Genomic DNA, 69,586 nt, shown 5'->3' with positions numbered 1-69,586 from the left:
ACTTAGGACTAGAACTGCATTTCTTCAGAAATCTTTTTCCTCCTTATATTTTGCCTCAGATGCTGACCGTCACCTCTTTACCCAAGAGGGTCGTGATGACATCACATCCTCTACAAAGTGTGATGCTGTCTTCAAAGGTAAGTGACAAAGTTCATCTCAGCTGCACTGCACCGTCCCCAGGGACAGACACCACCAGCACAACATGCACAGCTCTCCTGCCCTGCTCCTCCTGCTCGCTCTGGGACTCTGTGAGTATGGACACAGGGCTGTGCAGCCCCTTCACTGGCAGGGAACAGGAATAACCTTCCACTGAATCCAAGAACTTGAGGTAAAGAAGTAAAGGGAAGAAAAGGGCAAATGAAAAATGCTGACTTTGAGGTGAGTTCAGTAACTGTGGGGGGAGAGACAGCATCGCCTCAGCCAGCGTAGGGAAGCTACAGGGGTGGCTGTAGCACCACGAGCTCCGGGAAGGGAGCCTGGTCAGATGACGATTCTGGAGGACAGGGAGAACAGGGCCATACAGGGGGCTTAGGATTCAATCGCTATAGGGAGTCATTTTGGATAACCTGGGAAGGGGTAACACCCCCGGGAAGGCAGCCGGAAGAGCAGCACCCACCTTTATAGCCCTCCTGCCTCATTGCTGAGCACCCTCCATGCACCACTCCAGCAAAGACTCCAAGAAAAACTCCCAGATATCCAGACAGTCTGGTTCTCCCTTTCTATTTGATCTCACACTTCACAGGAAAGGAAGCAGGTTTGCCCAGAGAAGGGCCACTGGCTCTTCCCAAGCAGTTCCAACAAGGATTTCTCTCCTGCAGGCTGCCCTGGCATCCATGGCCAGCAGTATCAGGTGAGGGTCGGCTTTCGCAACATCATCACCCAACTGCAGGTGGGACAGCGGCTGGAACTGCTGTGTCAGACTGACAAGGACGTTGGAGCGTTCTGGATCCACCAGGACAAGAGTGGGACCCTTCACTTCATTGTCTTCATCTCCTCCATATCCCGGACCACCTTTCAGGGGAACCAGAGAAGATCCACACGCTTTGAGGCGAGCAAAGACAGGAGGTTCTATCGGTTGGTAGTGAAGTCTTTCACACCACAGGATGAGGGACATTATTTCTGCCTCATAAACATCAACCAAATGCTGTACTTCAGCCGTGGCCAGCCTGCCTTCTTACCAGGTCAGCAACATCTCCATCCAGCCATGCTTAGCTCTGACAAAGTGCCCAGCACCTCCTGCCTGTGCCTTTTTAACCAGCTGGCTCTTCCTCAACACCCATTTCCCTGCTTGCTTGACCAAGGCATCTTGTGACCAACACACTGGTCCTGCTGGTGGAGGCTCCCTGCTTGCTGTCTCTCCTTGTGCCATTGCTCCTGCACAAAGGCAAAGAGGATTTCACATGCACAGCAGCATCTCCCCAGCCTCACTTCTTAATCCCACCATTGGCTCTGAAAACACAAAACCAAAGCAAATTCCACCACCATCCTGCCCTGTTCCTCACCACACACAGCTCTCAGGGGGCTCAGGCTTTCTGACCATGGTGGCAGACAGCAAGGTACAAGGAGTTGCAGCTCATTCCTGGCTCTTGAGAGACCCTCCTGGGGGGAGTCCCCATCCAAAATGTGCTCTGGGAGGTTCCCCCACAGCTCACCCCAATGTGTGTGTACAGGAGCATCTGTACCCTGGGCAGCGGTGAGAGAACACAAGTGCAGGAGACACTTCCTTTATTTTATTTCCCTACTTGCTGAATTCATCCCTTTTCACTCACAGCCACCACCACACCAGGACCTATCACCCATCCTGGAACCACCACAAAGGACCCCAACCTCAAGACTCTGGATCCAGGTAACCAGAATGCAGGGAGGGAGAGGGCAAGAGCTGGGCTCTTCTCGCTGATACCACTGACACCTGCGGGCAATTTGGGTGAAAGGAGAGAGAAAATTCATAGAGATTTAACAGAGTTGCGAGGGTTAAACCCCAGTGTTTCATCTCACATAGAAAGAGCTAAAGATGAGGGAAAAAGCATAGGCATGTCTCACGACTGGGCACACCAGGAAGAGGGGAATGGAAGGTGGAGCCTTGGGAGCACAGCCTGCTTTTACCTTCATCAGGAGAAAGGGAATACTTTTTCCTATGTGTTCTCCCTCGAGTGTCACAAAAATGCTGAGAGCAGCAGCATTGAGGAAGAACATCCCTTCAGACCCAGGGGAAGCTGCGGCCTCACCACCAGCCTCACAGAACACCAGGCAGTGCCCTTGGCAGCTCCACTGGCTCCACCAAAACTGACCCTAACATAAGCCATGAGCACCTGCTCGACCTTTCCCCTTCTCTGTTTCTGCAGAGACCAGCACAGAGAAGGAGCCGAATTTCTTCTGTAATGTCATCTGGGTTCCCCTGGCAGGCGCCTGCCTCCTGCTCCTCATCGCCCTGGCCATCACCATCCTGCTGTGTCGACATAAGACTCACCACAAGCCTCTCTAGATCCACCCCTGTCCTGAAACCACAGCCCTGGCCCTCAGGGCCCTGGATCTTTTCTCTCCTTTGGGAGACATCAGATAGCCAGGACACAGTCAAGGCAGGAGAAGGATCAATGCTAAAGTCAGGATGTGTCTTTGCCTCATCTGCAGGCTTAGGATGAGAAATAATTATCAACTTACAAACAGAGAATCAAAAAGTTATTTTGATTGGAAAATGTGGAGAGAAAGAAAGATTCTTGAGTTGAGAAAAAGGATTTATAGAATAACAGGCAAGTTCTGAGGTCTGCTACAAGTGCACAATAAGTTATGTGAAAGAGATCAAAAACTGGCAAAACCAAGTAAGATAAGGAGGTTTGGGTCAGGCTGCCCCATGAGAAGGTATGTAGGGAGTGTGAGCTTTCTCACGGGAGAGAAGAAACATCTGCACAGAAGTAGCATCCAATTAAAGACTGTGATGAGAATTAGAGACAGTGTGATTCAGCCTGTGGGATGAAGCTATGGGTGGCAACTGGTAGGAGATATATGCTGGAAGGAGTGAGTTAGAGGGCAGCTTTTTTCTTTTACCCTGTACTGTTTTTTTCTCCATGGAGTTAATTTAATAAACTGTCTTTGTGTGACACCTGCGAGCTGTGCCTCTCTAATCATTATCTGCTGCCACCATTTACTGCCAAACTCAAACACTGGTTTTCCCACAGGAAAAGACCTTCAAGGAAGAAAAATGGATTAGAAAGACATAGAACTTCCTCTAGACACAGCCTTGGCTCTATCATCCTTAAATCCATGTGTCACAGGTTAAAGTACCAGAGCCTGAAACATTCTCACCTAAGAGGCTAAATAAGCTCCAGCATATGCTGAGACTCCCAATAGCACCTTGAGCTGTAACCAAAGAAGGAACTTCCTTATGCAGGTTCAGAGACAGCCACAGTTCAAGCAGGAATGCAAAATCTCTGGGTCAGCAAAAGTCCTTCAGTCAAATTTCATGTTTGAAATGAAGGGAAATTCCCCTGAGCAAGAAGGGAGTGCAAATGGATTCAACTCCAGCCAACACTCCCTGAAATCAGTTCAACTTGCCATTGCCCACAGAAGTTACAGAGACTTCATTAATCCAGCTCTGCTCCCTTGCCTGAACACCAGCAGTTCTGCTGCTGAATTAATCTCACTAGATCCTCCCTGACCCTGCAGCCGATGTCAGATGAATGTGCCAGCTGACCCAGCTTCAAAAAACACCATTTTTCACCATCCTTCAGACCTGAAAAACACTAATCCTCAGGCTCTACAGCAATAGGAAGGAATACAGGAAAAAGCCTTGAGGAGATACAGTCAAAAATCATTCTTCTTGAGGGAAGTGGCTGATGATGCAGCAGAGTGACCGGTGTTGCTCCAAATTCCCTCTGAAGTCATCACGAGCAAAGAGCTCTCCATATACAACAGCATTTCCTGGTGACCTGCAGCACTGCTAAACTACAAACACCACTCAGTCCTTTATTTCTGCCTTTTACACTGCTCTGAATGATCAGTGAACAGCCACTAGGGCCAGTTCACTCCTGCAGCAGCAAAAGCCCTCAAGGACAGGTCATTTCCCTGGGCTCAAATTAATGGCAAAATATTGTGTTTTTATGAATACATCCCAAAGTAACAACAGAGGTCCTAAAACAAGGAAGAGAATCCTTCAACTGGCTTGCATGTGGAGAGGCAGCGTTGCCACACAGCACCTGTAGAAATAATTGCTGCCAAGGGATTTTCAGCAACATGCCAAAGTCCCTGGGGACAGCAACCACAAAGAATTCACACTCAGTGTGCCCAGGCTGACCCTGCTACTGCTACCCACATTACTCTGCAATTCATGAAAATATTTAAGGGGAATATTGAGCAACCATGATCTATGGCACCACTCCCTGGCAGGGATTTCCTCAAAAATTAGCTTGGTGTATCTGTGGGTAGTCTCAGAGATATCAGCTGATGGGGAACATCAGATCCACCTCACTGCAGAGTTTCTTTACTGAGCTCTGACTTGGTAGCTTCGAACTAACACATTTTCTTTCTTATTTTAGGAATCAGAAGACAAAGGTGCAGGTGTAAAAGGTCAGTAAGTGGCAGCCACTGGCAACTTTCTCTTAAACTTGGCAACCCTCAGGTGATAAAGCAGGAAGGTGACCAAAAGCACTCCAGAAATTCTTCACTCGATAGTGGGTGGGAGGGGTCTGTGTAATGACTGCAGGGCAAAAATGAGAAAGAAGGTTCTCTTATCCTGTGCTTTTGGGTTTGTTTGAGTATTTTGTGTACCTTTCTTTTTATTAAGTAATTCAAATCACTGAGCCTGACACTGCAGCGGACACAAAACACAAAGAGAGGATGTGCTTCTGGCAGCCCAAAAACTTTGCACATCATCCAATGCTCATGACTAACCACATTTCTGTTCTCCCATCTCGAGCCTGAGGGGTGACCATATTTTATCCCTTCCCCTCCCCAGACTATTCATTTGATTTCAGCACTGGGCATGAAGGTGTGCCCATGGATTACATACAAGTTCTTGCTTCCCAGATCCCCCTCTGCACCACTTTGGACCAACATCACCACGGCTTCAAGCCTCTCCTTCCCCAACAGGCACTAAGGAACAGCAGCAGAGAGGCTGCTGCAGCCTTGGATGACTTCTCTGAGAAACAGCACTGCACACAGGACTACATTTAGAGACAGACCAACTTCTAGGGCACACAACAACCCTTTTTTATGCTTTCCCTCCTGCCTCCCCAACCCACCCATCATCCTGACTCACCAGGAAAGCACCCCTACAAGCAGAATTGCAATTCCCCACTTTAGAAGAAGAAAGGCTTTTGATCACACACATGTTGCTCCTGCAAACTGACCTCCCTGACACTGCTGTCTTCACCTCCCCTGCTCTGCAGGAAACCACTCCTGCAGTTTTGCAAGCCTTGGGCACCCTGGGGCTTGTAGCCACAGACCAGCCAAGAAATCCCCAACGCTGCTCCAGGCAGCAAGTGCTGGGCTAGTGCTTGGAAAGGCTGGGCTGCCAACAAACTTTACAACACCTCTGGAGCCTCACTCTTTACAAATCAAAGCATCTTCTAAATCACATAAATTCCTGTCCCTTCTGATACATCCATGGGGTCTCTAGTAAGAAAGGGACATTTTTTTAAGGCTGAATGCATTTTCCCTATACCTTTCTGGAAAAGAGAACAGCCTGTCATTTTTATGGTGGATATATTTATTATCACCAGCACTCTTCTGATCCTCACCTGCATTTCCAAGGCAGAAATGATAACAAAGAACTCTTCATGCAGTCTTGTTCTGGACAATATTTGCATTCTTCACTTATCTTGATCCCTTCTGCCAAACCTGTGCAAGGATGTTTTACCCCTACAGAGGAAAAATGCCCTGCACAGCTCTTCAGTTTTGTACAGATTGACGGTTTGAGTTACATCAGAAGCCAGAGACAAATTTCAAAAGCCACCTCTTCTTCAATAGTGTAAGAACTGATCATCAGTGTATCCTACAAAAGTCTTTTTGCTGGATGTCTGCTGCATATGTTGGCACATCCTTCGCTAACACACAGAGCATTCAGGAACACTTTGCTCTTGCAGGTCCCTGGCTGCAGACAAAGGCTGAAACAGCCCATCCAACATTAACTGCCTTCCCATTCCTTTCCCATCACTGTAAATCAAACCCTTTTCTCTCTCCAGGCCTCTGCAGGGGAAGCCCCACACCAAACTCAGCAAAACAAACCAACATAACTAAACATCCACACCTTTGGCCTTCTGGATCAGCTCCCAGAGCTGTGGGCACAGAAACCCACCTCCTACAGTATCCACAGTGTGACTCCACCTCAGGCTCTCTGCCCTGCACAGCTGGAAAGGAAAACATGCAGCACAGACATCCAGACAACAAGCACCACTTTCTCTGGGAACTGCACACTAAACCACAGCTCCTTCCAAAACCTGAGAGTTGCACATCCATTCCCAAGGCCAAACGCCGTCTCTGCTCCCAGGAATGGGCTCAGGCACAAGAACCAGCTCAATCCTGATGCTGACAGGCAGCAGGGACAAGATGAGGAGGAATAAGGGTGTGAGCTGGACCTCTGCTCCAGGGTTTGTGTTACTTCTTTCTAAAATGCAGATAATGTTTGAACTTCATACACAATGACTTAGAAATAAATGTCTTCATTTAACACATTCCCCTCTTGTGGTGACACATCTCTCCCGGGGTTTTTACTCTTTCAGCTACTGTAATACAAGGCTGCACTGAGAAGGTAAATATGGAATAAAGGACCTCAGTTTGAAGGATTTTACAGTCCTGGGGGATAAGGTTTTCCTTCATGCTACCCCTGTTGGGCTGCTACCCCCAGTTCTACCAATTTCAGCAGGAATTGGGCCTGAGCAAGGAAGGTGGGATTTGCTTTCTTTATGAAATAAATGATGGAGGGACAATATAAAAATGTATCCTTGTCACTTTTTTGGGTAAGTAGAACATTTTACCTGTTGATTTTATGGGGACATGTTGATTGACTACAGTACATTCTGCTTTCTCAGAGCTGGATTTGATGGAAATATTTCCTTATTACACTTGGAAATCAAGAACTGAGACAAAAAATAAAATTATTCCTCTCCATTTCAATTAAGAGAATTTCTTGCATCAGTTTCTACCTCAGAAATGCCAACATCCTTCATGAAGGAATAAAATGACTTGGGGAAAGTCTTGGGTAAGGGAAAAGTCAGGGATTTATACACCAGTCTGAGCCTGAGGATGACAGAGCTCAGCTTCCACTTTACCACAACGTGGACTCAGCTCAAGACATCGTCCCCTGCATTTGCTGATGGGCTCAGGAAGACTCAGGAACACTACTCCCATCTCAGGAAAGTGCTATGAACAGGGATGAGATAAAAATTCTCAGGGGACTTGGATCTTCTTGTCACGGGGCTGATAAAAACTAAAGAGAAAAAGGAAGGGAACAAGCCCTTTGATACTCTCCTCCTCTACAAACAAGCTGGGAAAGAGAGAAAGTCAGACAGAAACAAAGTTCTTCCAAACTTACTGGTGTGCAATGCCTAAGAAAACAAACGTTAAGGACTAGATAAGTCTCTCTCAACAACAGCAGACAAAAACTGAAGGACAATTACTTGGATCTACACACACTAGAATGAAAAATATTTGCAGCAAAGCCTCAATGTGGAAATGTCTGTGAACTCACAGACAACATGAAGCACCAAGACACACTCCCTCTGTTCAGGGTGGCCTCCTCACAGCCCAGGGGCTCAGCTGGGCAGGAGCAAGGCTCTCGCTGCACACGCAGTGCCAGGCTCTGCCCCAGCACCAGCAGCCTCCTCACCAACCTGCAGCTGCACTCGCACAACAGCAGGCACATCTACTCACCAACCACTTCAGCCACACTGGGGCCCACTCTCAGCCCCATTTGAATCAATTCTGGTTCCAGAAGTCACTCTCATCTCCTCCCAGAGTCAGCTCTAACCACACAGATCAACAGCTCAGACTTTCTCTCTCTCCAAGGAGATCAGTTTTATTCTTCAGATCTCCTGGAGTCTCTTATTGAAGTACTTGGAGCTCAAAGGTCTCACTTAAAAGAACAGAACTCAGAGTGTTTCTGCAAAACACTTTCCAAGAGGTAGGAACATCCCTGCCTCTCTCATACCATTCCCTACAGCTCTTTCCTTCCTCTTCTCACTCACTTTATCCTGCTTTTCACACAACACAAGAGCTTTGCTCTGCATCACACCACCTGCCTGTACCCCAGGCTGCTGGGCAATGTTCCTTCTGGTCTGCTACTGACCCCCACACCAAAAGCCTCTTGGGGTTTGAGGGGTTTTGTTTGGTTCAGGACGCTGAGTTATGTGGGTTATTTCTGGGTATTTTTTAAATAACATTCATTTCACAAACCTATAAAGAGGTGGATTTTAAATCAAATCCAGCTCTTCCCCTGCAGATTTTCTGGGAGATACTACATGTTCCTGGACTACTCTCCACCCCAAGATAGTCAGGGATAAAACTTCTCCATCTGTCTCTTCTGACATTAGGTTTTCTACCTTTGAACCTCTCCAGTTTTCAATATCTTTTAGAAACATGCCCAATGCTCAGCACTGAACTGCTCTGATTCCACCTTTGCTACACAACCAGCACAGTCTCCCCTGCAGGAGGTCAGAACACTGAAGGGACCAGAACAGGCAGCTTGGGACAAACACAAAAACAAACGCTTTTGCAGTCACTGCCCAGGTTGCTCATTGAATACCCAGAAAACAAACAACACCCCATGGGCAGACACATCCAAGAGATGTTTGCTCTAAGTCACCACACCAAATTCACCAAGGAACCCTCCAGCACAGGCAGTGACCCAGCACAGCTCAGCTACAGCCACCACTTCACCTCACATTTAGACTCAGGCTCAAGGGGGACTCTGAAGTTTTCCATTTACAGGGAGACAACTGGACAGAGACAACAAAAGTGGCATCACTTCGTGTCCCATCTGGCAGAGTTGAAGCACCAACAGGTGACACTGAGCTCGAGTCTGATGTTCACTTTTGCTTAACATGATTTTGACATCCAGATCCTTGTAAGGTTTTTTAACTCATGAAACTTAACCTCTCTGTATTTCAACATAATATGCTCTATTTCGAGCACACATCAGAACTACCGCAGTCTCATGAAAGTGTGATCTGCACACAGCTCAGCAGCTCAACAGCACCTTTCCTCACTCACCAGATTGCTTTCACGCCCCATCCAGCAAACCCAGTTCCTAAACCATTTTCCACAACTCAGCTCTGAGTACCAGACCCACTAGCAATGACAACAAAGCACCAGCACCTGCTTTCTGACCCACCACAGAAATAAAGGAGATTCTTTGCACAGGACTAAGAAAAAAATACCCTCCTCCAGAAAAACAATTACAAGGAATGCAAGGATGAAAGCCATAAATCAATTCCCAGGCCAGTCCCTCAAAGTCTGATGAAACTGTTGCAAATGTATATGCAGAGCTCCAGGAAGCATCACCCATCCCATGTGCAAGTGGTCACCCAGAGGCAGCAGCAAAGGGCCCTCTCTGGTCACACAGACAAGGGGCTTTTTCTGGCTGGGCGGAAGGCCCTATGCTTACAGGGGAGAAACACAAGTTGTCAAAACAGAATTAACAGGAAATCATAGCCCTGGGCATTGGGCACTCTCACTGTGTTCAGCTGACACACAATCCGCCTTGCACAAAATGGCTTTTGCTCAGCAATTGCAAAGAGAAACTGCAAAGAGAACAACCAAGCCACATGAAGAACCTGGGTGTGTGTCAGCAGTGCATGTGCTTGGAGAGAAGTGATACACCGGGATCTCTGCCATCAAACACCTGTGTCTCACCTGTTGGGTAAGTAAATACTCTGGGAACTGCATTCCACACAAGATCCCTTGAGTGCGCCCAAGAGAAGGATGCAGAATCCCTGCCATGAAACAAACCCTGCAGACTTCAGACAAAGCACGGGGTTTGTCTGTGGCTTGTGAAAAGTTGGAGCTGCTGTGGACACCCAGAGGGCTGGGGGACAGCCAGAGGGCTGGATGATCCCACTTCAGCCATGAGCAACAGCACTCTGGATCTCTAGGGAAGCCGGCAAGGAAAAATCCTTGAGGGACCATGAAGAACCAATATGGAAAAATGAGCCCAACTTAGGACTAGAACTGCATTTCTTCAGAAATATTTTTCCTCCTTATATTTTGCCACAGATGCTGACCGTCACCTCTTTACCCAAGAGGGTCGTGATGACATCACATCCTCTACAAAGTGTGATGCTGTCTTCAAAGGTAAGTGACAAAGTTCATCTCAGCTGCACTGCACCGTCCCCAGGGACAGACACCACCAGCACAACATGCACAGCTCTCCTGCCCTGCTCCTCCTGCTCGCTCTGGGACTCTGTGAGTATGGACACAGGGCTGTGCAGCCCCTTCACTGGCAGGGAACAGGAATAACCTTCCACTGAATCCAAGAACTTGAGGTAAAGAAGTAAAGGGAAGAAAAGAGCCAAAAATATGCTGACTTTGAGGTGAGCTCAGTAAGTCTGGGGGGAGAGGCAGCATCGCCTCAGCCAGCGTAGGGAAGCTACAGGGGTGGCTGTAGCACCACGAGCTCCGGGAAGGGAGCCTGGTCAGATGACGATTCTGGAGGACAGGGAGAACAGGGCAATACAGGGGGCTTAGGATTCAATCGCTATAGGGAGTCATTTTGGATAACCTGGGAAGGGGTAACATCTCCAAGAAGGCAGCCGGAAGAGCAGCACCCACCTTTATAGCCCTCCTGCCTCATTGCTGAGCACCCTCCATGCACCACTCCAGCAAAGACTCCAAGAAAAACTCCCAGATATCCAGACAGTCTGGTTCTCCCTTTCTATTTGATCTCACACTTCACAGGAAAGGAAGCAGGTTTGCCCAGAGAAGGGTCACTGGCTCTTCCCAAGCAGTTCCAACAAGGATTTCTCTCCTGCAGGCTGCCCTGGCATCACAGGCCAGCAGTATCAGGTGAGGGTCAGCTTTCGCAACATCATCACCCAACTGCAGGTGGGACAGCGGCTGGAACTGCTGTGTCAGACTGACAAGGACGTTGGAGCGTTCTGGATCCACCAGGACAAGAGTGGGACCCTTCACTTCATTGTCTTCATCTCCTCCATATCCCGGACCACCTTTCAGGGGAACCAGAGAAGATCCACACGCTTTGAGGCGAGCAAAGACAGGAGGTTCTATCGGTTGGTAGTGAAGTCTTTCACACCGCAGGATGAGGGACATTATTTCTGCCTCATAAACATCAACCAAATGCTGTACTTCAGCCGTGGCCAGCCTGCCTTCTTACCAGGTCAGCAACATCTCCATCCAGCCATGCTTAGCTCTGACAAAGTGCCCAGCACCTCCTGCCTGTGCCTTTTTAACCAGCTGGCTCTTCCTCAACACCCATTTCCCTGCTTGCTTGACCAAGGCATCTTGTGACCAACACACTGGTCCTGCTGGTGGAGGCTCCCTGCTTGCTGTCTCTCCTTGTGCCATTGCTCCTGCACAAAGGCAAAGATGATTTCACATGCACAGCAGCATCTCCCCAGCCCCACTTCTTAATCCCACCATTGGCTCTGAAAACACAAGACCAAAGCAAATTCCACCACCATCCTGCCCTGTTCCTCACCACACACAGCTCTCAGGGGGCTCAGGCTTTCTGACCATGGTGGCAGACAGCAAGGTACAAGGAGTTGCAGCTCATTCCTGGCTCTTGAGAGACCCTCCTGGGGGGAGTCCCCATCCAAAATGTGCTCTGGGAGGTTCCCCCACAGCTCAGCCCCAATGTATGTGTACAGGAGCATCTGTACCCTGGGCAGCGGTGAGAGAACACAAGTGCAGGAGACACTTCCTTTATTTTATTTCCCTACTTGCTGAATTCATCCCTTTTCACTCACAGCCACCACCACACCAGGACCTATCACCCATCCTGGAACCACCACAAAGGACCCCAACCTCAAGACTCTGGATCCAGGTAACCAGAATGCAGGGAGGGAGAGGGCAAGAGCTGGGCTCTTCTCGCTGATACCACTGACACCTGCGGGCAATTTGGGTGAAAGGAGAGAGAAAATTCATAGAGATTTAACAGAGTTGTGAGGGTTAAACCCCAGTGTTTCATCTCACATAGAAAGAGCTAAAGATGAGGGAAAAAGCATAGGCATGTCTCACGACTGGGCACACCAGGAAGAGGGGAATGGAAGGTGGAGCCTTGGGAGCACAGCCTGCTTTTACCTTCATCAGGAGAAAGGGAATACTTTTTCCTATGTGTTCTCCCTCGAGTGTCACAAAAATGCTGAGAGCAGCAGCATTGAGGAAGAACATCCCTTCAGACCCAGGGAAAGCCTCGGCCTCACCACCAGCCTCACAGAACACCAGACAGTGCCCTTGGCAGCTCCACTGGCTCCACCAAAACTGACCCTAACATAAGCCATGAGCACCTGCTCGACCTTTCCCCTTCTCTATTTCTGCAGAGACCAGCACAGAGAAGGAGCCGAATTTCTTCTGTAATGTCATCTGGGTTCCCCTGGCAGGCGCCTGCCTCCTGCTCCTCATCGCCCTGGCCATCACCATCCTGCTGTGTCGACATAAGACTCACCACAAGCCTCTCTAGATCCACCTCTGTCCTGAAACCACAGCCCTGGCCCTCAGGGCCCTGGATCTTTTCTCTCCTTTGGGAGGCATCAGATAGCCAGGACACAGTCAAGGCAGGAGAAGGATCAATGCTAAAGTCAGGATGTGTCTTTGCCTCATCTGCAGGCTTAGGATGAGAAATAATTATCAACTTACAATCAGAGAATCAAAAAGTTATTTTGATTGGAAAATGTGGAGAGAAAGAAAGATTCTTGAGTTGAGAAAAAGGATTTATAGAATAACAGGCAAGTTCTGAGGTCTGCTATAGGTGCACAATAAGTTATGTGAAAGAGACCAAGAACTGGCAAAACCAAGTAAGATAAGGAGGTTTGGGTCAGGCTGCCCCATGAGAAGGTATGTAGGGAGTGTGAGCTTTCTCACGGGAGAGAAGAAACATCTGCACAGAAGTAGCATCCAATTAAAGGCTGTGATGAGAATTAGAGACAGTGTGATTCAGCCTGTGGGATGAAGCTATGGGTGGCAACTGGTAGGAGATATATGCTGGAAGGAGTGAGTTAGAGGGCAGCTTTTTTCTTTTACCCTGTACTGTTTTTTTCTCCATGGAGTCAATTTAATAAACTGTCTTTGTGTGACACCTGCGAGCTGTGCCTCTCCAATCATTATCTGCTGCCACCATTTACTGCCAAACTCACACACTGGTTTTCCCACAGGAAAAGACCTTCAAGGAAGAAAAATGGATTAGAAAGACATAGAACTTCCTCTAGACACAGCCTTGGCTCTATCATCCTTAAATCCATGTGTCACAGGTTAAAGTACCAGAGCCTGAAACATTCTCACCTAAGAGGCTGAGCTCCAGCATATGCTGAGACTCCCAATAGCACCTTGAGCTGTAACCAAAGGAGGAACTTCCTTATGCAGGTTCAGAGACAGCCACAGTTCAAGCAGGAATGCAAAATCTCTGGGTCAGCAAAAGTCCTTCAGTCAAATTTCATGTTTGAAATGAAGGGAAATTCCCCTGAGAAAGAAGGGAGTGCAAATGGATTCAACTCCAGCCAACACTCCCTGAAATCAGTTCATCTTGCCATTGCCCACAGAAGTTACAGAGACTTCATTAATCCAGCTCTGCTCCCTTGCCTGAACACCAGCAGTTCTGCTGCTGAATTAACCTCACTAGATCCTCCCTGACCCTGCAGCCGATGTCAGATGAATGTGCCAGCTGACCCAGCTTCAAAAAACACCATTTTTCACCATCCTTCAGACCTGAAAAACACTAATCCTCAGGCTCTACAGCAATAGGAAGGAATACAGGAAAAAGCCTTGAGGAGATACAGTCAAAAATCATTCTTCTTGAGGGAAGTGGCTGATGATGCAGCAGAGTGACCGGTGTTGCTCCAAATTCCCTCTGAAGTCATCACGAGCAAAGAGCTCTCCATATACAACAGCATTTCCTGGTGACCTGCAGCACTGCTAAACTACAAACACCACTCAGTCCTTTATTTCTGCCTTTTACACTGCTCTGAATGATCAGTGAACAGCCACTAGGGCCAGTTCACTCCTGCAGCAGCAAAAGCCCTCAAGGACAGGTCATTTCCCTGGGCTCAAATTAATGGCAAAATATTGTGGTTTTCTGAATACATCCCAAAGTAACAACAGAGGTCCTAAAACAAGGAAGAGAATCCTTCAACTGGCTTGCATGTGGAGAGGCAGCGTTGCCACACAGCACCTGTAGAAATAATTGCTGCCAAGGGATTTTCAGCAACATGCCAAAGTCCCTGGGGACAGCAACCACAAAGAATTCACACTCAGTGTGCCCAGGCTGACCCTGCTAGTGCTACCCACATTACTCTGCAATTCATGAAAATATTTAAGGGGAATATTGAGGAACCATGATCTATGGCACCACTCCCTGGCAGGGATTTCCTCAAAAATTAGCTTGGTGTATCTGTGGGTAGTCTCAGAGATATCAGCTGATGGGGAACATCAGATCCACCTCACTGCAGAGTTTCTTTACTGAGCTCTGACTTGGTAGCTTCGAACTAACACATTTTCTTTCTTATTTTAGGAATCAGAAGACGAAGGTGCAGGTGTAAAAGGTCAGTAAGTGGCAGCCATTGGCAACTTTCTCTTAAACTTGGCAACCCTCAGGTGATAAAGCAGGAAGGTGACCAAAAGCACTCCAGAAATTCTTCACTCGATAGACAGTGGGTGGGAGGGGTCTGTGTAATGACTGCAGGGCAAAAATGAGAAAGAAGGTTCTCTTATCCTGTGCTTTTGGGTTTGTTTGAGTATTTTGTGTACCTTTCTTTTTATTAAGTAATTCAAATCACTGAGCCTGACACTGCAGCGGACACAAAACACAAAGAGAGGATGTGCTTCTGGCAGCCCAAAAACTTTGCACATCATCCAATGCTCATGACTAACCACATTTCTGTTCTCCCATCTCGAGCCTGAGGGGTGACCATATTTTATCCCTTCCCCTCACCAGACTATTCATGTGATTTCAGCACTGGGCATGAAGGTGTGCCCAAGGATTACATACAAGTTCTTGCTTCCCAGATCCCCCTCTGCACCACTTTCGACCAACATCACCACGGCTTCAGGCCTCTCCTTCCCCAACAGGCACTAAGGAACAGCAGCAGAGAGGCTGCTGCAGCCTTGGATGACTTCTCTGAGGAACAGCACTGCACACAGGACTACATTTAGAGACAGACCAACTTCTAGGGCACACAACAACCATTTTTTATGTTTTCCCTCCTGCCTTCCCAACCCACCCATCATCCTGACTCACCAGGAAAGCACCCCTACAAGCAGAATTGAAATTCCCCACTTTAGAAGAAGAAAGGCTTTTGATCACACACATTTTGCTCCTGCAAACTGACCTCCCTGACACTGCTGTCTTCACCTCCCCTGCTCTGCAGGAAACCACTCCTGCAGTTTTGCAAGCCTTGGGCACCCTGGGGCTTGCAGCCACAGACCAGCCAAGAAATCCCCAACGCTGCTCCAGGCAGCAAGTGCTGGGCTAATGCTTGGAAAGGCTGGGCTGCCAACAAACTTTGCAACACCTCTGGAGCCTCACTCTTTACAAATCAAAGCATCTTCTAAATCACATAAATTCCTGTCCCTTCTGATACATCCATAGGGTCTCTAGTAAGAAAGGAAAAAGTTTTTAAGGCTGAATGCATTTTCCCCTTACCTTTCTGGAAAAGAGAACAGCCTGTCATTTTTATGGTGGATATATTTATTATCACCAGCACTCTTCTGATCCTCACCTGCATTTTCAAGGCAGAAATGATAACAAAGAACTCTTCATGCAGCCTTGTTCTGGACAATATTTGCATTCTTCACTTATCTTGATCCCTTCTGCCAAACCTGTGCAAGGATGTTTTTCCCCTACAGAGGAAAAATGCCCTGCACAGCTCTTCAGTTTTGGACAGATTGACGGTTTGAGTTACATCAGAAGCCAGAGACAAATTTCAAAAGCCACCTCTTCTTCAATAGTGTAAGAATTGATCATCAGTGTATCCTATAAAAGTCTTTTTGCTGGATGTCTACTGCAAATGTTGGCACATCCTTCACTAACACACAGAACATTCAGGAACACTTTGCTCTTGCAGGTCCCTGGCTGCAGACAAAGGCTGAAACAGCCCATCCAACATTAACTGCCTTCCCATTCCTTTCCCATCACTGTAAATCAAACCCTTTTCTCTCTCCAGGCCTCCTCAGGGGAAGCCCCACACCAAACCCAGCAAAACAAACCAACACAATTAAACATCCACACCTTTGGCCTTCTGGATCAGCTCCCCGAGCTCTGGGCACAGAAACCCACCTCCTACAGTATCCACAGTGTGACTCCACCTCAGGCACCCTGCCCTGCACAGCTGGAAAGGACAACATGCAGCACAGACACCCAGACAACAAGCACCACTTTCTCTGGGAACTGCACACTAAACCACAGCTCCTTCCAAAACCTGAGAGTTGCACATCCATTCCCAAGGCCAAACGCCGTCTCTGCTCCCAGGGATGGGCTCAGGCACAAGAACCAGCTCACTCCTGATGCTGACAGGCAGCAGGGACAAGATGAGGAGGAATAAGGGTGTGAGCTGGACCTCTGCTCCAGGGTTTGTGTTACTTCTTTCTAAAATGCAGATAATGTTTAACTTGATACACAATAACTTAGAAATAAATGTCCTCATTTAACACATTCCCCTCTTGTGGTGACACATCTCTCCCGGGGTTTTTACTCTTCCAGCTACTGTAATACAAGGCTGCACTGAGAAGGTAAATATGGAATAAAGGACCACAGTTTGAAGGATTTTACCGTCCTGGGGGATAAGGTTTTCCCTCATGCTACCCCTGTTGGGCTGCTACCCCCAGTTCTACCAATTTCAGCAGGAATTGGGCCTGAGCAAGGAAGGTGGGATTTGCTTTCTTTATGAAATAAATGATGGAGGGACAATATAAAAATGTATCCTTGTCACTTTTTTGGGTAAGTAGAACATTTTACCTGTTGATTTTTTGGGGACATGTTGATTGACTACAGTACATTCTGCTTTCTCAGAGCTGGATTTGATGGAAATATTTCCTTATTACACTTGGAAATCAAGAACTGAGACAAAAAATAAAATTATTCCTCTCCATTTCAATTAAGAGAATTTCTTGCATCAGTTCCTACCTCAGAAATGCCAACATCCCTCATGAAGGAATAAAATGACTTGGGGAAAGTCTTGGGTAAGGGATAAGCCAGGGATTTATACACCAGTCTGAGCCTGAGGATGACAGAGCTCAGCTTCCACTTTACCACAACGTGGACTCAGCTCAAGACATAATTCCCTGGATTTGCTGATGGGCGCAGGAACACTCCCCCATCCCAGGAAAGTGCTATGAACAGGGATGAGATAAAAATTCTCAGGGGACTTGGATCTTCTTGTCACGGGGCTGATAAAAACTAAAGAGAAAAAGGAAGGGAACAAGCCCTTTGATACTCTCCTCCTCTACAAACAAGCTGGGAAAGAGAGAAAGTCAGACAGAAACAAAGTTCTTCCAAACTTACTGGTGTGCAATGCCTAAGAAAACAAACGTTAGGGACTAGATAAGTCTCTCTCAACAACAGCAGACAAAAACTGAAGGACAATTACTTGGATCTACACACACTAGAATGAAAAATATTTGCAGCAAAGCCTCAATGTGGAAATTTCTGTGAACTCACAGACAACAAGAACCACCAAGACACACTCCCTCTGTTCAGGGTGGCCTCCTCACAGCCCAGGGGCTCAGCTGGGCAGGAGCAAGGCTCTCGCTGCACATGCAGTGCCAGGCTCTGCCCCAGCACCAGCAGCCTCCTCACCAACCTGCAGCTGCACTCGCACAACAGCAGGCACATCAACTCACCAACCTCTTCCAGCCACACTGGGGCCCACCCTCAGCCCCATTTGAATCAATTCTGGTTCCAGAAGTCACTCTCATCTCCTCCCAGAGTCAGCTCTAACCACACAGATCAACAGCTCAGACTTTCTCTCTCTCCAAGGAGATCAGTTTTATTCTTCAGTTCTCCTGGAGTCTCTTATTGAAGTACTTGGAGCTCAAAGGTTTCACTTAAAAGAACAGAACTCAGAGTGTTTCTGCAAAACACTTTCCAACAGGTAGGAACATCCCTGCCTCTCTCATACCATTCCCTACAGCTCTTTCCTTCCTCTTCTCACTCACTTTATCCTGCTTTTCACACAACACAAGAGCTTTGCTCTGCTTCACACCACCTGCCTGTACCCCAGACTGCTGGGCAATGTTCCTTCTGGTCTGATACTGACCCCCACACCAAAAGCCTCTTGGGGTTTTGTTTGGTTCAGGATGCTGAGTTATGTGGGTTATTTCTGGGTATTTTTTAAATAACATTCATTTCACAAACCTATAAAGAGGTGGATTTTAAATCAAATCCAGCTCTTCCCCTGCAGATTTTCTGGGAGATACTACATGTTCCTGGACTGCTCTCCACCCCAAGATAGTCAGGGATAAAACTTCTCCATCTGTCTCTTCTGACATTAGGTTTTCTACCTTTGAACCTCTCCAGTTTTCAATATCTTTTAGAAACATGCCCAATGCTCAGCACTGAACTGCTCTGATTCCACCTTTGCTACACAACCAGCACAATCTCCCCTGCAGGAGGTCAGAACACTGAAGGGACCAGAACAGGCAGCTTGGGACAAGCACCAAAACAAACGCTTTTGCAGTCACTGCCCAGGTTTCTCATTGAATACCCAGAAAACAAACAACACCCCATGGGCAGACACATCCAAGAGATGTTTGCTCTAAGTCACCACACCAACTTCAACAAGGAACCCTCCAGCACAGGCAGTGACCCAGCACAGCTCAGCTACAGCCACCACTTCACCTCACATTTAGACTCAGGCTCAAGGGGGCCTGTGAAGTTTTCCATTTACAGGGAGACAACTGGACAGAGACAACAAAAGTGGCATCACTTCATGTCCCATCTGGCAGAGTTGAAGCACCAGCTGGTGACACTGAGCTCGAGTCTGATGTTCACTTTTGCTTAACAGGATTTTGACATCCAGATCCTTATAAGGTTATTTAACTCATGAAACTTAACCTCTCTGTATTTCAACATAATATGCTCTATTTCAGGCACACATCACAACTACCACAGTCTCATGAAAGTGTGATCTGCTCACAACTCAGCAGCCCAACAGCACCTTTCCTCACTCACCAGATTGCTTTCACACCCAATCCAGCAAACCCAGTTCCTAAACCATTTTCCACAACTCAGCTCTGAGTACCAGACCCACTAGCAATGACAACAAAGCACCAGCACCTGCTTTCTGACCCACCACAGAAATAAAGGAGATTCTTTGCACAGGACTAAGAAAAAAATACCCTCCTCCAGAAAAACAATTACAAGGAATGCAAGGATGAAAGCCATAAATCAATTCCCAGGCCAGTCCCTCAAAGTCTGATGAAACTGTTGCAAATGTACATGCACAGCTCCAGGAAGCATCACCCATCCCATGTGCAAGTGGTCACCCAGAGGCAGCAGCAAAGGGCCCTCTCTGGTCACACAGACAAGGGGCTTTTTCTGGCTGGGCGGAAGGCCCTATGCTTACAGGGGAGAAACACAAGTTGTCAAAACAGAATTAACAGGAAATCATAGCCCTGGGCATTGGGCACTCTCACTGTGTTCAGCTGACACACAATCCGCCTTGCACAAAATGGCTTTTGCTCAGCAATTGCAAAGAGAAACTGCAAAGAGAACAACCAAGCCACATGAAGAACCTGGGTGTGTGTCAGCAGTGCATGTGCTTGGAGAGAAGTGATACACCGGGATCTCTGCCATCAAACACCTGTGTCTCACCTGTTGGGTAAGTAAATACTCTGGGAACTGCATTCCACACAAGATCCCTTGAGTGCGCCCAAGAGAAGGATGCAGAATCCCTGCCATGAAACAAACCCTGCAGACTTCAGACAAAGCACGGGGTTTGTCTGTGGCTTGTGGAAAGCTGGAGATGCTGTGGACACCCAGAGGGCTGGGGGACAGCCAGAGGGCTGGATGATCCCACTTCAGCCATGAGCAACAGCACTCTGGATCTCTAGGGAAGCCGGCAAGGAAAAATCCTTGAGGGACCATGAAGAACCAATATGGAAAAATGAGCCCAACTTAGGACTAGAACTGCATTTCTTCAGAAATCTTTTTCCTCCTTATATTTTGCCACAGATGCTGACCGTCACCTCTTCACCAAAGAGGGTCCTGATGACATCACATCCTCTACAAAGTGTGATGCTGTCTTCAAAGGTAAGTGACAAAGTTCATCTCAGCTGCACTGCACCGTCCCCAGGGACAGACACCACCAGCACAACATGCACAGCTCTCCTGCCCTGCTCCTCCTGCTCGCTCTGGGACTCTGTGAGTATGGACACAGGGCTGTGCAGCCCCTTCACTGGCAGGGAACAGGAATAACCTTCCACTGAATACAAGAACTTGAGGTAAAGAAGTAAAGGGAAGAAAAGGGCAAATGAAAAATTCTGACTTTGAGGTGAGTTCAGTAACTGTGGGGGGAGAGACAGCATCGCCTCAGCCAGCGTAGGGAAGCTACAGGGGTGGCTGTAGCACCACGAGCTCCGGGAAGGGAGCCTGGTCAGATGACGATTCTGGAGGACAGGGAGAACAGGGCAATACAGGGAGCTTAGGATTCAATCGCTATAGGGAGTCATTTTGGATAACCTGGGAAGGGGTAACATCCCCAGGAAGGCAGCCGGAAGAGCAGCACCCACCTTTATAGCCCTCCTGCCTCATTGCTGAGCACCCTCCATGCACCACTCCAGCAAAGACTCCAAGAAAAACTCCCAGATATCCAGACAGTGTGGTTCTCCCTTTCTATTTGATCTCACACTTCACAGGAAAGGAAGCAGGTTTGCCCAGAGAAGGGCCACTGGCTCTTCCCAAGCAGTTCCAACAAGGATTTCTCTCCTACAGGCTGCCCTGGCATCCATGGCCAGCAGTATCAGGTGAGGGTCAGCTTTCGCAACATCATCACCCAACTGCAGGTGGGACAGCGGCTGGAACTGCTGTGTCAGACTGACAAGGACGTTGGAGCGTCCTGGATCCACCAGGACAAGAGTGGGACCCTTCACTTCATTGTCTTCATCTCCTCCATATCCCGGACCACCTTTCAGGGGAACCAGAGAAGATCCACACGCTTTGAGGCGAGCAAAGACAGGAGGTTCTATCAGTTGGTAGTGAAGTCTTTCACACCACAGGATGAGGGACATTATTTCTGCCTCATAAACATCAACCAAATGCTGTACTTCAGCCGTGGCCAGCCTGCCTTCTTACCAGGTCAGCAACATCTCCATCCAGCCATGCTTAGCTCTGACAAAGTGCCCAGCACCTCCTGCCTGTGCCTTTTTAACCAGCTGGCTCTTCCTCAACACCCATTTCCCTGCTTGCTTGACCAAGGCATCTTGTGACCAACACACTGGTCCTGCTGGTGGAGGCTCCCTGCTTGCTGTCTCTCCTTGTGCCATTGCTCCTGCACAAAGGCAAAGATGATTTCACATGCACAGGAGCATCTCCCCAGCCCCACTTCTTAATCCCACCATTGGTTCTGAAAACACAAAACCAAAGCAAATTCCACCACCATCCTGCCCTGTTCCTCACCACACACAGCTCTCAGGGGGCTCAGGCTTTCTGACCATGGTGGCAGACAGCAAGGTACAAGGAGTTGCAGCTCATTCCTGGCTCTTGAGAGACCCTCCTGGGGGGAGTCCCCATCCAAAATGTGCTCTGGGAGGTTCCCCCACAGCTCAGCCCCAATGTATGTGTACAGGAGCATCTGTACCCTGGGCAGCGGTGAGAGAACACAAGTGCAGGAGACACTTCCTTTATTTTATTTCCCTACTTGCTGAATTCATCCCTTTTCACTCACAGCCACCACCACACCAGGACCTATCACCCATCCTGGAACCACCACAAAGGACCCCAACCTCAAGACTCTGGATCCAGGTAACCAGAATGCAGGGAGGGAGAGGGCAAGAGCTGGGCTCTTCTCACTGATACCACTGACACCTGCGGGCAATTTGGGTGAAAGGAGAGAGAAAATTCATAGAGATTTAACAGAGTTGTGAGGGTTAAACCCCAGTGTTTCATCTCACATAGAAAGAGCTAAAGATGAGGGAAAAAGCATAGGCATGTCTCACGACTGGGCACACCAGGAAGAGGGGAATGGAAGGTGGAGCCTTGGGAGCACAGCCTGCTTTTACCTTCATCAGGAGAAAGGGAATACTTTTTCCTATGTGTTCTCCCTCGAGTGTCACAAAAATGCTGAGAGCAGCAGCATTGAGGAAGAACATCCCTTCAGACCCAGGGGAAGCCTCGGCCTCACCACCAGCCTCACAGAGCACCAGGCAGTGCCCTTGGCAGCTCCACTGGCTCCACCAAAACTGACCCTAACATAAGCCATGAGCACCTGCTCGACCTTTCCCCTTCTCTATTTCTGCAGAGACCAGCACAGAGAAGGAGCCGAATTTCTTCTGTAATGTCATCTGGGTTCCCCTGGCAGGCGCCTGCCTCCTGCTCCTCATCGCCCTGGCCATCACCATCCTGCTGTGTCGACATAAGGCTCACCACAACTCCCTCTAGATCCACCTCTGTCCTGAAACCACAGCCCTGGCCCTCAGGGCCCTGGATCTTTTCTCTCCTTTGGGAGGCATCAGATAGCCAGGACACAGTCAAGGCAGGAGAAGGATCAATGCTAAAGTCAGGATGTGTCTTTGCCTCATCTGCAGGCTTAGGATGAGAAATAATTATCAACTTGCAAACAGAGAATCAAAAAGTTATTTTGATTGGAAAATGTGGAGAGAAAGAAAGATTCTTGAGTTGAGAAAAAGGATTTATAGAATAACAGGCAAGTTCTGAGGTCTGCTATAGGTGCACAATAAGTTATGTGAAAGAGACCAAGAACTGGCAAAACCAAGTAAGATAAGGAGGTTTGGGTCAGGCTGCCCCATGAGAAGGTATGTAGGGAGTGTGAGCTTTCTCACGGGAGAGAAGAAACATCTGCACAGAAGTAGCATCCAATTAAAGGCTGTGATGAGAATTAGAGACAGTGTGATTCAGCCTGTGGGATGAAGCTATGGGTGGCAACTGGTAGGAGATATATGCTGGAAGGAGTGAGTTAGAGGGCAGCTTTTTTCTTTTACCCTGTACTGTTTTTTTCTCCATGGAGTTAATTTAATAAACTGTCTTTGTGTGACACCTGCGAGCTGTGCCTCTCTAATCATTATCTGCTGCCACCATTTACTGCCAAACTCAAACACTGGTTTTCCCACAGGAAAAGACCTTCAAGGAAGAAAAATGGATTAGAAAGACATAGAACTTCCTCTAGACACAGCCTTGGCTCTATCATCCTTAAATCCATGTGTCACAGGTTAAAGTACCAGAGCCTGAAACATTCTCACCTAAGAGGCTAAATAAGCTCCAGCATATACTGAGACTCCCAATAGCACCTTGAGCTGTAACCAAAGGAGGAACTTCCTTATGCAGGTTCAGAGACAGCCACAGTTCAAGCAGGAATGCAAAATCTCTGGGTCAGCAAAAGTCCTTCAGTCAAATTTCATGTTTGAAATGAAGGGAAATTCCCCTGAGCAAGAAGGGAGTGCAAATGGATTCAACTCCAGCCAACACTCCCTGAAATCAGTTCATCTTGCCACTACCCACAGAAGTTACAGAGACTTCATTAATCCAGCTCTGCTCCCTTGCCTGAACACCAGCAGTTCTGCTGCTGAATTAACCTCACTAGATCCTCCCTGACCCTGCAGCCGATGTCAGATGAATGTGCCAGCTGACCCAGCTTCAAAAAACACCATTTTTCACCATCCTTCAGACCTGAAAAACACTAATCCTCAGGCTCTACAGCATTAGGAAGGAATACAGGAAAAAGCCTTGAGGAGACACAGTCAAAAATCATTCTTCTTGAGGGAAGTGGCTGATGATGCAGCAGAGTGACCGGTGTTGCTCCAAATTCCCTCTGAAGTCATCACGAGCAAAGAGCTCTCCATATACAACAGCATTTCCTGGTGACCTGCAGCACTGCTAAACTACAAACACCACTCAGTCCTTTATTTCTGCCTTTTACACTGCTCTGAATGATCAGTGAACAGCCACTAGGGCCAGTTCACTCCTGCAGCAGCAAAAGCCCTCAAGGACAGGTCATTTCCCTGGGCTCAAATTAATGGCAAAATATTGTGTTTTTATGAATACATCCCAAAGTAACAACAGAGGTCCTAAAACAAGGAAGAGAATCCTTCAACTGGCTTGCATGTGGAGAGGCAGCGTTGCCACACAGCACCTGTAGAAATAATTGCTGCCAAGGGATTTTCAGCAACATGCCAAAGTCCCTGGGGACAGCAACCACAAAGAATTCACACTCAGTGTGCCCAGGCTGACCCTGCTACTGCTACCCACATTACTCTGCAATTCATGAAAATATTTAAGGGGAATATTGAGGAACCATGATCTATGGCACCACTCCCTGGCAGGGATTTCCTCAAAAATTAGCTTGGTGTATCTGTGGGTAGTCTCAGAGATATCAGCTGATGGGGAACATCAGATCCACCTCACTGCAGAGTTTCTTTACTGAGCTCTGACTTGGTAGCTTCGAACTAACACATTTTCTTTCTTATTTTAGGAATCAGAAGACGAAGGTGCAGGTGTAAAAGGTCAGTAAGTGGCAGCCATTGGCAACTTTCTCTTAAACTTGGCAACCCTCAGGTGATAAAGCAGGAAGGTGACCAAAAGCACTCCAGAAATTCTTCACTCGATAGTGGGTGGGAGGGGTCTGTGTAATGACTGCAGGGCAAAAATGAGAAAGAAGGTTCTCTTATCCTGTGCTTTTGGGTTTGTTTGAGTATTTTGTGTACCTTTCTTTTTATTAAGTAATTCAAATCACTGAGCCTGACACTGCAGCAGACACAAAACGCAAAGACAGGATGTCCTTCTGGCAGCCCAAAAACTTTGCACATCATCCAGTGCTCATGACTAACCACATTTCTGTTCTCCCATCTCGAGCCTGAGGGGTGACCATATTTTATCCCTTCCCCTCCCCAGACTATTCATTTGATTTCAGCACTGGGCATGAAGGTGTGCCCATGGATTACATACAAGTTCTTGCTTCCCAGATCCCCCTCTGCACCACTTTGGACCAACATCACCACGGCTTCAGGCCTCTCCTTCCCCAACAGGCACTAAGGAACAGCAGCAGAGAGGCTGCTGCAGCCTTGGATGACTTCTCTGAGAAACAGCACTGCACACAGGACTACATTTAGAGACAGACCAACTTCTAGGGCACACAACAACCCTTTTTTATGTTTTCCCTCCTGCCTCCCCAACCCACCCATCATCCTGACTCACCAGGAAAGCACCCCTACAAGCAGAATTGCCATTTGCCACTTTAGAAGAAGAAAGGCTTTTGATCACACACATTTTGCTCCTGCAAACTGACCTCCCTGACACTGCTGTCTTCACCTCCCCTGCTCTGCAGGAAACCACTCCTGCAGTTTTGCAAGCCTTGGGCACCCTGGGGCTTGTAGCCACAGACCAGCCAAGAAATCCCCAACGCTGCTCCAGGCAGCAAGTGCTGGGCTAGTGCTTGGAAAGGCTGGGCTGCCAACAAACTTTGCAACACCTCTGGAGCCTCACTCTTTACAAATCAAAGCATCTTCTAAATCACATAAATTCCTGTCCCTTCTGATACATCCATGGGGTCTCTAGTAAGAAGGGGACATTTTTTTAAGGCTGAATGCATTTTCCCCTTACCTTTCTGGAAAAGAGAACAGCCTGTCATTTTTATGGTGGATATATTTATTATCACCAGCGCTCTTCTGATCCTCACCTGCATTTCCAAGGCAGAAATGATAACAAAGAACTCTTCATGCAGCCTTGTTCTGGACAATATTTGCATTCTTCACTTATCTTGATCCCTTCTGCCAAACCTGTGCAAGGATGTTTTTCCCCTACAGAGGAAAAATGCCCTGCACAGCTCTTCAGTTTTGTACAGATTGACGGTTTGGGTTACATCAGAAGCCAGAGACAAATTTCAAAAGCCACCTCTTCTTCAATAGTGTAAGAACTGATCATCAGTGTATCCTACAAAAGTCTTTTTGCTGGATGTCTGCTGCATATGTTGGCACATCCTTCGCTAACACACAGAGCATTCAGGAACACTTTGCTCTTGCAGGTCCCTGGCTGCAGACAAAGGCTGAAACAGCCCATCCAACATTAACTGCCTTCCCATTCCACAACTCAGCTCTGAGTACCAGACCCACTAGCAATGACAACAAAGCACCAGCACCTGCTTTCTGACCCACCACAGAAATAAAGGAGATTCTTTGCACAGGACTAAGAAAAAAATACCCTCCTCCAGAAAAACAATTACAAGGAATGCAAGGATGAAAGCCATAAATCAATTCCCAGGCCAGTCCCTCAAAGTCTGATGAAACTGTTGCAAATGTACATGCCCAGCTCCAGGAAGCATCACCCATCCCATGTGCAAGTGGTCACCCAGAGGCAGCAGCAAAGGGCCCTCTCTGGTCACACAGACAAGGGGCTTTTTTTGGCTGGGCAGAAGGCCCTGTGTTTACAGGGGAGAAACACAAGTTGTCAAAACAGAATTAACAGGAAATCATAGCCCTGGGCATTGGGCACTCTCAGTGTGTTCAGCTGACACACAATCCGCCTTGCACAAAATGGCTTTTGCTCAGCAATTGCAAAGAGAAATTGCAAAGAGAACAACCAAGTACCACGTGAAGAACCTGGGTGTGTGTCAGCAGTGCATGTGCTTGGAGAGAAGTGATACACCGGGATCTCTGCCATCAAACACCTGTGTCTGACCTGTTGGGTAAGTAAATACTCTGGGAATTGCATTCCACACAAGATCCCTTGAGTGTGCCCAAGAGAAGGATGCAGAATCCCTGCCATGAAACAAACCCTGCAGACTTCAGACAAAGCATGGGGTTTGTCTGTGGCTTGTGAAAAGTTGGAGCTGCTGTGGACACCCAGAGGGCTGGGGGACAGCAGGCAGGGATGGATGACCCAGCCTCGCCATGAGCAACAGCACTTTGGATCTCTAGGGAAGCCAGCAAGCCCAACTCAGGACTAGTACTGCATTCCTTGAGAAATATTTTTTCCCCCTACATTTTGCCACAGATGCTGAGCATCACCTCTTTACCCAAGAGGGTCCTGATGACATCACTTCCTCTACAAAGTGTGATGCTGTCTTCAAAGGCAAGTGACAAAGTTCATCTCAGCTGCGTTGCACCGTCCCCAGGGACAGACACCACCAGCACAACATGCACAGCTCTCCTGCCCTGCTCCTCCTGCTCGCTCTGGGACTCTGTGAGTATAGACACAGGGCTGTGCAGCCCCTTCACTGGCAGGGAACAGGAAAAAACTTCCACTGAATCCAAGAACTTGAGGTAAAGAAGTAAAGGAAAGAAAAGAGCCAAAAAAATGCTGACTTTGAGGTGAGTTCAGTAAGTGTGGGGGAAGAGGCAGCATTGCCTCAGTCGGGGTAGTGGCTGCAGTACCACGAGAACCGGGAAGGGAGCCTGGTCGGATGATGGTTCTGGAAGGCAGGGAGAACAGGGCAATACAGGGGGCTTAGGATTCAATCACTACAGGGAGTCATTTTGGATAACCTGGGAAGGGGTAACGTCCCCAAGAAGGCAGCCGGAAGAGCAGCACACACATTTCTATCTCTCCTGCCTGATTGCTGAGCACCCTCCATGCACCACCCCAGCAAGGACTCCAAGAAAAACTCCCAGATATCCAGACAGTCTGGTTCTCCCTTTCTATTTCACCTCACACTCCATGGGGAGGGAAGCAGGTTTGTTCAGAGGGGGGCACTGGCTCTTCCCAAGCAGCTCCAACAAGGATTTCTCTCCTGCAGGCTGCCCTGGCATCCATGGCCAGCACTATGAGCTGAGGGTCAGCTTTCGCAACAGCATCACCCAACTGCAGGTGGGACAGCGGCTGGAACTGCTGTGTCAGACTGGCAGTAAAACTGGGGTGTTCTGGATTCACCAGGACAAGAGTGGGACCCCTCATTTCATCGTCTCCACTTCTTCAAAACACTTGAACACCTTTCAGGGGAACCAGAGAACATCCAGACGCTTTGAGGCCAGCAAAGACAGGAGGTTCTATCAGTTGGTAGTGAAGTCTTTCACACCACAGGATGAGGGACATTATTTCTGCGTCATAAACATCAACGAAATTCTGTACTTCAGCCGTGGCCAGCCTGCCTTCTTACCAGGTCAGCAACATCTCCATCCAGCCATGCTTAGCTCTGAAAAAGTGTCCAGCACCTTCTGCCTCTCCCTTTTTAACCAGCTGACTCTTCCTCAACACCCATTTCCCTGCTTGCTTGACCAAGGCATCTTGTGACCAACACACTGGTCCTGCTGGTGAAGGCTTCCTGCTTGCTGTCTCTCCTTGTGCCATTGCTCCTGCACAAAGGCAAAGAGGATTTCACATGCACAGCAGCATCTCCCCAGCCCCACTTCTTAATCCCACCATTGGCTCTGAAAACACAAGACCAAAGCAAATTCCACCACCATCCTGCCCTGTTCCTCACCACACACAGCTCTCAGAGTGCTCAGGCTTTCTGACCATGGTGGCAGACAGCAAGGTACAAGGAGTTGCAGCTCATTCCTGGCTCCTGGGAGACCCTCCTTGGGGGAGTTCCCATCCAAAATGCGCTCTGGGAGGTTCCCCCACAGCTCAGCCACAATGTGTGTGTACAGGAGCATCTGTACCCTGGGCAGCGGTGGGATAACAGAAGCACAGGAGAGACTTCCTTCATATTATTTCCCTACTTGCTGAATTCATCCATTTTCACTCACAGTCACCACAACCCAGCCTGGCACCACCACAAAGAACCCCGACCTCACCACTCTGGATCCAGGTAACCAGAATGCAGGGAGGGAAAGGGCAACAGCTGGGCTCACTGATACCACTGATACCTGCGGGCACTTTGGGTGAGAGGTGAAAGGAGAGAGAAAATCATAGAAATTTAGCAGAGTTGCAAGGATCAAACCCCAGTATTTCATCCTAAATAGGAAGGACTAAGGATGAGGGGAAAAGCATGAGTATGTCTCACAACTGGGCACACCAGGAAGAGGGGAGGGAGGCTGGAGCCTTGGGAGCAGGGGATGCTTTTACTCTCGTCAGGAGAAAGGGTTACAGCAGAGGGTCAGCAGAGTTCTGTTTTGTTGTTTCCCTACATGATGAATTCACCCATTTTCACTTGTAGTCACCACCACCCAGAGTGGCATCACCAAAAAGGACCCCTGCAGCAAAACCACAGATCCAGGTAGCCTGAAGGGAGGGAAGAAGAGTTGGGCTCTGGCCCAATAATACTGAGGGGGAACTTGCAAGCATTTTGGAATGGGAGAGACTGAAATGCCACAGCCATTCAGCAGATTTGGAAACATTAAAGGCCACATAGTTTCATCCCAAGTAGGAAAGGCTGAGGATGAGCTAAAAGAGAAGGATCATGTCTCATACCTGGGCTCACTTGGAAGAGCAGGAGGGAGGGTAGAGCCTTGGGAGCTGGGGTAGGTTTCAGTCTCTTCAGGACACACAGGAAAACCTTTGTCTATGTGTCCTCCCTCGAGTGTCAGGAAATGCTGAGAGCAGCAGCACTGAGAAAGAACATCCCTCCAGACCCAGGGGAAGCCTCGGCCTCACCACCAGCCTCACAGAACACCAGGCAGGGCCCTTGGCAGCTCCCTTGGCTCCACCAGAACTGGCCCTAACACCAGCCCTGAACACCTGCTCGACCTTTCCCTTTCTCTATTCCTGCAGAGAGAAGAATGCAAGAAGAGCTGGAGTCCTTCTGTCACATCTTCATCTGGGTCCCCTTCACAGGCATCTGTCTCCTCCTCCTCCAGCTCCTGGCCATCACCATCCTGCTGTACCAACGCAGGACTCACCACAACTCCCTCTAGATCCACCTCTGGCCTGAAACCACAGCCCTGGTCCTGAGGGCCATGGATGGTCCAGGGATCTCCTTTGGGAGGTATCAGATAACCAGGACACAGTCAAGGCAAGAGGAAGATCACTGGTAAAATCACTGCCTGCATATCTTCCAACAAATCCTCTCCACATTTCCACAGTGACCTTCCCCTCCCACTCCAGCTCTTTCAAATGCTTTTGTAGAAAGAAGGTGCAATGATCTGAGTGCAGCCACCTGGGGTTGCTTCCCCACTAAAGGCCACATGTTATGCAAGGCAACCATTTCCTTGAAAATGTGTTTTCTCTATTGAATGTACTTGAAGGTGGTCTGGGACATAGACCAAAATTACAAGTCTAGTGTTAAACACTTAAGAGGAAACTCAGTAGAAGCATTTTTCTGTATTTCACTCCCTGTAAACTTGGCTGTACTTAGAAATTAAATTATTCTTTCATAATCCACAGATTAAATATTTGTTGTTAATCCTATTGCTATGAGAGCCTACGGAGATCAATCCTGTAGGGAAAACCAAGATTTTATTTCAAAACAAAAGATATTTCAACAAGATGAACACATTTCCAACCAAGTCCTCACTACTGCATGGAATCCTATTGCAGCATAAATACAGAAATCTAAAACCCTAAGCCATGTAAAACATACATTTTGGGCACTATTAACTGATATTAATAACCATGATGCTCCACTGTCCAGTGCTGCACTAAGACCTCAGTCCTCCAGCAAGAACGAAGCAGCCAAAGCCCTCCTGACACAGGGGAGGAAAATAGTGGAGAACTGGAAGAAGGATACCCTTGGGTTTGGGTTTTTGTGTTTGTTTCAGGTGGATTTGTTTGTTGTTATTTCAGTAGCAACACAGAAAATCAACACCTACAAAAAGAATTAAAACACTGACAGCTCTAAGTACCTGCCTGAACACAGCTCAAAATCCACTGCACATTGGATTATACCAATTTTTGACCTGTCATTCACAATGACAGAACACAGCTGGGCTCCTTTAAGCCCAGTGCCAAACTTTAAGGGTTTCCTGCCTCCCTCAACGCATCTTCACAATGATCCTCCAGCCCACACTCTGCAGGGCACTGGTCACACTGTATCAGTGAACTCCACACATCTCAGCAGCCGAACACCACCTGTCCTCACTCACCAACATGCTGTGATGCCCAATGAAATAAACCCAGTTCCTAAACCATTTTCCATAACTCAGTTCTGAGTAAAAGCCTCAGTAGCAATGGCATTGAAGTCAGCAGCACCTGCTTTCTGACACACTCAGGGAAAAGAGGCTTTCTTTGCCATGCAGGAGTGAAGGAAAAAAAAAAAGAAAAGAAAACAAACCCAGGCAAACAACCACAACAGAAAAGCCTGTATGTGCAAAGTTCCAGGAAGCATCACCCAGCCCCAGGTGCAAATGGTCACTCAGAAGCAGCAGCAAGAGCCCTCTCTGGGGGGGGGTACACAAGGGTTTCTTGGCAGGGCGGATGCCCTTGTGGTTAGAGAAGAGAACCACAAGTTGTTACAACAAAGTAAAACCAAATCATACCTCTGGGTATGGGGCACTCTTAGTACCTTCAGATCACTGACCACCTGCCTTGCACAAAGTGTCTTTCCTTGAGCAATTGTACAGAAGAATTGACCAAACAAGAAATGCAAAGAGAACAGTCAAGAACCCAGCAATGCACATGCTTGGAGATAAGTGATAGACCTGGACCTCTGCCATGAAACACCTGGGTCTCACTTGCTGGCTAAGAAAATACTCTGCCTTCCACATGAGACCCCTTCATGTGCTCAAGAGGCAGATGCAGAATCCCTGTCAAGAAATGCAACCTGGGGCTGTCAGATAAAGGATGGGACTTGCCCTTGCCTTCTGAAGAGCAGGAGCTGCTGTGGAAACCCACAGGGCTGGGGAACAGCAGGCTGGGGCTGAGCACACTAGATCTCTAGTGAAGTTGTCAAAGAAAAATCCTTGGGATCTCAATAAGAACCGAAAAGGAAATATGAGCAAAAATTCTGAAGAAGAAATTAATTTAATCCAGAATTAGCCTTCCCTTCATTTTCCCACAGCTGCTGAGCATCATCCCTTAACCCAAGAGGGTCCTGATGACATCACTTCCTCCACAAAGTGTGATGCCACCCAGTTCAAGTGACAAAGTTCATCTCAGCTGTGGTGCACTGTCCCCAAGGACAGACATCCCCAGCACAACATGCACAGCTCTCCTGCCCTGCTCCTTCTGCTCGCTCTGGGACTCTGTGAGTATGGACACAGGGCTGTGCAGCCCCTTCACTGGCAGGGAACAGGAATAACCTCTCAATGAATCCAGGATACTGGGCTACACAGTTAAAGGGTGGAAAGAGCAAAGCAAACATGCTGACTTTGAGGTGAGCTCAGTAAGTGTGGGGGGAAAGGCAGCATCACCTCAGCCAGCGTAGGGCAGCCACAGGGGTGGCTGTAGCACCACGAGCACTGGGAAGGAAGCCTGGTCGGATGATGGTTCTGGAGGGCAGGGAGAACAGGGGAATACAGGGGCTTAAGATTCAATCACTACAGGGAGTCATTTCAGGTAAGCTGGGAAGGGGTAACATCCCCAAGAAGGCAGCCGGAAGAGCAGCAGCACCCACCTTTTTAGCCCTCTTGCCTCATTGCTGAGCACCCTCCATGCACCACCCCAGCAAGGACTTCAAGAACAACTCCCAGACATCCAGACAGTCTGGTTCTCCCTTTCTGTTTGATCTCACACTCCAGGGGGAGGGAAGGAGGTTTGTCCAGAGAGGGGCCACTGGCTCTTCCCAAGCAGTTCCAACAAGGATTTCTCTCCTGCAGGCTGCCCTGGCATCCATGGCCAGCAGTATGAGCCGAAGGTCAGGTTTTACAACAGCATCACCCAACTGCAGGTGGGACAGCGGCTGGAACTGCAGTGTCAGAGTGACAATGACACTGGAGTATTCTGGGTCCACCAGGACAAGAGTGGGACCCTTCACTTCATTGTCTTCATAAGTTCTCTATCCCGGACCACCTTTGAGGGGAACCAGAGATCATCCACACGCTTCAAGGCAATCAAAACCAGCAGGGTCTATCGGTTGGTAGTGAGGTCTTTCACACCACAGGATGAGGGGAACTATTTCTGCCTCATAAACATCAACCGAATGCTGTACTTCAGCCATGGCCAGCCTGCCTTTTTACCAGGTCAGAAACATCCCCACCTAAACTTGCTCAGCTCTGCCAAAATGCCCAACCACCTCCTCCTTTGCCATTTTTAAACAGCTAACTCTCCCTCATAGCCCATTTCCCTGCTTGCGTGCCCAAGGCATCTTGTGACCAACATACTGGTCCTGCTGTTGGAGGTTGCCTGCTTGCTGTCTCTACTTGTGGCATTGCTCTTGGCCAAAGGTAAAGATCAGACCAAGCATCAGCTCTTCATCCCCACTAATTAATCCCTATCATGTCTCTGAAAACAGAAGACTAAAGCCAAGTCCACCACCACCCTCTCCCTCCTTACCACACAGAGGTCCCAAAACTCAGGGTGCTCTGGTTTTCTGACCATGGTGGCAGACAGCAAGACATAAGGGGCATGCAGCTCTTTACTGGGCTCTTGGGAGACCCTCCATGGGGGAGTCCCCATCCAAAAGGAGCTCTATCAAGTCCCTCCAAACCTGAGCTCTGTGCTGTGCACAGGAGCAGCCATGCCCTGGGCAGGGGTGAGGGAGAAGAAGGTCAGGAGAGCCCTGTTTTGTTGTTTCCCTATATGCTGAATTCACCCATTTTCACTTGTAGTCACCACCACGGCAGGACCCACCACCCAGAGTGGCATCACCAAAAAGGACCCCTGCAGCAAAACCACAGATCCAGGTAGCCTGAAGGGAGGAAGGGAGGGAGGAAGAGTTGGGCTCTGCCCAGTAATTCTGAGGGGGAACTTGCAAGCATTTTGGAATGGGGGAGACTGAAATTCCACAGCCCTTCAGCAGATTTGGAAACATTAAAGGCCACATAATTTCCTCCCAAGTAGGAAAGGCTAAGGATGAGCTAAAAGACAAGGATCGTATCTCATACCTGGGCTCACTTGGAAGAGCAGGAGGGAGGGTAGAGCCTTGGGGGCTGGGGCAGGTTTTAGTCTCCTCAGGACATATAGGAAAACCTTTCTCTCCATGTTCTCCCTCGAGTGTCAGGAAAATGCTGAGCAGCAGCACTGAGAAAGAACATCCCTCCAGACCCAGGGGAAGCCTCTGCCTCACCACCAGCCTCACAGAACACCAGGCAGGGCCCTTGGCAGCTTCCTTGGCTCCACCAAAACTGGCCCCAACACCAGTCATCAACACCTGCTCGACCTTTCCCATTCTCTATTCCTGCAGAGAGAAGAATGCAAGAAGAGCTGGAGTCCTTCTGTCACATCTTCATCTGGGTCCCCTTCACAGGCATCTGTCTCCTCCTCCTCCAGCTCCTGGCCATCACCATCCTGCTGTACCAACGCAGGACTCACCACAACTCCCTTTAGATCCACCTCTGGCCTGAAACCACAGCCCTGGCCCTCAGGGACATGGATGGTCCAGGGAGTTCCTTTGGGAGGCATCAGATAACCAGGACACAGTCAAGGCAAGCGAAGTAAAATCACTGCCTGCATATCTTCCAACAAATCCTCTCCACATTTCCACAGTGACCTTCCCCTCCCACTCCAGCTCTTTCAAATGTTTTTCTAGAAAGAAGGTGCAATGATCTGAGTGCAGCCACCTGGGGTTGCTTCCCCACTAAAGGCCACATGTTATGCAAGGTAACCATTTCCTTGAAAATGTGTTTTCTCCATTGTATGTACTTGGAAGGTGGCCTGGGACATAGACCAAAATTACAAGTCTAGTTTTAAACACTTAAGAGGAAACTCAGCAGAAGCATTTTTCTGTATTTCACTCCCTGTAAACTTTCTTATATTTTCAAATTAAATTATTCTTTCATGATCCACAGATTAAATACTTGTTGTTAAACCTATTGCTATGAGAGCCTACAAAGGTCAATCCTGCAGGGGAAAATGACATGGGCATTTAAAATCAAAAAATATTTCAACAAGATGAACACATTTTCAATTAAGTCCTTACTACTGCATGGAATCCTACTATAGCATAAGTAAAGAAAACTAAACCCCTAAGCCATGTAATACACACTTATTTGGGCACTATTAACTGATATTAATAACAGTGATGCTCCACTGTGCAATGCTGCACCAAGACCACGGTCCTGCAGCAAGATTGAAGCAGGCAAAGCCCTCCAGACACAGGAGATGAATGTAGTGGAGCACTGGAAGCAAGGTATCTTTGGGTTTGGGGTTTTGTGTTTGTTTCATGGGGATTTGTTTGTTGTTATTTCAGTAGTCTTCATCTGCAGAGGGAACATGTAGAGTTACTAGAAAACAGTTACTACACTGACACTTTAACAACAGGCTGGACACAGCTCAAAATCTGCTGCACAGTGGAATCTACTGGTTTTTGACCCCTAGTTCAGAATGACAGAACAGCCCGTATGTGCAAAGCTGCAGGAAGCATCACCCATTCCCATGTGCTAGTGGTCACTCAGAGGCAGCAGCAAGAGCCCTCTTTGAGGTTTTCTGGCAGGGCGGATGCTCCTGTGGTTAGAGAACTACAATTTGTTAGAACAAAGAAAAAGTAAATCATACCTTTGGCCACTGGGTGCTCTCGGTGGGTTTCAGCTCAGAGACCGCCTGTCTTGGACAAAACAGCTTTTGCTCAGCAATTGCAAAGGACTGATCAACTAAGAATTGCAAAGAGAACACTTGAGCACCTGAAGGCCCCAGGTGTGTGCCAGCAAGATGTGTGATTGGAGACAAATAATAGATAGGCCATGAAACACCTGTGTCTCACCTGCTGCGTACAAAAACATTCTTGTCTATGCCATCAACATGAGATCTATTGGGTGTGCTCAAGAGAGGGATGCAGAGTCCCCTCACAGCAAATGCAGCCAAAGGATGGGGTTTGTCCTTGACTTCTGAAGAGCTGGAGCTGCTGTGGCCCCCAGGAGGGATGGGGGACAGCCATCTGGGCTGGATGATCCCACCTCAGCCACGAGCAGCAGCACTCTGGATCTCTAGGGATGCCAGCAAGCTGAAATAGTTATTATTAAGAACTGCTAAGGATAAATGAGCACAAATTCTGGACAAGAACTGAATTTCTTCAGGAATTTTATTTTCCTCTGCCTTTTGCCACAGATGCCAAGCATGAGCTCTACCCAAGAGCATCCTGATCACAGGGACCCACCAGGATTATTGAGTTCTGCTCCTGGCCCTGCACAGGATCACCCCCAAGAGTCACACTCTGTGACTGAGAGTATCACTCAAATGCTTCTTGAACTCTGCCAGGTTTGGTGCTGTAACCACTTCCCTGGGGAGTCTGTTCCAGCACCCAACCACCCTCTGGGTGAAGAACCTTTTTCCAATATCCAACTTAAACCTCTCCACATCCTCCCCAAGTTGCAGCCCAACCTCCCAAGTCAAGTGAAAGCTTAGGAAGATGAAAGAGGCACCAGATGTCCCCACAACACAGAGCACCCAGAATGTGTTTATAGACCCCTTCCTCCACGCCTCCCAGTGCTGCACTTACTCAGCAGTATTTTCTGAGTGATAAAGGATTTCGATGAGTTAAATCAGTTCCAGATAGGTAATACAGTCAGGATGACCCCAGAAGAGCCGGCAACTGGACTTGCCAGATAAAGTCCATGTTTGTATTTGATAGATGACCTGTCACAGAGAGGGCACCTGAGCTCCCCCCAGACACCTCAGACTAAGGCTGTAGTGCATGTGGTGCAAGTGCTTGGAAGCCACCAGGGGAAACCACCCCAGTGCTGCTGTTGCTGAAGCATTCAAGAGAGAAAAGCAAATTAAGGTAAGGAAAAGAAGTATAGAAATCTCTGGAAGAACAATAAACAGGCAGTGAAACATGACCTTCCTATAACTAGGTTTTTCCTTCTGATTCATCTGACATCAAATCTGTTTGACATGCAGGGTCACCACGACCTATCCATCACTGGATTCCCATCGGCAGCTGTGCTGAATAAATTGAATACAGGTAAATTTTTGTCATGGATGATCAGTCACACCTGTTTGTGCTTCACATTCCTGAAAACCTCCTGTGCCACTTAGGAACCTTGGAAAATACTGGATTTATTCTCAGTTCTGGAGGTGGGAGGGAAATTGTCATTCAAAATAGCTCTGTTTATGTATTTATTTCCTCTCCCTACAAGCAAATGTCTCATGAATGGTGCTTAAGACTTAAACTGAGATGCTGTTTGCATCTTCTCCATCCCTTAGTTTCTTCAGCCAAAGTAAAGTCACAGCCGTAACTTGACAATTAGTAAGAAGGAAGAAACCAAAAGTAGTGTCACTAAGTCTGAAAATAAACGCAAGGCAGAGGAAATGCAGGAGAAAGGGGGGTTTCCATTTCAAAGGCTGAACTCAGGTAGGGTTTGTTCACTGTAGTCCAGGTCACAGCACCCACCAGCTTCAGCACTGAGTCTTTGTTCCAGTCTGCACTGGGACTGGGCTGTTTGAAAATAATCCCCTAGAATGTGAAAAATTCTCAGTTCTACAGTGGAATAGGAACTGGACAACACTTCCAGGGTTTTTGCACTTGAATACACAGACAGAATTGTCCTTTAAAACGTACTACAAGACAGTGGGATCCAGAACAGCAGTTCCTAAATACAAGCCCAGCAGGACTCAGTAAGAGCTTGTAGGAGGCTGTAAACAACTCAAGTGGCCATATTTCTCTACAGGAATCCCAATTTAATGCATACTTGAAGTTATAAAGGAAGATTAAATCACTGTTATCTCACAGATCTACATTTTTGTAAACCACTCTTCCTTTTTATATATTAAGACTTGAATTATATTCAGAATAGTGATGTAACACCACATTACAGCTTTACTCATTACAAATGTTGCTGCCACACTCTTTTTTTCTCTTGTTCTCCAAGTTTATTTCCCTACACTGCAGTCTCCACAAAAGGAAAACAGCATCAGTCGGGATGGATTAAGGAGTATGGTATCTCTCCCCATCCGACAGACAAATCAAGCCCTGAAGTGATAAGCACCAAAAGAAAAACTGTATCTTGCAGTGGCAAACAAGCCTTGCAAGGAAACCCTAACCCAAACTTACTGCATTAAACCTGTCAAGTTGGCTCCGAGTGATAACTGACTTCAACCTTGAATTTTAGCAGCGACCGTCCTGTAAAGTGTCAGGAAGAAATACTCAAAGCAACAGGAACACAGATCAAAAGTTCTGACTCGTCACTGGTAACACACAGCTTTCACTGCAGCTTCTCCACACTTCAATTAACTCGACTTACAAATAGCATACTGACATCAATACAGTGTTTCCATAGAGGAATACTGATTTTAGGAGGGAAGCTCATTTGTTCAGCCATGTCTACTTGCAATGTGCAGTGCTGAGGTCACTGCAGGGAAAGACTTAATTAACAAATACTTCACAGAGCAGCTGAACATGGAGAGTACTAACAGGAGGTGAGGCCATGAGATCTGTGTTAATGACACTTACTACTACAAAAATGAACGATACCTTCAAAGATCAAAAAGGCCATGTTCTATTTTCATTTCCTACTATTCGTTTTTAAGGTTTCATTATGTTTTATAACACAGTCAGACTTGAAACCCCACAAGAAAATATTACAGTAGGCTTCCTATTTAAGACACTTACAAAAACTAAAACTCAGCCTATGAATAGACATAGAACTAACACTACTAACAAGCTGCTGCTATGAAAAACAAATTTATAACTATCCACTACTTGCAGAGTGCCCATAAGCTAACCTAAAATGTTTATGTAAGCATGGTCAGAAAGTTCTTGGCTTAAAGCACATCTACATGACTAACCAGTGTCCTTGCTGCCACAGAGAAGTTCTGGCACAGTTTGCAAGGAAGGGGGAAGCACCTGCTGCAAGCCCAGCACAGCCCAAGGAGTGACAGAGTGATCTCGATACAGGCAGAAACCTGCTGAGTCTCTTTACTCCCATCCCACAACAGTCTCACTAAAAGGCACTTGCTGCACACAGGGACTAGTTAAAAGCTTCACAATCTGGTCCAAAAGTGTAATGAAGAGACTTCAGGTACCACCGTGGCTTTAAAATGAAATACTTTTTTACGATGGGTATTCCCAAACCCTGTTAGAGACAACACATGCATACCACTGTATTTTATAAAGAATTAAAGCCTCGGTGTATTATTCACTTTTCCTCTGCATGCAGTTTCTTCAGTTACCAGAATTGTATCAGGCAGTAGTAGGAGAGAACCCAGATCACCTCACAGGGAGATCTGGTATCAGTGCCAACCAAACTGCAGAACTGTTTCCCAAATGCCCAGCACAGCACCCTCTTCCGCTGAGCACACAGGCTTCCAATACTGAAGTTTGAGCATCATCTGTTGGTGGAGCTGCACAACTGCAGGCAAGGATTTTTAAGTCTGTAACATACTGGCAAACAGGAAAAGAATTACAATTATGTGGTAAAAACAGCTGAGCTTTTGAATTAGCTATGCACTAGTTCAGGTGATATTTAACACCTATGGCGAGTTTGTACCCTATTTCCATTTAAAAACTGGGCCATTCTTGGGCTCTAAGCTGTCAACACTACCTGGTGCTCACAACAGTGCCAAAATACCAGCTGTGCAACAGAGGAAGATGCAGCACTCATATTTCTGGCTGGTTTTGGAGGGGTCTTTTATTATTGGTTGGGTTTTCTTGGGGATTTTTTAAATACTTAGTATGGCATTTCTAAAAATCCAAAGCATTAAGCCATTCCAGTCAAAAGAAAAGATTAAAAGCAACTTCAGGAAGACTAGGAAACCTACATGGAAAATAATATCCTCACCCGTTTATTGTTGATTTTACCACTTGGTAACGCGGCTTGTTTGGAGCTCCGTGTGAATACAACGTAAGTTTTGCAGAAAAAAATCACACACCTGTTATTTTTCACATGTATCAAACACATCTGAAGTTTAAAATTTGTGTGCCTTGACTCGCTCCTCTTTTTAATGTCTCTGTAGGTATGTCCATTGTCACTGATCCGGTAAGAGTCCGACTCAGCGTCTCCAGCCAGGTGACAGACAAATTCAAAGGGTGTAGATTTCCCAAAGATGGTCTTCTCTGTAGTGCATTGTGCTAGTGCATCAACCAGTGTGTCAGTGTTCAACCACAGAAGCTTGGGGTTGATGGTTTTTTGTAACTACACAATACAGAAATATAATTTTACATGTAGCTTTGCATGCCTTATGGCTGCTTGCCCTACTATAGGACAGTGCAATAAATACAAATATATGCACACTAAAGAAGATTTAACTGCCATGATCTACGTCTCCTTTATGAGTACAAATTTACCTAGTCAACAATATGACAAATTTAGCAGAAAAAGTGGCAATGGCAGTAATATTCTACTACAAAAACAAGGCTAGAAGCAAAGTGTTCTCAAGCTACAGAAAACTTGCTACCTCCTAATATATGATGTAGGGCCCAGTTCTGCCAAGTGCAGAGTTGTGATCAGTAGATTGCATCAGAACATGCTCTCCCCCCATTTAACAATGAATACTTCTACAATTTATTTGGTTTTGATAACTGTTTATAAATAGCACACTATAATGACTATTAAACTATACAGCAACATGACATTTATAGCCTAATCCTGAATACAAAGTTCAAAGAACATGACTACAAAGGCCAGAGAGCAAATGTCATTGACTAAAGCATTTCCACTTCAGAATTTATTGAATGTTTTCTTACACAAACACTTCTTGATTGTGAAACCAAAGGAACAGGATTTCCTGTTCCACTCTCTGCCTCAGTAGTAGTTTAGCCACACATCACCCTTATAAATTAGTGATGATTTTAACAGGTAGCCCCTTGGGGCTATATATTTTATATACTTTATATATATATGCACATTAACTTTGAATTCTATGTAAAAGTTGAAAAAATGTTTGAAAGAAAAACTCAGAATATATCACAGCATTTTCAGCAAAAAAAATACAAATTAGTTTTAGAATGACTATTCAATTTATCAAACTTTTTTTCTGAAGTATTTACTTTTAATTATGTACATGTTACAGGAAATAAAACTTTGTCCACAAACATTCTCTAAGATGACAGTTATCAATAAAATGACAGAATAATAGCAGGAAGAATATTAAACAAATGGGGGTGATCAATTTCTGCCTTTAAAAAGTAAAAAGTCACCATATAATTAAGTACAAAAACCTGCATTGAATGACAACTGCTGGTGTAGTAACTTGATCAGGTATGGAGACCAAGAGTATAGTAAAGCCCTATGGTAATAATATTTCTGTAGCATTTCCACTTGGTATGTATAACTAAATGTTGGCAAAGTTTCTGTAGCATTAGCTTATACAAACACAGGAGTCCTCAGTCTGCTGCATAAAAGGGAACAAGAGTGTTTTAATTCTCCTGAAATGCACCTGAAATCCAGAGTGTCACTTACAAACTGCATAATGAAACTTTTCTTCAGAAAAATATCTGTTTGGCATCTCCGGGGCTCTGTTCCATGGGACAATAAGGGCATTTTAATCTGGGGACAAAAATAACATGTTAGAATTGGGGCAACATGAAACAACAGAGCATTAAAGGTACTGAGCTGTATCCCTGTGGGATGGAACAACTGCACTCTTAAGCCACAACATTTTACTTGGCTCCACTAAGTCACCTTTAGCTGAGAGAGACCTTATCACACTTTTCCTTCTAGTTAGTCTTTCTCACTTTCCACCCACACATTCCTGAATTATTAGATTGATCATGAAGAGGAATTTCTTTATAAGTATTACTCCTACTTCTGGATTCACGTGTTATATTTTAGAATCACAGAATGGTTTGGGTTGGAAGGGACCTTAAAGATCATCTCATTCCAAACCCCTGCCATGGGCAGGGACACCTTCCACCAGACCAGGTTGTTTGGAGCTCCATCCAGCCTGGCCTTGCAGTAATTTTCAATCAGCTGGTGGCTTCCCTCAGCATTCAGTGCATCTTAGTGTCTGATTCTCACAATGCTGTGAGTTTACAACCCATGCAGATCAGCTCCTGCAGGTTATGACTGAGGAGCTCAGCCTGGCCTCCCTGCTGAGGTCTCCACTGATACAATCCTACCTGTTTACAGTATCTCTTCTAGAATTTGTCCATTTTCCCCCCAGTTCTCACATCTGGGCCTTTTATCCCCTCCACCTCCACCCCCTGAATTACTATTGTCAGAGCTGTGCTGTCACTGAAGCTGATCAATGAAATCATCAGGAATGAGTGATGGGGCCAGGAGTGATGCAGCAGCAGCATCACCATTTTACTGGCTTAAAATGGCTAAAGTCACCCACAGAGGCATCGCTTTAGGCACAGAATGCAAACATCACTCCAGAGTTTCATTCATAGCCTCACTCATTCTCACGCTGGATTTCCCAAAAACAACTCACAGCTCTAAATTAAGCTGACAGCCTCCACAGAAGATGCACATATTCAATCCAAATAACCACTGATTCTTCCTCAAGAAAATTTGTATCCCTTTCTCTCTCCCATTTTCTGCTTCCCAAAAGCCTGCAGGCACCCCAGGGATATCTGAGGGGTATTTTCACAGTGAAAATTCCCCTACCTGTTCAATTACTAAGCCACAGTTCCCCAGAGGTTCGACTTTAGTTTTTAACTAAAATCTAACTTTGCTCCCAAAGAAGAACTGTGTATGTAAAGGCCTCCATTTTGAATTTAAGGCAAGACAATGGTACTTAACAACTTGAAAAATTACTCTGCTCATGGCATTCCTTCACATAAGCTCACTTTCTACAACATCAGAAGGTTTATGACATTTTTCTCAACCCAGCTTATCTGGCTTTTCAACCATGTGATTATGGACTCAGTTTCCCCAAAACACAATAGTCTGGCCTTAAGATTTGTCCTTGTCTGTATTTTGCTTGAAATAAAAGAATAGTACTTACTTGCTGCCATTAAACATTTTATTCAAAGCATCTCTTGATATAATATGACCACAGACTAATTTCATAGGTGGATTATTATCTGTTGTTTGTTGACGAAGGATGGGACAGGCAAATATTGAATGATACCAGCACTTTTTACCGAGGTCCACTTCAATCTGCAAAAGAAATTAACATAAAAATTTATCTTGGGAAACTACATTTCCAGATAATTATCCCTTTAAGTCATGGCCCTTACTTAACAGATTTCTCAGTGCAGCTGTGAAGGCAGCAAAATCCATTGTGACAATTTCCCAGCCAAAAACACTTAACTGTGATCTGAAAATGGTGATTTATGCTGGAGATGGGGAGAAGCAACAAAGCAGAGGATTCTGCCAAGGGACAAGTGCATATTTGGTGCAAATCTACGGCCTGGCAGGAAAACTGAGTTGGTGAACCAACAAGACTTTGTGGAAACCACTGGCTAGGAAATACACAGTGGTTTAGATGGTAGATTTCATTTGAGGGGGAAAGAAAAAAAAGATAAAAAATACTTGGATTTACTATGTTAATGTTCTGTAGCTTCTTGAAAGACTCTCCCAACACCTTCATGCCTTGTGACTAATTAAGTGTGTCAGAATCACCAATTTTCAGTACCAAAACAGAAGACACTGGCACAGCACAACTCTTCCCATGAGGACAAAATGATTTCAGAAAGGGACCCGTAACAGAGAAGAACAAGGTCTTTGGCTTCAGTAATTAACTGAGAACTGCAAAAATCACAGATTGTGTACCTAAAGCTCCTGGCTCTGACCAGTCCTCTGTTTCAACGGGTTTAACCTTTAACTAAACCTGACAATGTGACCTTTTCATGCTACTTAATCTGTCTTTGCACAATGAAAATAGGGCTTTCCATGCCCATACTGCCTCAGCAGAACACTCCAGAGATCCTTCAGTTTAGAAAACACAAGGAGCCACATGTGTATTATTAACTGCTCTACATCACACAGCAATCTTTTCCCAAATTCTCCCCAGGTGATCACTCCTGTCTGGACAGCAGGGCAGGAATCTGTCACACTTGGAGGTTACACTCAGCATGACAGAAAACACAGCTGGGAGAAACTCAAGACACGTCCTTACACTGTAAATGAATCTCTTCCAGCTGCAGTCGAAGAGGGTAATTCAGTTCATGCCCAGTTTGCACTAAATAGGTTTCCTTTCCAAATCAGGAGCAGGTCACTGGAGAGCTGCACACACTTGGCAAGAGCTATAAAGGGAAACTGGGGTTTCATAACAACTGAACTTCATTTCAACTGATACAAATGAGATGTGCTGGAAGCATAATGCACTGGATCCCAACTCCCATGTCCCCAGATGCAGCACTAATTCTTTCATCTCCTGTCTGCCTGATAAAGAGCCAGTGCTAAGCAAGCCCTGCACTGAGCTCAAGCCTAGGTAGAGGAAGTTAATGTTTCTCTGTGGGATCCATTTTCTTTCATTATACAGAAACATCTAAGGCTAAGTGGAAGGAGAGAGCATCTGTTTCTTTAAGGTCATTTGATCAAAGATCTTTTTGATGTGAAAGGAGGTAACAAGTGAAAGGGGAGCAACAAACAACAATCAGAGGTACAAACCTGACAGACAAACAGAATGGAGAGAGTAACAAGGAACAACCTTGACAGCCACACTAAATGATAGGTTATCAAGAAACTGCAACCAAACCTGGATTCTGCAAGAGATATCAATGCAAACCTGAGGGTCACAGAGGAGAAGGGGTCAGCAGGACTATACAAACTGCAGGAGGGAAGTGCAGGGTAAGGGGATTGAGGAGGAATGGCCAGAAAGGGGTAAAAAACAGGCCAGAAGGGCCACATCAATATTTGAGTGCTCATGAATATGCATTTGTTTGTGAATCTGGAGTGCTGGGTTTGTGCTTTCACTAATGAATTTCAATCTTTACCAGCCAAAGAGCAGGAGGGGATCTTGGCTGCCTGTACTTGTGTTTTATGCAAGTGCTGTGTGTGGGTGTTGCTGAAGGCAGTGCAGTGTCTGTGGCAGCCTGCATGGCCAATTGTGTCAGTGTCCTCTGTGTGGGGGTGTCTGTGACCCCCAGGCCCTGCACTGCAAAGAGCCCCAAGCCCCAGAGCTGATGGAGGTGGAGGCCATGTGTAACATCCCGTAACATTCAGCACAAAAGAAACCTGGAAACAGCATTTGCCATCAGGAATCTGTCCTGAGATGGCTCAGCATCCACTCACCGGGAGTTCGTCCTTCTGGTTCCACACCCCTGTGCACTGCCTTTGTTCAATAACTGCCTTGATATTAATTAGAGCTGGTAATGCTACACAACCTGCTGAAAAACTGCAGAAAAAGGAAACGTTAACATTAAGTGTCTGCTAGAGAAACCAACATTTTTTCACATTTCTACTTTAAAGGTTAACTGGGACACAGGAGTTCTGTACTGCTTCATTCAAATCTTGTAAATACTTGGAGGGAGCTCGGGAGTACAGACAAGCAAGAGCTCTGGGGCAGGTTATCAGTTATCCTGTATTTTAGGCTGGGGCCCTCAGGTACAACATTCTGGACAGAAAACAGCAGTTAATCCTTCCTCTGAGTCTTATGATAAATAGATTTTCTCTACCACCTACTTTGACTTTGAGCTGTACAGGAGGAAGACACCATGGCAGCTTACACAGGTGGTTGCTCTCAGCTATGGAAGAGGATGTGCAGCCTAAGAGTTTCCACATAACCCACACATACACACAACCCATAATCCTTCAATTATACCTGATTATCACATAAAGAAACGTGTCTTTCCACGTTCACCTTAAATCAAGAAAAGAAATGCAGAAAAAACACAGGAAGGTAAGTAATGTCACAAAGAAGAACCACAGTATAAAACTGCCCAAAGTCTGTGTGTGTCCCAATAGTGCAGCCTCCTCTGGGAGTTACCTGTTACCAGAACTTGCCACATCATTTGGAAATATTTCAGCATGTTACAAAAGAAAATGTGACACTGAGTTTCCACAAATTAACAGATGACTTGATGGATTTAAGTCTAATCATGGTACTATAGGCCTGAAAATCACTAGCAACAGATTTGACCTTGGTGTCAGCCTGCTATGTTTGTTTGGCAGATTATTTTATGATTTGTGCAAGTTTTATTGTCTGCAGAAGTCATGCCCTTTGTCTCCACTCTGTCCTTCCAGATAATTGTTTCTGTGTTTCTGCAGGAACATCTGGCTGGTTTGCTTGGGAGGGATATGCCTGAAACCTATGGATCTCTTGCCTAAGCCACAAAAAAGTAATAAAAAAATAATCAATCCTCACACTTCATTTCAACCCTGAGCATAACTTGTATTAACCCTGTGAATAAGTTTAGACACATACTATTTGTAGAGAGACAAGCATTACTGCTGTAATGGTTCTGCATGAAAACATCTCTGAAGAGCCCTTTGAAGTAAACTGTAAATTCAAATGGTATCCTGCAATCCTTCAAGACCCTGAACCCCAATCTCCACACTACAAGAGTTATCCCACTGTCTCCATACATGAACTCAGACCATGAGCCTGTACAGGATTAGACAAACACTGGAGAGATCAATCAGCCTTAAAAAGGTGCCTGTTACTCGGGTTCTAGAAAGAATATATTCTGTAGCAGGAATTTCATTTCATGCTGGTTTAATTCCTAAAGGATCTGCAGCACTCAAAGGTCACACCAGTTTAGAACAGTCTTGTTTAGGACAACAGTGTCGATGCCAGCCATACAGTAAATACATTTCAGTGCAATCAATCCCACCCGAGGAGCAAAGCAAATGTCCAATCCCTCCAAATATCAGTGGCAGGGACTTCCCGTTTCACAGAAAATCTCTTGGCCATTTGCACTGTAAAGTGCATTGCAGCATCAGTGTGAGAGCAGTGAAAACATAAAGGATTGATGTTTATTTGAAGGAAACCAGAGAAAGATGAAAGCCAAAAATCAGAGATCGGAGCTTTAGATACCTATAAAAACCTCAAAATGAAACTTGTAACTCTACTGAAGAAAGACAATCTGAAGTGCTCCCTTTGTTGTTTCTGTTGTATTTTGTGACTGGGGTGCAGAAAGGAGATATGAGAGGCTTGACAATTTATTATAAACCAAGAACAAAAGTCTAACAATAGTAAATAGAAACAGTTAAAAAAAACCAAAACAAACAAAAAAGAGTAGGTAGTGAAGCTTCCGCTAAGCACCAAATCTAGCCTAGAAAGATACACATAATTTATTATCTATTTCATGTCTGAAATGAAAATAAGAACATCAGGGGTATTTTGGGGGTATTGACATGCAAAGGGTAAAGAGCAGCTTATCTGTTTTATCTTTGGAGAAGCTGGAAGAAGATTAGGTTGGGTTTCCTTCAGATTTCCAACTGCCTCCTAGAGATTTGCATTTTGCCAGATTAGCTACTGAGCTTAAAAGAGCCTCTTTCTTCTTTGCAAATCAGATTCAGCAAACAATGTGGAAATTTTAGCAGCTGAAATCACAACAGAACTCATAATCATTCTTCTAAGAATGAGACCAGTAATGTGTGGATTAAAAACCAAAATCATCACATGCTGACAGAATTATGGCCACAGTTTTAAGGTTTTTTTCCAGTGAAACAGCAGGGACACTTGTCACAAATTTGCTGTGAGAATAATTGGCTGACTGCCATCCTTCTCTTTCACATTTATGTCCAAACTTCAGAAGCCAAATTCCATCCAGGAATGATTCCTCTTGAGCTGCAGTGATGCTAGGCAGAGCTCAACACACAGGAACCTCTGATCTCCAATCTTTGCAAATCTGGTTAGAGCTAAACGTAACTATGCTCTTTATTTAATGCAGGCTCGATGGGATTGCTTCTCAAAAGCCATTTCTTTGGTCCTCAACAGCAAGCAGAAAACAACCCATGATCCTGTCAATGGGATCCTGCCCTGTATCAAAAATAGTGTGGCCAAGAGGACCAGGGCAGTGACCCTTCCCCTGTACTCTGAGCTGGTGAGGCCTCACCTTGAGTGCTGCATTCAGTTCTGGGCCTCTCAGTTCAGGAAAGAGATTGAGGGGCTGGAGCGGGGCCAGAGAAGAGCAACAAGGCTGGTGAAGGGACTGGAGCACAAGCCCTATGGGGAGAGGCTGAGGGAGTTGGAGGTGTTTAGCCTGGAGGAGGCTCAGAGGTGACCTCATCACAGTCTAGAACTCCCTGAAGGGAAGTTCTAGCCAGGTGGGGGTTGGTCTCTTCTCCCAGGCACTCAGCAATAGGACAAGGGGGCACGATGGGCTCAAGCTCTGCCAGGGGAAATTGAAGTTGGAGAGCAGAAAAAAATTCTTTGCAGAGAGAGTGCTCAGGCATTGGAATGGGCTGCCCAGAGAGGGGGTGGATTCCCCATCCCTGGAGGTTTTTCAACTGAGATTGGCCGTGGCACTGAGTGCCATGATCTGGTAAAGGGACTGCAGTTGGACCAAGGGTTGGACTTGATGATCTTGGATCTTCCATGATTCTATGTTCCTGGTCTCAAAAGCAAGCAAAAAGCAGCTCACCTAACACTGAGGGGTGATTCCACTGAGAGCCCCAGGAGAGCACAGGCATCCCTGGTGAAGATGTCACAGATGTCAGCCCACTGGTTGGCATCCAACAGGTGGACGTATGGGGAGTTCTCGATGCCTTGCCGCAGGTACACCAGGCTGCCCATCAACACCTGGATATCTGGGAGGGACCAGCAACAGGCAGATATTTTATGCAACAAATAAAAGCTTGTGTCTACAGTTCAAGGTTTTGCATGGGAAACAGGCAGAATCAGTAACCCATCCTCATCTCTACAACACACTTCACTATGGATTGACCCGGGAGTTTCCTCCACCACCACAGGCAGGATGTGCTGCCTGGGAATCTGCCTCACACAGGTCTCCTTTTTTGGAAGCTTTCTGACATACACACACTACCCTAAAAATATAGGCTTTACTGGATTTGGGTTGAGATGGTTCATTTAACTCACATGTTCCCCATTTTAAAAAAGTTTCACTTCTCTTTGTACCCCACGCAGTAGAAAATAGCAGATGACTATTCCAAGAACATTCCTGTGCATTTTTAACACTTTACATCTGTAACAGGCTTGTGCCAGAGTAATCTACATATTTAATCAAAGAGTCAAAAACCTTAATGTTAAGCAATGTGCCAACATTCACACACATTTGTGCCCTCTTAAATAAAGAAAAAACAGGTAATTCAAATTATAAGGATTTGGGCTATACATGTTAAATATAAAAATAAGAAGCCTTTAGAAACTGATAAGAATGGAGTAAAACACATTTGGAACATGACTTATATTTTACTACAAGGTACCATATCCCAGTGCTTTAAATCCCCTTAATGTGACCAAAAATTTACCTTTCTGATGATTTAGGGCGAAGGGCTGGAAGTTCTTCGCATACTGAAGTGCTTCTCTCTGATTGGCTGTTCCCCCCATCAATAAACTAATGAAATATAATCTGTGCAGTTTAAATTCCAGCGAACTATTCTGTGCCATGAGCATTTCTCTGTTGGATACCGCCCACCTGGAAGAAAGGAGGAGGCACAATGGGACGTGACACAGGAGTAATTAAGTGTCAGCCTACACTGTATGAAATTATTACAATTATCTACCATCTATTTCAAGGAAAGTATGACTGTTCCTTGAACTTCTGAGTCTCTACAGAGCACAGAAAAAGGCAAGACCTTTTGTAACACATGGACAATGGTACTTCTGGTGCTGCTGCAGAGTTAAACTCTGCAAAATTCATCACTCATTGGCTGGAAGACAAGACTAAATTAGGCACAATAAAAGGCAGAAATAGCTAGAATCTATTGTATTTGAATTAGTAGCGATCTCAATTTTAATAATTACTGATGGTTCTTCAGCTGCACACAGAGGAAGTTTGATCAAGCCTTTCAAGAACGTTTTCCAACAGCCTCATTGACCAAATATGCTCTCCAAGCCACTGTTTATACGCGTGCCCCGCAGAGAGGAATTGCATCCAGGGGACCCCAAAGACAGACATTATCAAGACCTTACACTGGGAGAAGGGAAATCAGCCTAAATATCATACTTTACCCCAGTTAAACTTTGCTTTCTGTGTTATCTTCAACCTGGACAGTAAGAGTATTTCTCACTTGCTGTGTCTCATTCACCATGACAACACTAATGTTTGGCTCTTAAATAACATGAAAGAATTCTTAAACACACATCAAGTAAAATTAACTGGAATATTCAAAGCATTTCATAAAAATTTTTCTATTATTTAGAATTCATCCATCCCTTTCTTGGGTTTTTTTTGGAGGTTCTTTGGGTGGTGTTTTGGTTTTTTTCCCTTAACTCAATTTACTCAGGCCTAAATCAATCCAATCTCTCTTAAGAACCTCAAGTTTCAATGTTCTCCAGTACATCTGTTTCTCATTAGTGTTAATTAGTTCTACTATTTTCACTGTGGGGGCCCCATTAAGCAAAAAGTTTTTCACTTTCCAGCAAAGCAAGTGAGGAAGTCTCTGCTCCTTAAAAAAAAAAAAAAAGGGTCTGTGAGGCTTCTCTTCATTGAAATCAATACTAAAATAAGAAAATTGAGCATTTTTACAGTATTGGTAAGAAGATACAGCACTAATGAGCAAGTATCCACTTTGAATTTGCTGTGGTGGAAGTGCCAGTGGTCTGACCTCAGCAACAAGGCTTTGTAGACACAGTGACCTTTCAGCAGGAAACAGTGAAAAATGGAGCCTTTGAACTAAGAACAAGCCCCACTGTCCCTCATTTCAAGCAGCTTCAGACGAGCAGCCTCAGAAGACTCGTCAGCACTGTCATCTCCACCAGGAGGGAAGAGCACACCCACTAACCATGGTGGTGGTCAGATTTTGGGGTGTTTTTCTACATTTGGGGGGATATTTTAACTGGACTTCTATGATCTGTGTGCATAGTTTAAACCAGGTATAGTGGTGTAATTCAATCCCAGCTACACAAACAAGAGCCTGAAGTGAACAACCACACTATAATAAGCAGCTGAAGGACAAAGAAATTATAAATAAACACTAAGGCTTGTCCACGGTCCCATCAATGAGATATTAATCTCTATTGCAACAAAAGAGCCTCCATCCTCTCCCTGCCAATATTCACATCCACATGACAGAGTATTTCATCTTGCTGAGGTCAAGCCTATTTTTCCAAATTAGCTTTTAGGCAGCCTTTCCATTTTTAGCTCTTTGAGTGGCAGTACAGATTTGTATCAAAAGAAAGCAACCACAGACACGAGTCCTGAGGTGTTTGGCCTGGGACATGCTGTTCCTGTTTCCAAGGGAAAAACAAAAAACCAGCAAGGGAAGCTTAAAACATCCAACCCACATACTGTCTCTGCCACTGTCCAAAACTGTTAGTGATCACATCACCTGCCTTCTCACCTCCTCTCAAAATGATGCTCTAGGTGTCTTCACTTCTGAGACTCAAATCCATCTGAATTTTTTGTAAAGTTTACAGAGTACTACTCAAACCACGGGTACACAAAGCTCTCTTCCAGCTCTCACATGGGGTTTAATTAAAATGAATTTAAACTTTGCTAGGCTTCCTTGAAATAAGTTCACATCATACCACAGGGTCCCAGCAAATACCAGGACCTGTGCACCTTGTTCACAGACAGACGAGAATACAACACCTCTTCTCAACTCACAGCCAAAAGCTTTCAACCTGTAGGTCATTCCCACCAGATCTTCACATGGAGACCCAACATGGGTTCCAAAGGGCCAGAATCCATCCAGGAAAAAAACCCACCTGTATTTCTCCTCATCATCACCAAATTACAGTGAGAAAAGTCACTGGAAATTAATGGGATCCTGAAGAGGTATAAAGATTATACAGTTTACAGTGCAGGGCCAGACTGGACACCTACAAAAGCCAAGCTGCACATCCCACAAGGGAAAACAAAAAAGTTATGGCCAGTCATATTCTATTTAAATCTGAAACATCATATTTTTAAGTGTTGGAATTTGTATTAGAATATGTAAAAAGATACAGTTAGAGTCTATTTTTTCTGAGACACAAATACTAATTTCTCTCCATCACTTTAATGGAGTTGAAAGTCTATTAGAAAAGTCATTTATCTGACAACTCCTTTCCCATGGCAGTGACCAGGAGCCACCTGTGTTTGTTTAGTTTCCAACACAGGGTTAAGCTGAGCACAAGCACAGAGCACTGGCAGAGCCAGAGAGACTGGTTGCTTTAACCCCAACCTTCCACAATCCCGCATGGATAAACCCTGCTATACTACCCTTCCTGGTTCATGGGACTGCAATTAACCATCCTGGTGTGACTCCTTTCTGCTCCACCACCACTGTCAGCAGCCTGGCCCTGCCATGGGCCAGTCTGGGACTGGCTTTATGCACCCCTGAAGTTGTATTTACTGATGCCAGTTTTAGCCCAAAGAGCACAGCACCACTCTCCAAGCTCCTATCATATGGAGATCATCCATCCAGGAGTGGTTTCTATCCCTTCTCCTGAGCACTCACATCTGCTAGGAAACAAAATGGAAACACACAGGTTACCTCCTAAACCAGAGAGTTAAAACCATGTTCAAACCATGACATTTTGTCACATGCTGATCATCCCCACTATGGTTTTTACATCATCATCACCATAAATAAGGCTCCCTCTGTGCCCAGCAGCAGCAAAGAGAAGCAGACAGCTTTTGCACTGTCCAGTTTAAACAAAATAAACATTATACACAGGAGTAAGACAGGGTGGGGGAGGGAGAACAACACACGAACTGTGCTGACAATACCCCCTATTGTCTGCCCATTCAGCTGGAGTAAGAATTCCTCTGAAGGACAATCGTGCCTTCTCCTTTGTTTGACAGATATTTAACACATTGCAGAAACTGTAAGATACAACCAAGTGGCAACGGGTAAGGCATAAAGCACTGCAAACTGGAGATAAAATGAATTTAGTGCCTTCAATGGAACAGATATAACAGCAAATTACTGTTCCTCAGGGATTATCCTTCACAACAGCTCTGTTACTATTTGAACTGTAAGAAATACGTGGTGCAGCTGACAGTAAATCCTGTTTCAGCTGTAACAGCCGTGTTTGCTTCTCTTCAATTTGGCAATAAACCACCCCACCTTTCCACCTGTGCAACCACATTCAAAGGCCAACTATTTAGGTCAAACTTTGCATGACCCAGAGCCATAATCCAGGACTTAGTGGATGAACACCAGGCTTTGAGTATCAGAGTGTCCCTGCACTCAGATGCCAGTGAGGACTGAATTGACACATCTCTGTTGGTTCATGTTAAAGGGAAAAGAAAATGTCTGTTAATATGAAAATGTACCTAACTGAATAATGCAAAAAAGGTATCTTAAGTATGTGAATTATGCTCTGGAATGAAACATAAAAACTTTGAATCTGCTTTTGTTTCACTGTTTCGGTTTTTAAAAGGTCACTTCAGAGCTGGTTTCGTTGTTTTATTTGGTTGGGTTTGTTTTTTGTGTTTTGTGGTTGGTTTTTTTTTCTTCTGAGACCAACACAGGCTTATGAAAGCTTAAAAAAATTAGACTGAGGGTTTTTTTCAGGTTTTCTTCTTTTTGAATTAAAAGCTATTCTGCAATGGCACTGTGTATCCTCTACTGTAAATCATAAAGCAGAAGCCCATGAGACATTTCATCACCTTTCCTTCCTCACTGTTGCTTTTAGCACCACTTTACTGTCTAATGGTTGTAAAGTCTACTAAGGTCAAGCAAATATCCTGGTCTAAGGCTGACAGAGAGATCTCAGATATTCCCAATCCTCAGACTTGGTTTTGGTCTGAGCAGCATTATCCATGCAATAAATGACTTGCATTAATTGGATTGTTTTGTTCAGAAGAAATCTCACTAACAGGTGGCCCTTTTGTTAAAAGCATCAAAAAAAAGAGGAAAAAATTATTAAACTTACTCTAGTGCAGGTCTCAAAACTCTAACTTTTAATGCTTCCAATATTCGATTTAACTCCACAAATGGTTCTTTTTGACTTTGATCTATTGACAGACCAGATTCCTGGGGAAAAAAAAAAAACAGAAGAAAAACAGGGCAGTTTTTAGTGAAGGCATGAAAAACAATGGGATTGATATGTTGGTTTTCTGACAGTTTAAATACTGACCTGGAACATTCAAACATGAAGTTAACACAAAGCACCATTTTCCACAGTTGACAACCTCCAACACCCACACTCATCGTTACCTGACAAAGCTCCTCAGCCACATCCAACATTCCCTGCCGGAAGAAGTGCTCCACCATCACCTCATTGAGGATCCTCTGGCTGTCAGCCTGCCAGCACCCATCTATCCCCACGCTGCTGATGTCCGAGTCAAAGTTCTGAAACACACAAATTAACAGTCAATGGGCTGGAACAAATCACCCCATATAATTTTTCTTTAATTATGCAGGACACCTGTGTTTCCACCCTGATGCCTTCTGCCTATTACTGAGCTGGTCCTCAATTACCTCCAAAGTGAAATATATCTGTCAGCTGCTTCCTTATCTCCTGTGCATGGAAGAACAAATCCTTTGGCTTGCTCGTTTCAAGTCTGAGTATTATTCACGTTAAGGAATTACACTGGCAAATTACAAGTCTAGCTAGAAAGATAGAAATCTAGTTAAAACTGAAAATGTACAGAGAACAGAAGACAGAATTGTGTACAGCAGAACCAAGACAGTGTTACCAATGCATCACTGTCACTATAACACACCAAACTGGAAGTAAAAGCTCTGATTCAAGATTTTTTTTCCACAGCTGGGGGAGTAGACAATGCTGAAAAGGAAAAAGTCACTTCTCCCCAAACCCCAAACAATAATGACATCCAAGTCTCTGAAGACCTCAACATCCCAGCAACAGCACAAGCTTTGAAGGTCCAAGGGATCTCTTACAGATCTAACCCAGATGATCCTAGTGCTGTGTATTTTTAGGCCAGTGGCCTATGGACATATTCCAGGAATAACTAAAGATATTGTCACAGTGACTCACTGGTAACACTTGGCACTGCTTGGCAAAGCTCCTCCTGGCAGCAGAAGAGCAACATTTGTTCCAATCCAAGATACAAACCAGGATTTTAACCACTAACATGATGAAGGCAGGCAGGTTCATTTTAATAAAAATCCTCACTCACTGCCTAAAACAAAGCTCCTGCAAAATAAAAAGTCTGGAAGTCACTGCTTTGCTTGCTGCCTGATGTGATGATTGACTCCTTCTTGAGGGCTCTTTCCCAAGCAGGAACTTCAGGAATCAGCAGGGCTTCAGCTGCAGCTTGGTGATAACCCACAGCCCTGCACACCAGGGGAACACCGACCTGCACAAACACAGGGCTCTGTCCCAGCAGATAACACACAGTTGGCACCACTGCCTTCCTGTGCACAGCTCAGCCTCTCCCTGCACTTTCCTTTTACTCACTACTTACTCATTTCCTCCACTAGCACCTTCCCATCTCCTCTGACGTTGCTCTGTGCCACCGTGAGGAAGGGGCAGCCTTTCAGCCCTGCACACACGGCTCCAAAGCCACCCCTCCCTGTAGGCCCCTCAGCAAACTTCCAGTAAAACACCAACCTTAGTGTAGCAAATTGTCTCTTCCATCTCCCTGAGATGGTGGAGCAAAGTGAGCATTTAAAATACCACCATTTGCTCAAGTCTCACATTTAACATTTCACTTGGGTATCTTAACCAGTCAGCTCCTTGCCATGCTGCTCATCTTTAAGCCGCATCTTGAAAAACTTAATAAGCATCTTGAAGACTAAATAACACTGTTCTTATTTGTGCCAACCATTTGAATCCTTAAAACCTCATCAGCATTGTTGATTCTGGTATCAGTGTCCAAACAGGGAACACAAATCCATCAGCAATGCACTAAAGGACCATCACAGGCAGCATTTAAACACGCAGACTTGCTTTTGGTGCTCAGTTTCCAGGGTGGAGATCATCAGAAATCTCAAAATAATTGACTTTAAGCTGTATAACCCTGTAAGCAGAAACCATATTCTTCTGGGCAGTTACCAACCATTAAAAGCTGAATTCAGCCTCAAGCATTGCCACATCCTCCTCGCTGCCTGAGGGCAGAGGTGGTGGAGCTCATTAGCTCAGTGCCCTCACAAAATACTCATTTTCTTCTGAAATGACAAATCTATGAGCCCTGTGAAACTTTTGAAAACCCCACCATAAATTAGATTTTTAATTCACATAAAAGAAGGCAATGAATCCAGTCACATCACACAACCAAAGGACCTCAAGTTTTTTACTTCCCCTCAGTCATTCTCTGATTAACTTGCTCTTTACTGGGCTCTCATTCCAAAAACTTCTGTTTTGTTTTAAAGAATTTCTGAGGTGTGTATTTTATGTGGGATTCCACAGCTCTGAGTCCTGAGGAGCTTCAGGAACTGACTGCACATATTGCAGTGAGTGACTGTCACATGTCAGAACAAATTACCACTTGCCTTTGGCTTATCTATTTCATAAGTGCCACGCAGGGATGATCTGCTGGTGCCTGCACACCCCCCAGTTTTGTTTTCTAAATGCTAACAGTTTGATAACTGACAGCACGTGGGGTTTAATAAGGTTTCATAAGTTAAAATAAATTCTGTAAGTTGAAAACTGCAGAAAGCTTAAAACCTGCAAAGCACAAAATAACCTGTGTCAGTTAATACTGCTGAGAAACAAACCCTTTTTAAGAGCCTAACTAGCAAGCCTAGGGCCAAAATGTAGGTTATTATGTGCTAAATACACCAATGATACAACACAAAGCACATTACCAATAATTGCAAGAATCTGAGGGACTTAAACATGCACACAAACACAAGACGGACCATTTCAACAAACATCCAACCTTCCATGTTACTTGTAACAACATGAAGAAGGATGATGATTAAGGACAGTTCTGTTCCTCACTTTCTCAGTTGAGACGACTTTGTGCATTTCCCCCTTCTGAATTCTGACCCAAAATACAAATAAAATATTTGTTTACCTTCTCTCTTCAGTCTGTTTGTACATAAGATAAAGCTCAACTTGCAAAGACTGTATTTATTTAGCCCAATTCTTCACAGTGAAATGAAGTTCAGCAAAGGCTTTCAGTTCATTCACATACATGTTTTTATATGAAACAAACATTAACTGAGGTAAAAGTTTGCTTTCTTGAAACATTAATTAAAATATTGGCCTCATAACAGGCTTATAATTTGGGGGGAAAAAATTAAAGGAGCCACCACTTACTCCACAACTTTCCTAAATGAACCCCTACTCAGACAGATTCCTGCTGGAGGGAAAACATTTACCATCCCATCAAACAACTTTGAGGAATTCAAATCATTCCAGCAGTGGGTGATTTACAGGGATGTTGCTGAGTGAGGTACCTGAACAACAGACACACGGTGAGTTCTGGAAGCAAACGCTGCACAACACAGAAAAAACTGGACACAAACATTCCCATTCAAAGGAGAAAACACTCTCTGGAAGAAAGAGCAACCTTTCATGAATCAGCAGCATGTGATCCATGTTGAACTACTATGAGAAAAGGTTTAGCTTATTAGATAAACTTTCCAGGAACTTCTAATTAAAAAGCAACACACAAAGCTTTGGCACTTCAGACTTCAATGTATTTGAAGCCAAATTTGAACTTCATTTTGCTTAAGGGCTCCTGTTCTCAGAGTGAACTCGGCAGGCAGACAAATCCAGGGCCCATCCAAGCTCACAAGCAATGGCTACAATAACTCAACACCCGACCAGACTAAACTTTGTATGTGAGTATAATCCTGCCTGAACCCGGGAAAAAATAAATTTAATCTGAAATTGCCACAAGCAGACAACACAGCAAGTTCTTTCACAATCCAGGCTTATTGCTAAGGAGGAAGTTTGTTGATTCCACATGCAACAACAGCTGTCATTGGGCTGTGTCACACAAAATTGGCACCAGGATGAGCACGTTTCCCAATCTCAAACCAGGCAACAAAATGAGGAGTTACATTTATCTGTGCCTGAGCACTCACAGCTGGAACACCACAAGCAGTTTCTAGAGATGCTGATTTGTCTTTGAAATAAGTGAGACACAAAACTCAAACCTCATGAATCAAGGCAAGGGCTGTGCTTCTTGATATTCTAATGAGTGTTTTATTTTGGAAGCAGCAGAATTTTGTCCAGAAATGTGTTGAGAATCAATTCACTACATCAATTACACTTAAATACTTTTATTGGTTTAAGCTTAAGCATATTATGGTGAAGGGATGGGGGAGGACAATTCCAGGTTATGGGAGTGGAATCCCAACAAAGACTTTGCTGGCAGGTTTCAAACATATCTTCCAGCAGCACAGGGAAATGGAATTTAGTACACATGGAAGATTTCCTTCACATGTTGCTGTTCAGGGAAACACTGAACTCCACCTGGATTTAAACATTTCACATATTCATCTGACAGACAGGCCAAGACACATTTGCAAGTTAAGATACTACAGCTGGGGAAAATTAACAAAATTCAAACTGTTTGCACTAAAAAAACCGTATCAGCCAAGTTCATATTAAAGGAGACAATCCTAAATTGTGCTCAGAACTTCATAAAACTGCATCCTTCATTACAGGCAGAACCGGGGACTTGTGCAGCTCCTGCTGCTTTCAGTCTTGTGATGCAAACACCACAGAACTGAAACTGAAAATCCAGAGGAAGGAGCACACTGAATACAGCAAGTTGAGCTCATTTTTAAGACCTCAGTGGAAAAGCCCTTCTGACACTCAACAGGCACAGCAGACAAGGATTATTCAGGTCCTTCTACTGTTTTACAAAACCACAGACTTCAAATTTAAAAAACGCTTTTATTTACATCTATCCCTTTTCAAATAAAAATAGTACATAAAACAGCAGGACGGAAACAACACTGGGAAAACTCTATTCCCAGAAAACAGCAATTTGGAGATTAGACTCAAGCCTAAACTTCTTTAAGCTTGCATGTGTTGTTTTCTTTGGCTCCTAAGAAATACTATCACCAATTTCCACTGAACATTCACACCCTGAACATACGACCTGGGGTTGTTCTACCTCAGAGGATTTAAATGAAGAAGGTTTGGACAAACCTGAAAGTGTATTTGTGTAAATGTCCCCTGGCTAAAGCAGAATAGGAAAGTTTAAAAACTTAGGACAAGATTACACAGATTTATTTCAGGCTTCAAGCCGGTAATAAGGATGGAATTTTACTCCAGTTAATTGGTTTAGATACAGCAGCAAGGATTTGAGACAGATGCATCCTTAAGCTTTGGGTAAGTGACATGTGGATTACAGCCATTACTACAAAGTTTGAGCTCTCTGTCAGGGTTGGTCATATAGACAAGCAAAAAATGAAAGTTCCATGGACATTCTGCCCAATAAGGCAGCATTAAGTACTTTGTTTCCTCATCACACTATTGTTAAGTTATGCTTTAACAGACTATCATAACTAACAAAGCTTAAATGAGATTCCCAAAGCATAAATCAGTACTGGGTAATGCTGCAAACATCTTTGTCCAGGTGAAAAGACGCATTTACAAGCATCTTCCTAACAATATTATAAGGTGCACCTCAATGCAAGTGTTTAGGGCCTGCCAACAGAGGCTGCTGAGATGTGAAACTATCACAGGAATGTGCCAGAAAACCAAGCACAGAACTACTCTCTCAAAACAGAACTACTTCATGAAAACAAACACAGAGAGAGAAAAGCAACAGCCTGAAAGTTCACATACAGCACCACTCTAGTGTAATTTCAAAGAATTGTTATTATTTACCTACAAAGACATTCAGATCCCAGTTGCTCTTGAGCCTGGAATTCAAATCAGAATGTCTCCAATGCAAAGCTCCACAGATCAGCTGCCCTACCTACTAGAAGATGCTGAATCTGCACTACTCACTTTAAGAACTCTTCCAATTAAGAACACTCTGCTATAAAATTAAGTCCCCAAAACCAACAGTACTCATGAAATATGCACAATATGTTCTTCATTAAAAAATCTCTGGTTTTACAGAAACATTGAACTGTTTGGGTTGGAAGGGACCTTAAAGATCATCCAGTTCCACCCCCAGGCATGGGCAGGGACACCTTCCACCAGCCCAGGTTGCTCCAAGGCCAATCCAATCCAGCCCTGAGCACTTCCAGGGATGGCACAGCCACTTGTCCTGCCTTTCAGAACAAAATGCCACTTCAGAGTCACCTGCTACTGACAACCAACTAGACATTGTATTATAAACCACAGTATTTCCTGTAGAGACAGATACTGAAACAACCATCCTGCTGAACTCGTAAAACACAAAATACACCAAGCCTTGTAGTATCCACAGGGCATGTTCTCTCAGAAATAAGGAGATCTGAGCTGCCCCAGGAGAACAGTCTGTCTGCAGGGAGTTCTGACAGCAAGTGCTGCACAGCCCCCTCTCTCACCTCTGCTTCTGTAGTTGTCACGAAGGTTTAGTTGAGATTCACTGTAACATAAATCCAAATTTTGTAAAGCAGAGCACGTGCCACAGAATTGATGCTACGAGACAATCAAGCCACAAAATAAATACCTTATCAATGGCTTTCCCAACTCGGGAGACGCTGCTGTGAATGTCCTTATGATCAGAGGCCAGTTTTTGGACTGTGTCTTTTATTCTTTTACAACACTGTGTCATAACAAGTGAAATCGTCCCTGACAAGTCTCCATCTTGATCTGGACAAAAGAGAGGAAAATTACTACATTTGTTACAAACAAATGGTAAGATCAAACCTCTTAATATGCAACATTTAAAGGCAAAAAGTGGTATCAGAAGAAAGAAGTGCAATCCAGGGAGCATTTGTAAAGCAATATGAGTGCAAATGGAGGCAGATGTGCAGGAATTCACCTGTGTGAAAACTCACCTGTGGAATTAGGAATCCAGTTGGGTGCACAATAGCACTGAACAAGGGCAACTCTTTAAAAAATTAACGTAAAGTTCTCAAGTGTCTCAGTCACCACGTATGAATAAACATCCCACAGAAACACCCAATCCACAAATGTCTCAGGACACCACAGAAAGCGACTGAGGCTACCACAGGATCAGTTCTGTTTCAGACAGACCCTGGAGGTACATCACAACATCATGTTTAACTTCAACAAGGTGCAAGCAAAATGTGCATTAATGAGGGCCCAATTAATTCCTGCCCCATGAGGCACCCACTTATGAAACTCCTGCTTCCCAACTCCTGGAAACAGCTCTGGAAGTTCAGCCATCCCCTCCATGGACAAGAAGCAGCTCCTGAAGGACCTGTGGACATCACACTCACAATTGCTTGTTGTGAGATTTATTCTCTAGAAACTGTGACATCTTTAGTGGCTGTCCCACAGCAGGTGCACTGCTGTGTGACCCATTCTGGGGGCAAAACAATAAACAGGAAACGTTTCCAGCACTACACAGTTTACACCCTCTGTGCCTTGATTCAAACATCACTCAGGAGCTTCAGTCAGGGGGAAAAAATTACATTTTTGGTGCTTTACTCCGATCTTTTCTTCCTGCTTCTGATTTAAAAATCTCTTTTCCAGTTTTACCTCTGAAGGTCTCTGCTTCCTCAAAGTTCATTCTACATGAAGGATTTTTCCTTTAGGGACACAGGCTTAGCAGCCTTCAGCTGCAGGAAGGCTAAATTGAGTGGGAGAGCAGCCCAGAAACATCTCCCCCAACATCCTGGGCCCAAAGCCCTCATGTTAAAAAAAAAAAAAACACCAAAAAAAACAAACCCACCAAAAAAACCAAACTCACCAAAATATCTCTTTTGAAGAGAGATTTTATGGAAAATGTGTTCAGTTTTTAAGTTTCTTCCTTTTTTATTTCATACTTTAACATGTCTTTGGTTTCAGCAGCATGTTAAGAGCCCAGTTTCTGGAGAGAGCAAAGGAAATCCAGAAACACCTGTAACCACATGGGATGGATAATGATTTCACATCCTCTTTTTCTAGACACCTTCCCCTCTGTTGTTACCCTGACCTATCTCACCTCACCTCTAACCAAGCAAACAGCCCCTGTCCAGCCCCACAAGCTCAGGAAGCTCCAAGAGCATTTTTGCAGCAGCCACAGCTCTTAAGAAAGAAAAAAGCTTTACCTCCCTCCAGTCCCATGAAGCCAATGATCATCTCCCAGGCAAATGGCTAATGGGGCTCGCTATGTTTTTTTCTAGTGGATGAGTGAGGAGTAACAGGATTGAAATAGTCACTTAAGTGACTCTCTGCATCCTGAATTAAAAATGAAAAATTCACTCAACTATTACATAAAGTTCACCCCCTAAAATTACCTCAAGAATAATCATTATTTCTCAGCTGCTGTTTAAATTTTATGACAGACAGTTAAAATCACATGAAGGGCCTTTAACCGTCTGGTGACTTTTGCCACAACAAAATGATCAGCCAGAGATTACACAACATGCAAAAATGGAAACACTTGTTCTGCAATAAACAAAGTGGCTAAAAGGGGTTTTCTGCAAGAAAAGCCATTAAGCTAAAACCCAAACAACTGACATGGGTAACAGCTTCTACCCCGAGCAAGTAAGGAAATTGCTGGCCCCTGACACTCATGTAGCAGAAACCAACTCCAGTCAAGCAACGAAAATCACAGAATCATAGAATGGATTGGGTTGGAAAAGACCTCCAAGATCATCAAGTCCAACCCTTGGTCCAACTCCAGTCCCTTTACCAGATCATGGCACTCAGTGCCTCGTCCAATCTCAGTTTCAAAACCTCCAGGGGTGGGGAATCCACCCCCTCTCTGGGCAGCCCATTCCAATGCCTGAGCACTCTCTCTGCAAAGAAGTTTTTTCTGCTCTCCAACTTCAATTTCCCCTGGCAGAGCTTGAGCCCATTGTGCCCCCTTGTTCTATTGCTGAGTGCCTGGGAGAAGAGACCAACCCCCACCTGGCCAGAACTTCCCTTTAGTCACAACTGGGGGGGACTAATTGACAGAGAGCTCAGCATGAGCCAACAGTGTGCCCAGGTGGCCAAGAAGGCCAATGGGATCCTGGCCTGGATCACAAATAGCGTGGCCAGCAGGCCCAGGGCAGTGACCCTTCCCCTGGACTCTGTGTTGGTGAGGCCACACCTTGAGTGTTCTGTTCAGTTCTGGGCCCCTCAGTTCAGGAAAGAGATTGAGGGCCTGGAGCGGGGCCAGAGAAGAGCAACAAGGCTGGTGAAGGGACTGGAGCACAAGTGCTGTGGGGAGAGGCTGAGGGAGCTGGGGGTGTTTAGCCTGGAGAAGAGGAGGCTCAGAGGTGACCTCAGCACTGTCTAGAACTACCTGAAGGGAAGTTCTGGCCAGGTGGGGGCTGGTCTCTTCTCCCAGGCACTCAGCAATAGGACAAGGGGGCACGATGGGCTCAAGCTCTGCCAGGGGAAAATGAAGTTGGAGATCAGAAAGAAATTCTTTGCAGAGAGAGTGCTCAGGCATTGGAATGGGCTGCCCAGAGAGGGGGTGGATTCCCCATCCCTGGAGGTTTTTAAACTGAGATTGGCCGTGGCACTGAGTGCCATGATGTGGTAAAGGGACTGGAGTTGGACCAAGGGTTAGACTTGATGATCTCGGAGGTCTTTTCCAACCCAATCAATTCTATTCTATTCTACTAAACACATAAATAAACACACAGACCAGCAGACACCAGGCACAACAGAGTCCAAACCCAAGTTTACTCAGCCAAACACATTTATACCATCCAAGAACATGCAGCCCTGCCTTGGCTACTCCAGAAAGACAGATGGATGAAGGGAACAGAGAAGAGAGACAAACTTTGCTTTCCCACTCACAGGCCTGAGCACAGATAGGGCTGGTCTGTCCTCAGGCTTTAACATGATAAAAGACATTTTAAGAGACTGTGTGAGGGCAAAAAAACCAAATCAGTTTAGAGGTTAAAGCAAAGCAGCTTCTAATAATTTCTTTTTCTCCACCCACTTCCTTTTTATATCCACTGTCTATTTAAGGCCTTTTCATGCATCTTTGCTCCCAGATCTTGTCCTACAGCATTAACTTCTTCTTCAGCAGTGAGGGTTTTAATTTCTCTTTTTCCCTTCACAGTTGCACACACAAGCATATTTCTGCATTCCATACTGCTGAATTAGAGCACCACATTAAGATATTTGGCTGCTCCCAACATTATCAATTTTCAAAAATCCTCAGGATACAACAACCAAAGCTGCAAATACCTGTTCTTGTTAGAAAGTTATAAATAACATGTTAAAGAAAAAAACAATAGAAGAACTTTGCCACCTACCCAGATGTTTGAGGGTGCACTAATAACACACTGGCCTTTATCCCACTAACAGAAAGCTCAGCCTGGGATGTGCTCTCTGGAACAGCATCACCACCTACCTGGTAACTGTTCAAAGTATGTCCAGGATCAGTCCCAAAAACTGCTAATCCAAGCCAATGAGGACCCTGAAGGAATCACACACTGGAACCTTTTAATTTTATCACAAAGTGAGTAAAAGCTTTGGACCTGCAATGGAATTCTCCCAGACAAACCTTTACAGTCCAACAAAGACCAACACAAGTGTGAGGGTCACACCAGGAGCTCTCCAGGCCAGGTCAGCCCCTCAGGCTGTGAAGACACACATTTTATTGACTGGCATAGAATCATAAAACAGATTGGGATGGAAAAGACCTCCAAGATCATCAAGTCCAACCCTTGGTCCAACTCCAGTCCCTCTACCAGATCATGGCACTCAGTGCCACGGCCAATCTCACTTTAAAAACCTCCAGGGATGGGGAATCCACCCCCTCTCTGGGCAGCCCATTCCAGTGCCTGAGCACTCTCTCTGGAAAGAATTTTTTTCTGCTCTCCAACTTCAATTTCCCCTGGCAGAGCTTGAGCCCATCGTGCCCCCTTGTCCTATTGCTGAGTGCCTGGGAATATCCATGTCCTCAATGCCCAAGCCCAAACTGCTTCGAAGAGCACAAATAACACCCACTGAAACACAGTTCCAAACAATGTCAAAAGGACCAAGTGGTTTTTCATCCCAAATAAATGCCTTGAAATCAGAATTTGCTGTCTGTGGAAACTGCTGTGTACACACAGAGCAGCTCCAGCACACTCAGGCTTGTGTTCCTGGAATTATCCAGGCTCCTGACTGAGCTTTGCACCTCTGTTTGCACAAGACCACACAGCAAACACTTTTCCTCTGAACCAAACAACAGCAAAAGCAGAGCAGCAGCAGCACAGTTGCTCTCAAGTTTGGGCTCAGGAGCCTGCAATTTCCTATTTTTAATCCCTGGCTTCCTGCACGGCCTTGGGTAAATCACTCCAGCTGCCTCTCCACTCCCTCCCACTCCACCAACAAACACGGCACTGCCTCCACCTCTGGGATTTCACAACATTGAAGTGTCCCGTGTTTACAGCCCTCACAAGTGCCCAACACCAGCCGTGACCCACGGACAGGGCTCAGCTGCCCGTGTTCACTCCCTGCTGACAGTGGCTTTACCCTAAACAGCGCCAAACCCAGCCCCAGCAAAGCGACACAACTGAGGGAACACAGGAAAAGAGAGAGAAGAAAAGGAAAATAAAGGAGGGGGAGGAAAGCAAACAGGTCAGGCCAGCCCTGTGTTTCCTCTGGGGTGACCAAGCCCTTTGTCACCCAGCTTAAAGGGTTATGAACACCCTGACCAGGGTCACGCCAGACCTGCTGATCAGGAACAAACAAACCTCCTGAGCAGCACGGACAAAGTAGGAGAGGCCCGGGAAGGCCGAGACCGATCACAGAACATCCTGAGCTGGAAGGGACCGACCAGGATCATGAGTCCAGCCCCCAGACCTGCACAGGATCATCCCCAACACCCCGTGCCTGAGTATCACCCAAACGCCTCTCGAGCTCTGCCAGACTTGGTGCTGTGCCCACTGTCCTGGGGAGCCCGTTGAGTGCCCGAACACCCTGCGAGGAGAAGAACCTTTCCCTGATATCCAACCCCAACCCGCCCTTCTCCCACCTTTTAACTCTCCCATGTCAGCAAAAACTCCAGGGGCGTCCCGGCTCAGCCGCCCAGCACAGAACCCCCGGGCCAGGGGCTCTCTCTAGAGACAGAAAGCCCGAAGTTTTAGGGCCACAACGCGCCACATTTTGGGGTTTTCCTCCGGGAGAGAATCAGGAAGAGGAGGAGGGAGAGGGGGCCGCGTCCCTTCGGCACAGGGGGGTGCGGGGGGTTCTCCACGTACTCTCGGTCTGCAGGATCTCCCTGCGCAGCCCTCCCGCGTACTGGATCAGCTCCTCCAGGCTGCGCTCGCAGAGCTGCCCGTACCCCGAGAACTTCTGCAGCACCTTCTCCAGCTCCCGCTCCACCGTCACGCACTGGTCCATCGCAGCGCCCGGGCCGCGCTCCTGCCGCTGCTGCTCCCGCTGCTCTTCCTGCTGCTCCCGGCGCTCCCCGAGCCCCCCGGCCGGGCCCCCCGGGCGCCCCTCCAGCCCCGGCCCCGGCCGGCCCCGGCCCCGCTCCCGCCGCACTTCCGCGCAGGCACCGCCGCGGACACGCGGGGACCTCGCACCGCTGCGCGCAGGCAGCACCACGGACAGCCCCGCCCCCGGAGCGTGTTGTGGGGTTGGTTTATTATTTGTTTGTTTGTTTCCAGGCAGGCAGCGCTCCGGGCAGTCCCCGCGCCGCGCCCGCCGCTCCTCACGGTACCCCCGGTGCCCGCGGGAGGCGCGTCCCGGAGCGGAGCCAGCCCGCGGAGAGCGGGGATCCCCCGCACGGGGTGCGGCGGCTCAGGCAGCGCGAAGGGCAGCTCGGCGCGGGGGGGGCCTCGGCGTTGCCATGGCGACGGCCAGGCCTGAGGGGGCGCCGGGCCCGGGGAGGCCTCGGCGGGCTCGGGCGGTTCCTGCGGGTGTCGGGGCCGGGCTGTGCCGACCCTGGGCCCGGCTTGGCACCCCCGGCGCCGGGGAGCGGCTCTTGCAGCTCTCGGGGTCCGGCTGTGCCAACCCTGCGGCCCAGGCAGCTCCTGCGGTTCTGGGGACCGGGCTGTGCCGCCCCAGGTGCCCAGGCGGCTCTCGCGGCTCTCAGGGTCTGGTTTGTCACCCCCGGCGCCGGGGAGCGGCTCTTGCAGCTCTCGGGGTCCAATTGTGCCACCCCTCGGGGCCCAGACAATTTCTGCGGCTCTGGGGGCCGGGCTGTGCCATCTCCGGGTCGGGGAGCGGCTCCTGCGGCTCTCGGAGTCCGCCCGTGCCATCCGTGGGGCCCAGGCGGCTCCCGGGGCTCTCAGGGTCCGGTTTGTCACCCCTGGGGCTGGGGTGGCTTTGGAGGTCCGGCTGTGCCACCCCTGGGGGCCCAGACGACTCCTGCGGCTCTGGGGGCCGGGTTTGTCACCCCCGGGCCCGGGCTGTGCCACCCCAGGGCCGGTTGTGGCTCAGGGCGGTGCGGTGGGTGTGGTGGCAGCGCTGGGATGGCACTCGGGGTACCGGGGGGGCTCCGGGAGTCCATTGGCAGCCGCCACCAACATCGCGCGAGAGACACGGGGCAGCGGCGCTGAGACAACGCCGGGAACGCGGCGTTCAGCCCGTCCTTGGGGGTGTTAATTGGTCAGCAAGGGTTTGGTGTTGACTCAAAGGCGGGAGCAGCGTGTCAGGCTGGCGGCGGCCTGTAAAAACGACCTCAAGGAGATGTCGGGGCTCGGATTCCACCTGGTGAAGGCCAATTTCAGAGGAGGCCGCCAGGCAGATCAGCGGGATGGAGCACCTGTCCTGTGAGGAAAGGCTGAGAGGACGGGCATTGTTCCCGCTAGAAAAGGGAAGGCTCTGGAGAAAAATTTCAGCCTTCCAGTACCTGAGGGGAACTTACAGCAGAGATGGGGCAAGGCTATTTATTTACAAGGGCATGAAGTGACAGGACAAGGGGGAATGGTTTCAAATTGAAAGAGTAGGTTTAGATTAGGTATTAGGAAAAAATTCTTCCCTGTGAGGGTGGGCAGGCCCTGGCACAGATTGGGCAGGGAAGCTGTGGCTGCCCCATCCCTAAAGTGTCCAAGACCAGGCTGGATGGGCTTGGAGCAAGTTGGTCTGGTAGAAAGTGTCCCTTCCCATAGCAGGGGGTTGGAACTGGATGATTTTTAATCACAAATTTTGTTTAAACACAGGCACATGTCTTCTGATTTCATAGGTCATCAGCACAGTGGTTTAATTTGTGAGGTTCTCCACTGCTGTGGGCTCCTTGCTCATCTCAGCACACTCAAGCAGGGTCTCATTTATTTATTTATTTGGGACATTAAACAGCTTATCTTCAAGGGGCAACAAATAGTTTTTCCCTGTTAGAAAAATATAAAATAAAACTGCCTGGGGAAAAAAGTATTTTGTATTTGAAACTTTAATTAATCTATTCTGCTTCTGTAAGTTGGTTTGTCATTGGTTGGTGTCCATGTCTGTGCTGTTAATCACTCTGTGGGGCGGTCCTGTATTGTAAAGGAGAGCACCCTGGACTCTGAATCCCAAGGTCCTGAGTTCCAGTCTCAGTGGGACCGTCCCCTGGCAGTTCAAGCCTCCCTGCCATCCCATCCCATCCCGTCACATCCCATCAGATCTCGGATGCTCAGCAGGGTCAACCCCGGTCAGTACCGGGAGCTGTGACAGTCCCGAGGACTTCCCTGTCACTGTCCAAGCTCGCTCGGCCGTGGCAGATGGACCTTGGGACTTAAATGGTGGGGCCAGTTCTGCACACACTGATCCTCACCTAAACAATCCACTGCACAGGCTGGAAGGGCACCGTGGGGAGAGCCCTGCCCAAATCTTCATTCACGAAGTCTGGCCATACATACATAGAATCACTCCGTGTTTACAGGCCAATCAAATTGCCACAGGAGGGGACCATGAGACGCAGCTGCGACTCTAAAAAGCCCTGAGCACCTGCTCGGGTGTCGCAGCTGACCATGAGCAGGGGGTTGGGCATCAGAACCTCCCCGAATTCCTGCATGAATCACCCCCGGGTGACCGGGATTGCCTCCCCCAAAAGGGCAAGGGGTGGACCTGGATGGCCCCTCCCAACCCAAACCCTTCCATGTTTAATCAGCCCCGGGTTCGGCTGAGGTGTCAGTGCTGGTCACTGTTACACGATCTCACCTCTGGTGTTAAATGTACTGCCCTTTGGCCACTCGTACTCAGCAGGAAACACCTTGTGATTTAAAATGCTCTCCCCACAGTGCCTGGGCTGCTGCTGTCGTGCTTGGAGACTCTCACACAGCCTTGTTGGTTTATTTAATATCAGACAATGACAAGGAGTCACAGTTTCACATCACACATAAAAACATATTAAGATGCACCCTAACAATTCATAGTCATCGAATATCCTGAGTTGGAAGGGACACACCAGGATCATCGAGGTCCAACTCCTGTCATTGAAGTAAATTGTATATACAGAGTTTGCTCTTAGGAAAAATGGGGTTTGGGTCCTTTAAATTCAGTTTGCTGAACTATATCTTGATTTTAAAAAGTATTTTAACGTGGTAAAGGACTGAATTAAGATTTTAAATC

General features: G+C 46.3%; 5 protein-coding genes across 9 annotated transcripts; 4 read left to right on the top strand and 1 right to left on the bottom strand.

The window, feature by feature from the left end:
- The first annotated feature begins 183 nt into the window (after window positions 1-183).
- On the top strand, window positions 184-3,038 carry LOC139671960 (T-cell surface glycoprotein CD8 alpha chain-like). The gene is made up of 4 exons (XM_071555259.1): window positions 184-248; window positions 819-1,181; window positions 1,772-1,846; window positions 2,343-3,038. Exons 1-4 carry the CDS (start codon window positions 203-205, stop codon window positions 2,480-2,482), a joined length of 624 nt encoding a protein of 207 aa, XP_071411360.1. The 5' UTR covers window positions 184-202; the 3' UTR covers window positions 2,483-3,038.
- A 7,304-nt stretch (window positions 3,039-10,342) lies between these two features.
- LOC139671959 (T-cell surface glycoprotein CD8 alpha chain-like) lies at window positions 10,343-12,643 on the top strand. Its single transcript, XM_071555258.1, has 4 exons — window positions 10,343-10,392; window positions 10,961-11,323; window positions 11,915-11,989; window positions 12,486-12,643. Exons 1-4 carry the CDS (start codon window positions 10,347-10,349, stop codon window positions 12,623-12,625), a joined length of 624 nt encoding a protein of 207 aa, XP_071411359.1. The 5' UTR covers window positions 10,343-10,346; the 3' UTR covers window positions 12,626-12,643.
- A 7,807-nt stretch (window positions 12,644-20,450) lies between these two features.
- On the top strand, window positions 20,451-22,928 carry LOC139671958 (T-cell surface glycoprotein CD8 alpha chain-like). Its single transcript, XM_071555256.1, has 4 exons — window positions 20,451-20,515; window positions 21,086-21,448; window positions 22,040-22,114; window positions 22,611-22,928. Exons 1-4 carry the CDS (start codon window positions 20,470-20,472, stop codon window positions 22,748-22,750), a joined length of 624 nt encoding a protein of 207 aa, XP_071411357.1. The 5' UTR covers window positions 20,451-20,469; the 3' UTR covers window positions 22,751-22,928.
- A 4,509-nt stretch (window positions 22,929-27,437) lies between these two features.
- LOC139671957 (T-cell surface glycoprotein CD8 alpha chain-like) lies at window positions 27,438-34,755 on the top strand. Of its 3 annotated transcripts, XM_071555255.1 has the most exons (6): window positions 27,438-27,502; window positions 28,056-28,126; window positions 28,256-28,418; window positions 29,010-29,069; window positions 33,904-33,978; window positions 34,479-34,755. In XM_071555255.1, the coding sequence occupies exons 1-6, from the start codon at window positions 27,457-27,459 to the stop codon at window positions 34,619-34,621; spliced, it is 558 nt and encodes a 185-aa protein (XP_071411356.1). In that variant the 5' UTR covers window positions 27,438-27,456; the 3' UTR covers window positions 34,622-34,755. The 3 variants fall into 3 exon arrangements, with proteins under 3 accessions (XP_071411356.1, XP_071411355.1, XP_071411354.1); XM_071555254.1 differs by lacking the exons at window positions 33,904-33,978; window positions 34,479-34,755 and adding an exon at window positions 29,972-30,566 and having other exon boundaries at window positions 28,056-28,418; XM_071555253.1 differs by lacking the exons at window positions 27,438-27,502; window positions 28,056-28,126; window positions 28,256-28,418; window positions 29,010-29,069 and adding exons at window positions 32,326-32,381; window positions 32,953-33,315.
- A 5,230-nt stretch (window positions 34,756-39,985) lies between these two features.
- On the bottom strand, window positions 39,986-66,605 carry RMND5A (required for meiotic nuclear division 5 homolog A). 3 transcript variants are annotated; one of them, XM_071557013.1, is made up of 10 exons: window positions 66,292-66,605; window positions 60,657-60,799; window positions 54,337-54,471; window positions 54,053-54,153; window positions 49,495-49,661; window positions 48,648-48,813; window positions 45,352-45,454; window positions 43,118-43,272; window positions 41,629-41,715; window positions 39,986-40,362 (listed from the first exon to the last, which is right to left on the bottom strand). In XM_071557013.1, the coding sequence occupies exons 1-9, from the start codon at window positions 66,431-66,433 to the stop codon at window positions 41,652-41,654; spliced, it is 1,176 nt and encodes a 391-aa protein (XP_071413114.1). In that variant the 5' UTR covers window positions 66,434-66,605; the 3' UTR covers window positions 39,986-40,362; window positions 41,629-41,651. The 3 variants fall into 3 exon arrangements, with proteins under 3 accessions (XP_071413114.1, XP_071413113.1, XP_071413115.1); XM_071557012.1 differs by having other exon boundaries at window positions 39,986-41,715; XM_071557014.1 differs by having other exon boundaries at window positions 39,986-41,715; window positions 66,375-66,604.
- Between the last annotated feature and the right edge of the window lie 2,981 nt (window positions 66,606-69,586).

This window comes from Pithys albifrons, chromosome 5 (genome assembly GCF_047495875.1).
Source record: "Pithys albifrons albifrons isolate INPA30051 chromosome 5, PitAlb_v1, whole genome shotgun sequence".
NCBI lineage: Eukaryota > Metazoa > Chordata > Aves > Passeriformes > Thamnophilidae > Pithys > Pithys albifrons.
This window is presented reverse-complemented; position numbering and strand designations above follow the sequence as displayed.

Coding starts and splice junctions, on each gene's coding strand:
- LOC139671958 (XM_071555256.1), top strand. CDS start 20,470: ATGCACAGCTCTCCTGCCCTGCTCCTCCTGCTCGCTCTGGGACTCT. Junction 21,449..22,039: donor CCAGCCTGCCTTCTTACCAG/GTCAGCAACATC, acceptor TTTCACTCACAG/CCACCACCACACCAGGACCT. Junction 22,115..22,610: donor CCTCAAGACTCTGGATCCAG/GTAACCAGAATG, acceptor CTATTTCTGCAG/AGACCAGCACAGAGAAGGAG.
- LOC139671960 (XM_071555259.1), top strand. CDS start 203: ATGCACAGCTCTCCTGCCCTGCTCCTCCTGCTCGCTCTGGGACTCT. Junction 249..818: donor CCTGCTCGCTCTGGGACTCT/GTGAGTATGGAC, acceptor TCTCTCCTGCAG/GCTGCCCTGGCATCCATGGC. Junction 1,182..1,771: donor CCAGCCTGCCTTCTTACCAG/GTCAGCAACATC, acceptor TTTCACTCACAG/CCACCACCACACCAGGACCT.
- LOC139671957 (XM_071555253.1), top strand. CDS start 32,336: ATGCACAGCTCTCCTGCCCTGCTCCTTCTGCTCGCTCTGGGACTCT. Junction 32,382..32,952: donor TCTGCTCGCTCTGGGACTCT/GTGAGTATGGAC, acceptor TCTCTCCTGCAG/GCTGCCCTGGCATCCATGGC. Junction 33,316..33,903: donor CCAGCCTGCCTTTTTACCAG/GTCAGAAACATC, acceptor TTTCACTTGTAG/TCACCACCACGGCAGGACCC.
- RMND5A (XM_071557012.1), bottom strand. CDS start 66,433: ATGGACCAGTGCGTGACGGTGGAGCGGGAGCTGGAGAAGGTGCTGCAG. Junction 48,814..49,494: donor CGCCCTAAATCATCAGAAAG/GTAAATTTTTGG, acceptor GGTCCCTCCCAG/ATATCCAGGTGTTGATGGGC. Junction 45,455..48,647: donor GAATCACCCCTCAGTGTTAG/GTGAGCTGCTTT, acceptor CTTTTTCTGCAG/TTTTTCAGCAGGTTGTGTAG.
- LOC139671959 (XM_071555258.1), top strand. CDS start 10,347: ATGCACAGCTCTCCTGCCCTGCTCCTCCTGCTCGCTCTGGGACTCT. Junction 11,324..11,914: donor CCAGCCTGCCTTCTTACCAG/GTCAGCAACATC, acceptor TTTCACTCACAG/CCACCACCACACCAGGACCT. Junction 11,990..12,485: donor CCTCAAGACTCTGGATCCAG/GTAACCAGAATG, acceptor CTATTTCTGCAG/AGACCAGCACAGAGAAGGAG.